This window comes from Peromyscus maniculatus, chromosome 3, assembly GCF_049852395.1.
Source record: "Peromyscus maniculatus bairdii isolate BWxNUB_F1_BW_parent chromosome 3, HU_Pman_BW_mat_3.1, whole genome shotgun sequence".
NCBI lineage: Eukaryota > Metazoa > Chordata > Mammalia > Rodentia > Cricetidae > Peromyscus > Peromyscus maniculatus.
Genome location: NC_134854.1, coordinates 150,861,429 through 150,933,517, shown reverse-complemented (window position 1 = coordinate 150,933,517; position 72,089 = coordinate 150,861,429). Strand labels below are relative to the sequence as shown.

Below are 72,089 nucleotides of genomic sequence, written 5' to 3'. Positions count from 1 at the left end.
TGCTTGGATAAAAGCACAGACCCATGATGGCTCCCAGAGCTGGCGGAAAACATACCACCGCCATGTTGGGAAGCTGAAGTGGGAGGAGCCAGCAGCCACAGCGCCGTTTCAGGCTTAGAAGGCTGCAGTTTAAAGCAATAGGCTCAAGGTAATATAAAAAATAAGCCACATAAAGATGGCTACCACACAGAGAATCTGGATTATGTTCTCTTTGATATTCGTAACTGAAGAGAAACATTTGATTGCAAAAGCTGTTGAGTTATGCCAAAATGTGTATTTTAAAGGTACCCTAACTTCAAAATTTGGCTATAAGGATATGTTGCTTTGGAAAAGAGGCTCTGCTTTTGTTTCTACAGAAAGCCAGAGGCTATGGATTTGTTCCAGATTAAGATACATCAGGTTTGACCAGCCAAGACCACCTGAAAGGTCTCTGATGACACCATGGCCCAGATGATCCAACATCCAGAATCGTTTCAAGGAACCTGGCTCAGACGATACTACTACTCCATGATCCTAAAATCTTCTTTGTGTCCCCATAAGATACAGCGCCCCCCTCCAGCAGGAAGTAGTAAGAGAAGCTACGCCCAAATTCCCAAATATACCAAGCTGACTTTGGAGATGTGTAAAAGTTAAAGCCTTCCTTTTTAAAAAAGAAAAGGGGAAGTGCTGTGGGATGGTCTGTATGTTAAATTGCTCTGATTGGTCAATAAATAAAACACTGATTGGCCAGTGGCCAGGCAGGAAGTAGGTGGGACAAGGAGAGAGGAGAATTGTGGGAAGCAGAAGGCTGAGGCGGAGAGACACTGCAGTCGCCGCCATGACCAGCAGCATGTGAGGATGCCGGTAAGCCACCAGCCACGTGGCAAGGTATAGATTTATGGAAATGGATTAATTTAAGCTATAAGAACAGTTAGCAAGAAGCCTGCCACGGCCATACAGTTTGTATGCAATATAAGTCTCTGTGTTTACTTGGTTGGGTCTGTGGGACTGGCGGGTGACAAAGATTTGTCCTGACTGTGGGCAAGGCAGAAAAACTCTACATCTGGCGCCCAACGTGACAAGAATCCATTAAAAACTGCTTGGCTTGGCGGCAGGTCCGCTTTCCCGCAAGGGCGGCAGGCGGCCCGCTGCGGCGGCGGCGGCGGCGGCGGCGGCGGCAGCGGCGGCGGCGGCAGCGGCGGCACACGGCGGCCGGCGGCGGCACACGGCGGCCGGTGGCGATCGGCTTCTTAGTCCGAGCTGCTGGCGTCCTAGTCCGGGTAGCAACTTCTAGCCCGGGCCTAGGTCTGTGAGCAGCTTGCCTAAAGCCGGTGCTACAAACAACTCAGACCCGCCCTGCCGAACAGGGCCCTGCCTGTAAAGCCAACGCACGTGGTCGGAGCTTAAGGAAGCCAGACCCAAGCCTTGACTCGGCACAAGAGGGAACACGTGGCTGCATTTAAGCTTTAGCCGGCTACGCTTTCTTGTGCGTTCTCTCTTTCCTCTCTCTCTCTCTCTCTCTCTCTCTCTCTCTCTCTCTCTCTCTCTCTGGATTTACACCTGGGACACTAGGTGGCTGCTTTGAAAATCCCCTCGGATTTCTACTGTTCTACGCAGATTTGGTAAGTCATAATATATCAGATATTTTAAAGGAAACTATCTAAAAGAGAATTTTTTTCCACATTAAAAAACAAATGGGTTTTATGTGTACATTGGAAGAAAATTGGTTTTTGTTCGAAATTTTAGGCAGTCTGGCAATGGAACAACTATATAATATTAGTATTGGTGGAATTATGCACCTCATCACTATAATAATCCACATTTTAATATTTAAAAAGATAGTCAATTTAAGTGCCAGGATAACAGCGTTAGAAGAACTTGTTAAACCTGTAAAAATTCAGACAGAAGAAATTAACAGTGAAGTTGTTTCAAGTCGGGATCATAAGGTTGCAGAAAGAAAGCCTGTTTTCACACAGTCACCCTTAATTTATCCTGTAACAGTACAGCAGATGCCTGATCAAATGGCTACACAAAATACTTGGGCTCCAATTGAAATGTTGGATTTAAAAAGGTTTAAGGAGGCAATAGTATCTTATGGCATGCATTCCCCATATGTAAAGCAAATGTTAAACACTTGGTCAACATATAATAGGATAGTACCACAGGACTGGCGGGACCTCGCACAAGGTGTTCTGGAACCCAGCCAGAGACTTCAATTTCTGACTTGGTTTAAGGAGGAGGCTAAAAACATAGAAAAACAATGGAGGGATAAAGGAGTACAAGTTTGCCAGGATCAGCTTATGGGCGAAGGCCAATACGCTTCAGCACAAGCACAATGTTTATATGATGTCCAAACCCTAATTTTATGTCGAACGGCAGCCTTGAATGCATGGGACAAAGTTGAGGAACCAGGAAAAAAATCTGAGTCATTTACAAAGGTGAAGCAAGGCCCAAAAGAGTCTTTTACAGATTTTTTACAAAGACTGGCTTCAGCAGTAAAGAGAACGGTCTCGGATTCAGAAGCTGGTAAGGCAATAATTGAATCTTTGGCCTTTGAGAATGCGAATGCAGCATGCAAAAGAATAATCAGGCCATTAAGGGCAAGATCTGCACCTATGGAAGATTGGATTAGAGAAACAATTAATGTTGAAGCTGATGAGCATGATGATACATGGGTAGGAGAAGTAATTTCAAAAGGTTTGAGGAGTGTTAGATGTTTTGGATGTGGAAAGCAAGGACATTTGAAAAGGGACTGTAGACAGGTCATTTCCAGAAACAATGTTTCTTCAAGGAACAATGGCAACAGAATGCCCCTTCCTTCTGGAGTATGCAGAAGGTGTGGTAAGGGAAAACACTGGACCAACGAATGTAGATCAACAAAGGACAGACAGGGTAATCCTTTGCCTCAGTCTTCGGGAAACTCCCAGAGGGGCCTCAGGCAGGCCCCCAGTGCAAATCCAGTTCAAACCTTTCCGGCAGCCATAGAGGAAATGCCTGCTCTGGAGAGCGATGAAATAACCAAATGCCTATTGGAATAAATCATGCTGGTCAGAATGATGAAACAGAGAGAATAGAAAATTCAGGAGAAAACATAAAGAAAATTTTTTGGCAAACTTCTATTAATGAACAAAGACCAAAATTAACGATAAAAATAAATGGTGTTTTGTTGTCTGGTCTGGTAGACACAGGTGCGGACGTTACCATAATTGCACCAGAATTTTGGCATCCAACTTGGCCTCTTCAGGAGGTAAACGTTCAACTGTTAGGAATTGGGACATTATCTCAGGTGAAACAGAGTGCAAGATGGCTCGAATGTATAGGTCCAGAAGGACAGAGAGGAAAATTAAAACCATATGTGGCTAACATAACTATGAACCTGTGGGGTCGAGACTTGTTGCAACAATGGAATACTCAGATTAACATCCCTCCAATCTCAGAAACAAATCATAAACTAGCACATGTTACTGAGAGAAATATTAGAAGATATTGTTCTAATGAGTGGTCACCAGCCATCCATATTATACAAGAACAGGGCACAATAACTGATGATCTTCCAAAGACACCAACAGCTCTACCTTTAAAATGGTTAACAGACAAGCCTGTATGGGTCCAGCAATGGCCTTTAACAACAGAGAAACTCCAGGCTTTAGAAGAGCTGGTAGAAGAACAGTTAAATGCTCAGCATATTGAAGAATCAACCAGCCCTTGGAATTCTCCTGTATTTGTTATTAAAAAGAAATCTGGTAAATGGAGAATGGTAACAGACCTTAGGGCGATTAACAAAGTAATTCAGCCAATGGGTTCTCTACAATCTGGGATGCCTTTGCCTACTCTGTTACCAAAAGGATGGCCTCTCATAGTTATTGATTTAAAAGACTGTTTCTTTTCAATACCCTTACAAGAAAAAGACAGAGAAAGATTTGCTTTTACAGTGCCTACTTATAATAATTCTCAACCGGTTAAAAGATTTCAATGGAGGGTCCTCCCACAGGGAATGTTGAATAGCCCAACTCTGTGCCAATATTTTATACAACAGCCATTGGAAGTGATACGTAAAAAATTTCCTAAATCTATAATTTATCATTATATGGACGATATTTTACTAGCTGACTCAAATGCAGATACTTTAGAAATAATGTTTGAAGAAGTAAAGAAAATTTTGCCTCGCTGGGGATTACAAATTGCTCCTGAAAAGATACAAAGAGGAGATTCTATTAATTATTTAGGATATAAAATAGAGCTACAAAAAATTAGACCCCAAAAGGTGCAAATTCGGAGAGATAGACTACAGACTCTTAATGACTTTCAAAGATTATTTGGAGATATTTCTCATCTACGAACTATTGTTGGGGTAAAAAATGATGAACTGACTAATTTGTTCAAAACCTTAGAAGGTGACAAGGACTTAAATAGTCCAAGAGAATTATCACCTGAAGCTGAGAAAGAATTAGCCTTGGTAGAAAAGAAAGTGCATGAAGGACACGTGAATCGTATTGATCCAAAGCTGGATTGCATTTTGGTTATCTTACCTTCTAGGCGTTCTCCTACTGGAATATTAATGCAGAGGGAAGATATTATATTGGAATGGATATTTTTACCAAATAAACCAAATAAAAAATTAAAAACTTATGTGGAAAAAATCTCTGACTTGATTTACAAAGGAAAATTGAGACTTCGTCAATTAGCAGGCATAGACCCAGCAGAAATTGTCGTACCATTAACTAAGGAGGACATTGAAAAATTATGGACAGAAAGTGAACCTTGGCAAAGAGCTTGCAGTAATTTTTTGGGAGAAATTAACAGCAAATATCCCAAAAGCAATAGAATTGATCTTATAAAGAGAGCTGAATGGATCTTGCCTCGAATTGTACGGCAAAAACCCATATCTGGAGTTCGTACATTTTATACAGATGCCAACAAAGAAGGAAAGGCAGGTTACAAATCAGAAAATTTAAGTAAAGTGGTTCAAAGTCCGTATAATTCAGTGCAAAAATCAGGATTGTATGCTATTCTGTTGGTATTAATGGATTTTTCAGAACCTCTCAACATAGTAACTGACTCTCAGTATGCTGAAAGAGTGGTGTTACATATTGAGACTGCAGAATTTATCCCTGATGCTTCGGAATTAACTTCACTATTTATTCAATTACAAGATACAATCAGGAAAAGGAATCATCCTTTATATATAACTCACATTCGATCCCATACTGGTCTGCCAGGCCCTCTAGCACAAGGCAATGAAGAGATTGATAAATTATTGATAGGAAATGTGCTGGAGGCCTCAGAATTTCATAAAAAACATCACGTTAATAGTAAAGGTTTAAAAAAGGATTTTTCCATAACCTGGCAACAAGCCAAAGAAATAATAAAGAAATGTCCTACTTGTTCCTTCTACAATCAGACGCCATTACCAGCAGGATGTAACCCAAAGGGTACTCAGAGAAATGAAATCTGGCAGATGGACGTGTTTCACTTTGCAGAATTTGGAAAATTGAAATATGTACACCACACTATCGATACTTATTCAGGATTTCAATGGGCAACTGCTTTGAGTTCTGAAAAAGCTGATTCTGTAATCACTCATTTGCTAGAAGTTATGGCCATCATGGGTATACCTGCACAAATCAAAACTGACAATGCTCCATCATATGTCTCTGTTAAAATGAAACAGTTTTTTGCTTATTACAATATAAAGCATATTACAGGCATACCACATAATCCTACAGGTCAAGCAGTTATAGAAAGATCAAACAGAACTCTAAAGGATATGCTAAATAAACAGAAATGGGTAACAAAAACCCCCAGAAATAGACTGCATAATGCTCTTCTAACTTTGAATTTTCTGAATGCCAATGAGAAAGGAACAACAGCTGCAGAGAGACATTGGATAATAGAAAAAACTACAGAATTAAATCAGCCTATATACTTTAAGGATGTGCTGACCTCAGAATGGAAACCAGGGTATGTATTACATTGGGGACGTGGTTTTGCTTTTGTTTCTACAGGAGAAGATAAGCTGTGGGTACCATCAAAATTGATAAAGGTTCGATTTGAACAAGAGAGACCTCTTAATTAGAGGAGGTGATAGTTCATCAACCAGCATGAACATCCAATTTAAACTAACTTGTATCAATAAAACATGCCTTTTCATTTCATCAGATAATAACTTGCCAAAAAGGAACATCCCCAAAATTAGTCTTGGGGAAAGGTTTTTGTTTTTGTCTTTTAGGAGAATGAAGGTTAAGGAATCTGAAGAACACTGGACAAATGAGACAACTGAAGAAAAGGGACAAATCATCTATCCCAAGAAACAGAGTGAAACGGTGTATGGGTATATATTATCTAAAAAAATTTTATGTCTTCCTAAATGTTTGTTTCTGCTTTTCTCTAAAGATTTAACACTATTGGTCTTCTAACAGTCCCAGTTCAATTAAAATTTAAAGCTGACTTTGGAGTTGGAGAATGGCTCTCTCCTTCTTTAAAATCAAGCATGTTGTTAAAAGGAAAATGCAAACTCCCTGTATCATGCCAGAATAAGAGCCATCTTCTGCTATGGTACAGGACAAAAGCAAAATTAATTAAGGGACTATTCTATTACTAATCTCAACTCTTTGATTCTATTCTGATTCTTTAAACTTTTCTCAAAGTATAAATTTTATATCAAAATTTACAAGATTAATATATATATATACATTTTAAACTTTGTTAAGATATGAATGGTCACATAGAGTAGTAACTAATTCTAGAAAAAAGGCTAGCTGCATATATATGTTTTTGTGTTCGAGTCTCTTATCAGTTTTCTGCAGAAAAAAATGGCCAGGCCTAACATTAACTGAAGTCTCCAGAAAGAAGATGGGGCCCCACAACAACAACAATTCCACGTGGACAATAATAATATCATTAAGCTGACAAACATCATCCATAGATCAGCTTTGAACTACAAGGTGCTCAGAGCAAATTTGAGATGACTAGCTGAGATGATCCAGTCTCAAAGACTACTTGAATAAGGACTTGAGATAAACCCTCAACTTTGGCATTATACACAGACTGGATAATGAAGGATATAGTTACCTCTCCTAGAATTTGACAATTAACCTAAAATTTTTCTTTCAGGATAAAGAAAACTTCGCCCATACCCAGCAGGAAGCAATTTTAAGAATACGACGCCCACATTCCCAAAGAGGTGGTGTGGGGCGGGTGGTTTTTTGGTCTTTTTAATGGGTTTTGGGTCTGGGATAATTTTCAGTATTTAGGGGGGTTGGTTACAAGTTATTGTCAAGGGTTAGGAAAAAGGCTAAGCAAAGGAGATTAGATTTAAGGTTCTTGTTTAAAAAAAAAAGAGAAAGAAAGAAAAGAAAAAGACAATTACTAGTTTTAAATACTTTACATTGGATTGAATTGTTTTATATTGTACACAAATTTGAAACTGATATTGTTAGAAAATGCTATATGTATATTTCTAATTGTATTTATTCCATCCATTTAACAATGTAATACAAATTTCTGATCCTTGAATGTTATTATTATCAACTATTAGGATATAAAGAAATGAAAGCTAGTAGTTAGACATTATCATAGAACTTGTAGTCATATTAGATATGTTTTAAAAATTGAGCAGAGATGTTTTAGATAGGTCATCTTCAAACCCTTCAGAGATCTACAGAATATGGCATTTAAAATGTTTTAATAACTTAGAAAATTTTTCTTTTTTGAGACATGTCGGCTCCTGGCAGTACCAATCTACTTTAGAGAAAATATGGGCATTGAAGAAACTGCATATGGAGTCAACTTTCATTCTGGCAAAAGTTAGCCACTGGACAACAAAGTATCCTCGAATCAACAGGACAAAATGGACAGACAGATCACGAAACAAGGGACTACTGATTCTTGCCAAAACAAGTGTGGTTATGGCTTTATCAAAAGGCATCTTCTGAGGCCAGGACAATATGGCCCCATCCCTGAAGTGGCCTTCGCATCCGGAAAAGGTACGGTGCCCTTTTCTTCGAAGGCAGCTTAACAGGCAGAGGGCCGATGGATTCTGTTGTACAATGGAACAGCAGCTGAAAGCTCATGCCTCTCAAAAGTAGACTGGCATTTAATAGAGGGATGTGGAGAAGAAGGGGATGCTGAGATGAAGCCATATATACACAGCCAAGAAGAATGGACAGCTGAATTAAAAAACTGTCAACAATTTCCAGAATTTAAAATCCTGAATCATGACAGGACACTAGTGGAATTCAGGTGTTTCTGGTACGTGGACTGCTCTCACCCAATGTGAGGTTGAACTGTTGACCTTGTGTACATCCTACTTCACAAATGAGTCTGTCAGATACACTAAGCCTATAGGCTGAAGATGATGCCCCAACACTGCGGAGAAACCTCAGGTGACTGCCCAGGCAGCTGGCTGTTTCTGTCAACTCACAAAATTTTTTGGAAGTTGCTTGCATGCACTTCCTGTTTTTATTTTTGTTAGCTACTATTATTCCCTTCTTGGGTCTCTGAGGGAGTTGAAGATTAGTTAGTTATGGTTGAAGATTAGTTAGTTATAGTTGAAAATTAATTAGGATAGAAAGTGCATTAGATACATCTTGGATTTACCAAAATAGGATAGATAATGGAATTATTTTCTCTGATTTGTCAAATACCTGTTTAGGTATTTATTACTTGTATATATTATATATAGTTATTGTACTTTTGTATATAGTTTTTCTTTTGTTAGTTATAACCTTTTGCTTTCTTTTTCTTTTTATTAAAATAGAAAAGGGGAAATGTGGTGATAATCTAATTATACTGAATTATTATTTTGATTGTATGTTAATAAATAAAGTTGTCTGGGAGTCAGAGCTATTAGAGCCATAGCAAGAGTGTGGCGGTGGCGGCACACGCCTTTAATCCCATAAGATCTCTGTGTGTTCAGGGATACAGCCAGCATTGGAGACATATGCCTTTAAGACCTAGGGGGCTGTACATTCAGACAGTGACGAGGCAGTCATGTGTTTGGGTTTACAACCAATGAGAAGGCAGAACAACATACTTTAAAAATACGAACCGACAGGAAGTAGGTCTCTTTTCGCGAAGCTGGGACAGCAGGAGGAAGGGTGAGATTTTAGCTCTGAGCTCTGACTTCTCGGCTTTCTCTTTTACATTGTTTCTGTGTTTCTTATTTAATAAGACGGTTGGTTACATCTACACAGTACTCAGTACTGAAGAGGTGGGGGAGGAAGGATTGGGAGTTCAAGTCATTCCAGCTACACAGGGAGTTTGAGGTAACAATGTTCTTCTCAAGCCTCTGTACCAGTAATAAATTAATGGACAAAAACAAGACCTATTGCCTTAGGCTGTAGACAGCAGTCTAAAAAACACTCCTGCAGCACACTCAAATTTTTCTTTTAAAGACCTGTATTTGAGGTATTTGGGCATTATTGCCACTTAGTTACTGAGCACTAGCCAACCAGAGCCAGTTAGAGTCTTGTGAGATAACCAACAGCCACCACTGTATTTATCTTTTTTTTTTAAAGATTTATTTATTTATTAAATATACAGAAGAGGGCGCCAAATCTCATTACAGATGGTTGTGAGCCACCATGTGGTTGCTGGGAATTGAACTCAGGACCCCTGGAAGAACAGTCAGTGCTCTTAACCTCTGAGCCATCTCTCCAGCCCCACTGTATTTATCTTTAAAACACATAAAATTAGGGCTTATGGACTTCAGGAAGAGGCAGACTCCTTGGACAATTCTCAAGTGTTTTTGATGCATGATCAAATATAACTTTAGCCAAAAGTTCAAACATAATTTTACCCTGAGTTTTAGTGTATAGGTTTGAAGTATCTGTAGCACATCTCTTCATGTTAGGTCAGTATTTCCTTTGAGAGAAAAGAGAGAAGAGAGGAGAGAGAGACAGAGAGAAACAGACAGGCAGAGAGAGAGACAGAGAGAGGAGAGAGGATATTGACTTTTAGCAGAACCACAATGACTTGTTCTTTTCAGATTAAATTCAGTTTAAAAATACAGAGTATGAGATGGGTTCCAAAGGCGGTGGTGGTGCACACCTTTAGACAGGCAGATCTCTGGGTTCAAGGCCAGCCTGGTCTACAGAGCAAGTTCCACGACAGTCAAGGCTACACATAGAAAGCCAGTCTCAAAAAACCCAAATAAAATAAAATAAAATAAAGAAGAATGTGACACGTTGCCAATATACATTAGTTTTCAAATATTATGTTGTAGTTACATAATCATCTTGTGTTGTGTTTTCATTCACATTCTATAACTGGAGTATGGCTCTCTAACCATATTCTTGTGCTGCAAGCCGCAAAATTATATTTTATAGAATGACTTACAGGATGCAGTCCAGCTAATCCAACAACTGCTGACTGTGAGTGGAAAGTCCAAGATTCCAGTCATTGCTCAGTTCACAAACCTGATGTCTCAGCTTCAGTATGTGCTGGAGTCCTGAAGAAGTTGACTTTGCTATAATATTTTAAAGGGTGTTTTTATTTTATGCATAATGTGAATAAAATAATATTCTTAATAATTGGCTCATTAACATGCCACCCTATTCATTCAGCACCACAATCAATAACAAAGGATTAATTTCAGACTCCTGACCTTTCTTCCAGAGGACCTGGGTTCAATTACCAGCATCCATATATCAGCTCACAACCATCTGTGTGATGGCTGTTCTTGGTTGTCAACTTGACTACATCTGGAATGAATTACAATCCAGAATTGGAGGACACACCTGTGAGAGATTTTTTTTGTGTGTGTGGGGGGGGAGCTTGGTTTGAAGTGGATGAATCCACTTTGAGATGGGAAGATACATGCCCTTAATTCAGATCTTGATGTAGGAAGACACACGTTTAATCTGGGCCACACATTTTGCTGGAAGTCTAGATAAGGACATAAAAAGGGAAGCTTTTGTTCTTTGCCTGCTAGCCTACCCTTTCCTTGCCAGCACATCCATTCCTTCACTGGCATTAGAGCCAACTTCTTCAGGACTCCAGTGCATACTGAAGCTGAGACATCAGGTTTGTGGACTGAGCAATGACTGGGATCTTGGATTTTCCATTCACAGTCAGCAGTTGTTGGATTAGCTGGACTGCATCCTGTAAGTCATTCTAATAAATCCCCTTTTATAATTAGAGGAAGAGTCATTCTATAAATTCTGTTACTCTAGAAAACTCTGACTAATGCAATCTGTAACTCCAATCCCAGGGGATCTGATGTCCTCTTCTGGCCTCCATGGGCACTGCTAGCATGTGGTGCACAGACGTGCATACAGGCAAAACATCAATATGCATAAAAATAAAATTAATATAAAGCTATTCTTACTGAAGAGGCTAAAGCAGTTATTTGAAAAATAAACTTTGTTCATAACTAGTAATTGAATAATTCACATCTGGTCAGTTTCTCCATAATATTAATATAAATAGCCATTTTTTTATAAATACATACTGAGCAATTGTCCTATGCTTAGAAACAGAAAGTAGAAAAAGAAAGGTTTTGCTTTCTGCTATTAAGTAGAGGAAACAAATAAGGAATTAGCAATGTCAGAAGCAATATGGATGAAAAATCCTAAATGTGTCAAAGAGAATGAAAGCAGAGATGGTGAGGGAAGGGCTTCTCCAGGTTGGCACTGTGCTCAACGGTACCGTCTTATGCCTTGGCTCAAAGGTACAGGCCTCCTAGGAAATGGGGGGTTGGATCATTTTGTGCACAGGTCTTAGTATGGGCAAAAATCTCTTGATAACAAAGTATTTGAAGAAGTGTTTGAGGAAGTCCACTGGGTCTGAAATAGGAAACACATTTTTAAATATTTGCTCTTGTTTCAGAAGTTGTTGGGTTCTGTGATTGTGAAACAGGGATTGAAAAGACAGAGATGGAGATTGTGCCTTAGTCTAAACCTGGGTGAACGGAGCCCTTGTGAGGCAGACCACCAGCTCTTCGTGACCTTCCCAAGGCCTCCTTCTGCTTGTTCTGAAGTGGGACTTCCATAAACTCCACAGGCCTCACACACGGTCCTGGCCAGCACTGCTTAATTTTGGTCATGCCATTTAAGTACTAAAGCAAATAGCCCAACATCCTGTGAGTCAGAGGCATGAAAATAGGAGTCCACTTCATCTTTTTAAATAAAAACTTATGTATTATTCTTATTATATTACTCTTACTGTTAATGTTTTGTTGTTGTTTGGGAGTTTTGTTTTGTTATTTGAGATAGAGCCCCTCTATGTAGCCCTGGCTGTCCTGGAACACACTATGTAGACCAGGCTGGCCTCAAACTTACAGAGTTCTCCATGCCTCAGCCTCCTGAGTGCTGGAATTAAAGGAGCACACCACCAGCCTGCCTGGCTTATTTTTATTTTATGTGTATATATTTGCCTGCATGTATATTTGTACACCTCATGCTTGACAGAGGAGGGTGTCAGAGCTCCTGAAACTAGAGTTACAGACAGTTGTGAGCTGTCATAGGGGTGCTGGGATTTGAACTCTGGTCCTCTGTAAGAGCAACCAGTGCTCCTAACCACTGAGCCATCTCTCCAGCCCCAGATTCAATTTAATCTTAAGGATAAGTGTCTCTGATTCCCCTTCTGAGAGGCATACAAACTAGTGAATCTCATAGAAAAGAGAGTGGAATGGAGGGGGCAGGGAGGGATGGGAACTTGCTATCGATAGGTATAAAAATTTGATAATATGAGATGATAAATTCTAGAAATCTGCTATGCAACACTGCTAAATTAATAATATTGAATTCTGCACTTAAAATTTGTAAAGATGGCAGTTTTCGTGTCAAGTGTCCACATTATAATAAAAAAGGAGTTCAAGAAAAAGTAGGTTCAAATATGAGAAAATTGATTAGATTTATTTATTAGATGTACAGAGGACTTATTCCTAATCTTACTGATGTAATGGAATAGAACTTTGGGGCAGCAAAAAGAGCCACGTGTATCTTGACTCCACAAATGTCTTGTTAGCTGAGGCATTAGTTTTTGTGGTTGCACAGTTTCTTCAAAACTAAAATTACATGCTTTTATTTACATCACTTTTAATCAGGGCTATCCTGCATAATAATCATTTTACCTGAAGAATTAAAACCTCCACTTTTTAGAACATTTCCCTTTGATACGGGACGATGACATCCGTAGAGTCTCCCTGTACTTCTAATACTTAAAGGTGTCACAGGTCAATGAACAAAGGGAAGCTGGACACAGCTCAGATCAGAAAAGGCTTAACAAAGACATTAGCATTATGTCTAATGTTTTCTAATCCCAAATAAGAACTTCCTTATTTATACTAAAAGAAAATGCTTGGCCTTTGAAAGATCTGAGTGACACTTAGATTTTTATTGGGGGGCGGGGTGTTGTTATAGGGTTTTTGTTCGTTTTTTTTTTTTCAGTCTCTGCACTCCACCCCCCACCCCACCCCCACCCCCACCCCCCCCCCCCCCCCGCACTTTTGAGTCCTGGAAGACGAGGGAAGCATGGAAGAATGTCTCTGTGCTTGGGTTGGAGTGAATCAACCAAACATTGCTGTAATCATTTGCACAGTGACAGATCAATTAGGCAGAGTCCAGGGCACAGCAAAATATTTATGTCCTCCTTCTTCCTGGAACAATGTGCACCACTGCCTGGCACCCAGCAAGCAATCGCTCCTTTTTCTAAGCAAACTGACCTTTCCTTTGGCTAGAAAGTTCAGTTAAGCTAGCCACAGAGTAGGCTGTGTAAGTCTGTATGGAACCATAGAGACAGGACAGTGTGCAGTGGCCGCATTCTACAACAGCCAAAAGATCACCACATCCAAGGTTGGCTTAGGCACAAATTCTCTACCTATTCGCCAATCTTGCAGCAGGCAAGAACTCATTCTAAATATTTTGTCTTTAATGATTCATTTGATCTTTATTTAAAACCCATGTTGTGGATACTGTTGCTTTTCTCATTTGACAGACAAAAACATCAGTTTTTCAAGAGGTTTCAACTTGCCCGATGACAATCAGTTTTACACCTAAAATGAGCAGCAAATAGTTCTTTACAAATTTTATGCTATAATATCCTATCATCTTTTCTAGTGAATAAGTACTAACTAATCTTAATTTGCAACGAGTAATCTCCACCTTTTGAGACAGTTGTAAAACTCCAGCTTCTTATTTGAATTTTTGAAGATGACCTTCTCCGTGCTGGTACAGAGGGCACTCAGTCAGTACGGTGAACTAATGAAGCCAGGGAAAGGGAACATTCAGGCAGTATCTGAGTCAGAGTCGCCTCCTGTGAAGTCATAATCTGGAAATGTAATTCCCCAAAACAGAAATGGAAAGTATATGGGAGAAACCACTGCTGTTTAAGATACAGGTAGATCATTGCATGCCTGGAAAACTCAAAATGCCTCCAAATGCTTCTATGCAACATGGCAGTAAGATATGGAGAGAATATGCAGGGCTTGGGACAAGTAGAACCAAAGCAAAATGCAATCCCCCTGTCCCTTGTCTCTGTGCCTCCAGAGTCCATGTCTTCTGTGCGAGAATTCATGGACCAGGCAAACTAACTCATGAAGGATAACTCAGACTAATTTGCATGAAGGATAAAAATCTGATCATAGCTTTAAGATCTATGGAAATGAGATGCCCACCGAAGCATAGCTTTCTGGGAGACAAAGACCTACGCATGGGCCAGGATGGGAGGCATAGGAAGACTCCCTGGGGTCTGTAGTGAATGATATCACCCAAGCAGTAGGCAGGAGTGTCAGGTGGTGAGGACAAAAAGTGCCCTCCGCTGAAGGACCTGTTAGTGACGTCAAGAGGGAAGACATCGGAATCCATCTGTACAGTGGGAACCTGGGGAGTCCTCCTGGAAGCAGGCAGGGTACTGATGCAGGGGAGAAGAGTCAAGCAGGAGCACAATCAAGGCGGAGGGGGACTTGCAGATGGAGAAATACAGGGGCATAGTTGGAGGGGAGGGGACTTGTAGATAGAGGGATGTCTTGGGGAAGTTTAAAGATTTATCGGATTGCAAATAATTAAATTGGTTGAGTCAATAAATAAGGGCATTGTTGATCATGAAAGCCACATTGCATTGTAATGGAAAATGCACTTGTAAACATGTCAAGTCAGAAGTCCAGAATAATTCTGAAGTATTAGATTAGAATCAGTGTGAACTAGAGATCAGATAGGTATATCCTTACCTTTTCTTGTTACCCTTTGTTTTTTGAGATAGGCTGGCCTATAATTCACCAGGCAGCCCAGGCTGATCTCAGACTCATGGCAATTCTCCTGCTTTAGCCTTTCAAGTGCTAAGATAAAAAGTATGAGCCACCACACTGCATTGGCTTTTCTTTCCCATCCCCCCTTCATTCTTTCTCTCTTTTCTCCTTCCTTGCTCTCATTAATCTGTCATCTAGTAGCTCGAAACAATGGTACTCCATTAGTCATAGCAGTAAAATCACCCCAAACTTGACTGCCAACATCTAAAGAAACCATAAGCTGAGCTGGAGCCTGGCTCAGTGGTTAAGAGCACTGACTGCTCTTCCAGAAGACCCACATGGCACTCATAAGGTTCTGTACCTGCAGTTACAAGGGCTCTGACATCCTTTCTAGCCTCTAAGACATCCAAACACCCAGCCAAAACATCCATACACCTAATTTTTTAAGTTAACATTTCACTTTTCACTCCCAGAGTTTAAAGAGTTTCTTAATCACACGTGCACTTCTTTATAATCCCTAGGCCAACCACAATGAAGAAAAACAGGCGGAGAATGAACAGTGGGGCATAAATGAAAAGTGTCCCTGACTCAGGGGCCCACATTCTTTGAGAACCACTTTTCAAGCAATAAAATTTACATTTACTTATTACTTCAATTAATATACACTTATTGCAGTCTTGCTACGTTTAAGGCATTGTGTTCTTCCCTGGCACAACATCCTGGTGATGAATTGTATTGATTCTCTCCCTAGAAGAAACAGCACAGTGAGCAATTACTAAATAAAGATGTTCCAATATAAATCTGTTGTAGAATATTAAGATGGGTTACATTTGTTTGCACTGTGGAACATTTGTTTAATGATGCAAAGATGTGTTGCATTCTTTTATGTTGCATTTGTTTAACTCTGTGAAGCTGTGTTACTTTGCCTGTCTAAAATACCTGATTGGTCTAATAAAGAGCTAAATGGTCAATAGCAAGGCAGCAAAAAGGATAGGCGGGGCTGACAGGCAGAGAGAATAAATGGAGAAATCTGGGAGGAGCAAGAGAACAAGGAGAGGAAGACACAAGGGCCAGCCACCCAGCCACACAACCAGCCACAGATTAAGAGTGAAAGAAAGGTATATAGAAATAGAAAAAAGATAAAAGCCCAGAGGCAAAAGATGGATGGGATAATTTAAGAAAAGCTGGTTAGAAACAAGCCAGGCTAAGGCTGGGCATTTATAAGTAATAATAAGACTCCATGTAGATTTATTTGGGAGCTGGATGGTGGGCCCCCAAAAGAGCTAAAGAGCAAAAGAGTAAAAAGAATAAAACAACCAACAACATAAATCTCCAGTGTTTTCTAAAGCAAAATATGTATCTTGTAATATAAGCATCGATAAGATACTGATAGGAATTTGAAATGCCCCAGCTATCCAAGTGGATCCAAGTTCAGAGTCCCTGTCATGCAGTGGGCCAAGTGTCCTTTTAACTTGCACAGTGTCCAAACGTAATGTGTGGAGAATTCATGAAGTCCTGAGTGAATGTGTATAGTTGACCTGGGCACAGCCATGTCAAGGACCTCAATGCCTCAGACCCATGGGAATGGCAAAGCCTTCCCCTGGTCCATGTGCCAATGTTAACAATGTATGCAGAAAGTGTGGACCACTGTTCCCTTCTTTAGGACTTCTACAGTCTGAGACTGCTCCCCTGCAGAGACCCCCTACTAAGATTAGTAAATCCTACTCTTACAATAAACCCACTTCCTTCACTCTAAAGTAGAAAATAAGTGTACTGAGTTTCCAGTTGTGATTACATCTCCATCAGAGCACACGGCCCACCTGATCTCAGCCTTTTAGTGCGTGCGTGCGTGCGTGCGTGCGTGCGTGCGTGCGTGCCTGCCTGCCTGTCTGTCTGTCTGTCTGTCTATCCTTTCTTCATTCCCTTATCACCCCGGTCATGTCAACCCCTAAAGCCATGCAAACAAAGCAAGGCAATAATGCCTGCAAGCATTTCTTGGATCGGAGGGAGAAAGAACTCCATAATCAATTTAACCTGTGCAGTTCTGAAGAATGAAAAGCATGGCATGATGTACAGTAACATAAAGAAAAGCCAAATCAAATAAAAGACTGGAACTGATTGTTTTTAACAAATCATTTCATATGGAAATCATTTTGAACTTTTCTACACTTTGGATTTTTTTTCCAAATAGTCAAATTCTTAAATTGCTTCTTCAATTTCTTTTAAAAATATATATTTAGCCGGGTGTGGTGGCGCACACCTTTAATCCCAGCACTCGGGAGGCAGAGCCAGGCGGATCTCTGTGAGTTCGAGGCCAGACTGGGCTACCAAGTGAGCTCCAGGAAAGGCACAAAGCTACACAGAGAAACCCTGTCTCGAAAAAACCAAAATATATATATATGTATGTATATATGTATATATTTAATTTTAACATGTATGAGTGTTTTACCTGCATGTATATCTGTACAACACATGTATGCCTAGTGCTCTGAAAGGTCAGGAGAGGACATCGAATCACCTGGAACTGTAGTGACAGACAATTGTAAGCCACCATGTGGGTGCTGGGACTTGAACCTAGGCCCTCTGGAAGAATAATTGGTGCTCTTAACTAGTGAGCCACCTTTCCATCCCCTGCTTCTTGAATCTTTTTTGTTTGTTTGTTTGTTTGTTTGTTTTGTTTTTTTGAGACAGGGTTACTCTGTGTAGCTTTACGCCTGTCCTGGAACTCACTTTGTAGACCAGGCTGGCCTCGAACTCACAGAGATCCGCCTGGCTCTGCCTCCTGAGTGCTGGGATTGAAGGCGTGCACCACCACCGCCCGGCCTTGCTTCTTGAATCTTAAAGAACAAAATACCTAAAGTGTATTGAAATGTGTGCTGTATAAACAAATTTACTTTGGCAATGATTTTTAGAACTTGAGTTAGAAATTGCTTCATCTAATAAGAGTCTAGGGCTGGAAGCTTAGCAGTTTTGCTAATCAGTGGTGAGCACAGAAAACAGAACTTAAATGACCTTGACTGTCTGTCCAGTCCTTTCTTCTGTGCACACACAGCCCCTGAGGCTCTTGGCAGACTCTGGTTTGAGAGCTGCAGAGGCCCGAGACAGCAAGCTTCTCACACACAGTCCAGACTGCAGGTCTGGGAACTACACTTTCAACAGAGTCTCCAGTCCATCCAACCAGTATAAATTAGATAATACTAAAAGTCACTGTAGGGGTAAGGGGGTCTGACTATTAGTCCTCAGTACTGATCTGTGGAATTAGTCAAATAACTGATTCACTGCTATTTGCTTTGAGATGTGGACAATTTGGTGAGAAAGAGTTTTACAGCCTCAGAGATCGATTGATCCGTGTTGTGGTGCTGGAGGTGGGACTCGGGCCTTCTGCATGCTAGACAGGCCCTCTGACTCTGAGCTACAACCTCAGCCTTTGGTGCTTTCTGTAACAGGGTCTTGCTATGTGGCTAGGCTGACCTGATACTGACAGGCACCCTGCCTCAGCCTTCCATGTGCTGGTGTTGTATGTATGAGTCACCAAGTCAGGCTAGAAATTTAAAAATCACCTATTACAACACATATAAATGGAATGGAACATCAAAGACTTCAAAAGGTAACTATATTCTTGCATCGAGAAAATCTGGTTAGTAAATAGTAAATAGAAACACTATACACTAGATTAAGAAACACTGTGTGTGTGTGTGTGTGTGTGTGTGTGTGTGTGTGAGAGAGAGAGAGAGAGAGAGAGAGAGAGAGAGAGAGAGAGAGAGAGAGAGAGAGAGAGAGGTGGGATGCTAGGGTTCAAACTCTGGGCCTTGGATGTGCAAAACAAACCCTCTGTCACTGAGTTCTATCTCAATCCTGGTTCAACAGTGTGTCACTATATAACATAGACTGGCCTCGAACCTGTACCTTCTGGCTTTGCCTTCCACTGGGGATTAAGGCCTCGCACATACTAGACAAGCACTCTACCACTTGGCTACATCCCCAGGCCTTAGCTGGATTACAGGTGTGTATAACCATGCCTGGCCTTCATCGATGTTTCAGTTACAGAAAATGTGGAAATCAAAATCAACGCTAGCAGAACATTTAAAGCACCAAGAAGAGAAAACGTAAAGTGTACTTATCATTAAATGAAAATAGATGAAATAAAGTGACCCAAAGGCCCAGAAACTATGCCTCTGCTCTCCTGAACAGGCTATACTTTGGCATCAACCTGAAAGAAAATATTCTTTCTTCACAAGAAGATGGGCAGAAGCCTTGGCTCCGTGAACCTCTTCAAGGATGCTCTCTGGGCTTCTGGTGGTCACATTTACAACATGGCTATGTTATGAGGACAAAGATCCCCTCTACCCAGTCAAAGGCCCCATTCTTGTCCATGTGTTGAATAGTCACTGTAGTCACTGTGCTTTTGAAGCCTCTTTTGAGCTATCTAATGAAACCACTTTTGACCAAGAGAAGTTGTTAGAGGCCTCAGAGCAAGGCCTGTCCTCCATGAGCAAACAACAGCTTTTCCAAGGTGTCAATCCAAGGAATAAGTGAATGTTTGTGCAGTGAAGAGATTGGAAGGAGGGGGTGAATGTGCGAACCGAAGACTTGGCACAGTGAAGATGTGGTTCCACTGGCCAAGCCAAGAACAGCATATCCATGCTTTGTCCAGGTTCTTAGATAGTATAAATATGGGAGGTTGACACCAGCCACTCCTTCACGTGTCTGAATGCTCTTGTCCACGTTCTGTAGTGCATTGGAACACACTGGGCACTTAAAGGACAGGCATTTCTATGAGCTCTGTTTAAATTATATTGGAAACTATTAGAGGCTGATACTCTAATTTTTTTTTAAAAAAAGTAAATTTTGAATACTGTGAAGACTATAAAAACCACAAGGTATTCATTTACTGAGAAAACGAACTAAATTTTCCTTTTAGGTTTTCTACAGAAATTTTCTACAGAAATCACTTCATAGGTCTCACCTTAAAAGCAAATTAGTATAATTAATTCAATGTTGTTCTTCTGACACAAAATAACCCTATAGTTTTGTGCACCTAAAATCCTCACTGCTAGAAATGCTTTAATTTTGACTTCCAAGTATTTTCAATATTTACTTATTTTATGTTAAAATGCATTTAACTATCAAATAGCTGATGCCTTGGCCATTATGATCAGGTCAACTTACAAATGACCGAATGGGGACCTTTAGAGGAGGGTAGGATGGAACTATGATGTTCTAGGTCAAACACTGCTATTTCCTATTGAATCAGAATTATCTGTGTATTTCTTTCAACATTTAAGGGCATTTATTTCTTGGAGAGATAACTGTGAAATTACCTCTAAGATAATTACACAATACAATAATATAACATAAAAACTGGGAAATCAACAAAAGAGGCCTAACTTCCAATTCCCCCAAGTTAAGAAAAAAAAAATTTTTTTGAAGAACAGCCAGGAAGCTGGCTGAGTGGGTAAAGCACTTCTCAGTAGGGCACGGGGAAAGAAGACAGCCCTTCCCTACAGGGAGTGTGTGCTTCTGCCTCCCTCTAAGTAAGAAAAAGATTTCAATTGGTGGTTGAACAAAGCCTGCCCCTCCCTCCATGTGTGGGGGCCACATCCAATCAACTGAGACCTCACAGAGCAAAAAAGGCCAGGTTCTGCCTGACTTTTGAGTTGAGAGGTCAGGTTGTGTCTGCCTTGTCCTTGGATGAAAGAAAGCATCACGGTCTTCAGATGTGAGGTGCTGGAATCGGGACTGGAGATAACCTCATCGGTTGCCATGCTCCTCGGGCCATTGAGCTTGGAATGGGACCCTGTACCAGTTCCCTGGGGCTCCAGCTCCCTGACTGCAGATCTTGGGTTTAACTCTCTCTTTCTTTCTTTCAAATATGTAACCCACCAAGCAAACAAATAACAACTGAGAGGGCATGACTGTTACTCTTACACCTAAAAACACTTTAATGGAGTCAAGTCGCTGTTAGTATAAAGTGAGAACAAAGTAACCCCACCATTTGGTATCTCGGTTTGCTCACTGCATCCTGCTCAATCCGCATGCTAGCCATTTTAGCTATGTGGGCTCCTTGCACTTGAGAGACTTGCTAATGAAAGTCTGCACAGGTTCACCTTCGTTGTCTTTTTCCCCTGCAGCCGTCCCTGTGGGTACCAACGTCCATCCACCCTGCTCCGCACCTGGCCTTTAAAATGCCTCATGTTAGGCTGAAGAGCCTCAGAGTGGGAGTAATATCTCTCTTGTTAATTAATGATTGCATACTCACTACCTTTGACAATGAATGACAGATTACTGTACAGGAATTCTCCGGCTAGGTTTTATCCTTGCCCGGTTAATTATCTGAAGGGCTTTCAAAGTAATATTTACATGGTAGGCATTGACAAGAAGCCAAAGATAAGAGGAATTAGTGACTTTGTGTTATCAGAACTTAACGTCAGCAACAAAAGGATTGTAGAGCCATTGAAACTGATTGTAAATGATATCATATCTTATACAACAACAGTCAGTCATAGTAGTTTGGCTGAACATACCTGATATTTACTGTTGCAGGAATATGTCAGAATCGGTGGAAATTAGAACCGGCCGGAGGCAAACTCAGACTGAGCAAGAGAGTGTGTCCCCCTTAAACATATTATCACTGTGCCACAGTGATATGATACAGAGTGGTGGAAAGATAGGTGTGTTCAACACAAGTCACAGTTAAAGGTAACCTTTCAAATATCACCACAGAAACTGCAGTGAGCTTAGCACCCAGGCTTGAAGAGTGATCGGGCTTGTTTGAGATTGCCCAGACCCACCCAGCTACGAATATTTCAATTTATTTTATTTTGGTTTTTTTTTTTCATGTAGCAAGAAATAGAAAAGATAAACAGGAAATAGGACACAGCTTCTCAGTAGCTCTCCTGTCCTTCAAAGTACTAAAACTCAGTTTTATAATCTGGGAATTGATATGGAAAGAGTCTTACTCAGGGAACTCACTTTCATCTTATAAACAGAGAGAAAGGGTCATACCTTTTCCTTCAAAATAACACACAGGCTCTGGGTTCAGCTTGTTTGTGGCCTATGAGCTTCATTATATTACTTTCCTTATTTCTACCCAAACTCAATTTCTGAAATTCATATCTCGATGTGTCTTTGAGCCAACAAATAAGTCTGTGTTGAGAGGGCGGTGTTAGCTGAAGGTGAGTGTTTTGCTGAGTCTGTGTTTCTGTCAATCAAATTTGCAGCTTCCTGCGGAAGGATGGGAATTTGGAAGATGAACTGCATGTTATAAATGATTCCTTATGATTTTAGGATTCACACACATCATGTCTCCAACTTTTGTATCCACTGCTCCAAGCTTTTGGCATTTTCTCTAGTGTAAAACTGAAGTTAGAGATTCAACGTGTCTTCACCGATGTATTGTTGGGCATCTTTAATAAGGTTCCATTTCATATTTGTCGGTCTGCCTGGGTGGAGTGATACTTTGGATTAGGGGATGCTTGGCAAATGGAAGGGTTAAAAACTTGAGCTTTGTTTATGAACTTGGAAAGCACTTGGTTCTGCACAAGCAGCCAGGTGGATGTACTGACTTGGCCCGCCTTGGAAGCACCTGTTTCTCCCCCAGTTACCTCTCTTCAATCACTTGTCCACAGTTGCACATCATGCCCGGAAATTTCTTGTCAACAATAATGAAGTGATGTGAGAGTTAAGCGTCTGGGAACAAAGGGGCACCTCGACTTGTAAAACAGCTTATTGTTCAAGAAGGAAAGGACTAGTTCCCTTTCAAAGGATTGCCACATGAGGAACTGAATAGTTTTGTTTAGTTTGAAGCATAATTAGCTGCCTATAGGTTACTGGTCTTGGGTAATACTGCAGTTGTGTTGACTTTACCATTTCATAAAGGGGAACTTGAAATTCAATGTTCTCAGGAATGCCAGGATAAACAGCTATTTTCACTCTTAAAATGGACTATGATTAATTATGCTGCTGGGAACACCAACAAAAGTTTTAAAGCAGGTAATTCCAGGACCACTTTGTGGTGCCTTGCTCACATTCACAGTGGCCAGGGAAACACACACATGCTCCCCTAGGCCTGCAGCTCTGACCAGCCAACTGATGATGCAGACTTCCCCATTCTCTATTCCTTTTCTAAATGGATGCATTATGCAATTATATCATTGCCCATGATGCTAATATCACCCACATGTTATAACGATTCCTGAATTTCTGTCTACATCTCTGTTCCCACTCACGCGTCTTGTTATGCAAGTGGCCTACTGGCGATAAATTCACCTCCTACTTTCTGTGGACCCTAAATCCTCCTTGTCTATTTTGGTCCTTGTCTTGCTGCACTAAGTGCAGCAACATTCACCTCGGTGCCTGCTTGACTTCCTCCCCTCTTCAATCCCTATCAGAACAGCTTCAATTCTAAGAAGTAGGATGAAAACCAAAGAGCAATTGCCCATGTTGAGGCCCTTGACCTTGCCAGCCAGGATTGTCTTTGAGCAGTTTCTGTGGTTTGAGGTTTTTTTCCCCCCACCATTCTAAGTCTACCTTCCTGTTTTCTGTAGAATATAGGAATTATTATACTCATGACCTTTTTTTTTTCTTAATAACATGGTCTTACTGTGTATCCTGGATTGGTCTTGATTTTCTTTCCTATCTGCAAAATTTCTAATCATTCCAACATTTCCAATCCCCAAACACCTCCTTATTAAACTCTTCAGTAATGTTCTCATTCATACCGTTAATGTGATTCCACAGAACACTGATTATAGTTCCAAAACAAATTATTGTTTGTATCAATTGGCATTGACATTCTAGGTTTGCATATTCCTCTGAAGAGCCAGCGAGTTATTCTTGGTACTGCTTATGGGTTTGTCACAACAACTTGATACAGCCCCAAAACCCTCACAACATGCATTCTCTCATACCCTGGAGTTATTTTTCTGCTACATCACTTATACTGGTTACAACAGTTACCTGTGTGCTTAGCTATTAAATCTTTGTCTTTCTGGTAAGATGATCGCTTCAGCCATTTATATTTCCCTATTCATATCTACCACCTACCATAACACTGGTAGATTAGTAGATTAGTGTGCATTCAATAAAAAGCACCCTGAGTAAGTACAGCCGTGGAACACATTGACCCATGTGGTACTGAATCTCTCAGGTGGTTATAGGGACAGAAATTTGTACTACTGTCCTCACTGACCATAGGTCACAGTCAACACTTCTAAAACAACAGGCAGGCTGAGAAGAAGGAGACGTACTGAGCAACGTTATATATGACGAGTGAGCTCAGAGACTGAGACCCAAAGGCCCTGAACTGCCCCTTTTAATGCTTAGATATGATGAGCGAAGAACACAGAAATGGGACTGGACTAAATGTATGTGACCTCATGCTTACAGAGGAGATAACACAGCAAAGCCTGTATGTGGTTCTCCTTTGTCTCTTTGTGTGATATAACTGGCTCCTAAGAACAAAGCAAGACTCCTAGAATGAGATCCTTAGGTCTACTATCTGTTGCGGTGAATCGCAGGATTTTTTTTTTATAGCCAATGATTAGTCAGCTTTGCATCACTACCAAAAACACCTGAGGCAGTGAATTTTATAAAGAAAAAGGGTTTATTTAGTTCTTAAGAGCCTCAAAGTTCATTGGTTTGACCGTTGGTGATGACAGGACTGGATATTCACCACACCAAGACTGAGGTGCTTGTGTGTGGAAGATCTTAGATTTCCAAACAGGAAATCCCTTCTAAGGGGTATCTCCAAAACATAAGGACCTCCCACTGGGCCTTACCCAGCAAAGGTCCACCATCTCCCAACAGCACCACCTTGTGGGCCAAGCATTAGTTATAATGGACCCTTGGGGGACTGCTCACATTCAAACCAAAGCAGCCAGTCCTGAAGGCTTCAGGGCTGCCTTTTCGGAAGAGGGGCTCTCATTTCTATGACTCCTTTCAAGAGACAAGAGCCCTTAGATTGTATGGCCCTCTTTGGTGAGAAAAGGGAGCAAGAAAATGGAAGACAGCATCTGCGGGCCTGTGCTGTCTGGAGTGCAGTCATTCGGGACAGATTGCTGAGGCTCAATGTGACAGGGTGTATCTGACTTTGTTCTTTTTCTTGTACATCCTTAGGCTCAACAGAACCCACTGAGAATACAAGCATGTGGCATAGTGCCCTTTCCTATGTTTATTTTAGGTATCATAGGTACTTTATTTTATGTTAACTGAAAGTAAGTTTGCATTCACCCCCTGATATCTTGATGTAGTATAAAGGCCATTAACTCAAGAATCTATTCCTGAATGAAACACCTCCCTACCTCCCTCTTCTTTCGTTCATTCCTTCCTTATCCTCTTTCTTATTTCTTTCCACCTTCTCTTCTTTTCTCCACTCTTTCCTTCTTTCTTTCTGTGTTTATTTCTTTCTTAGTATTTGATTCATCATGTCTTTAAATACAGAAAATTGAGCCCTGTTTATAAATGATTTTCTTTTACGTTATGAGATTATAAAAGAATAACTTGGCATATTCAGTTACCCATAAAGTGAGTCTGTATGAAGATGTGTGATCCTGAACACATTTTCCCTTTGAGAATCGTATTAGGACAGTGTTTTGCCGAGATATTTTCTTCCAAGTGTTCCTCCCTCGGTAGTGCGGCATTGCAGCTGCTGTCAGCCCCACGTGGAGGATTAAAACAGTATGAACTCCTGCGTGTCACACAGCTGCTTTCTTTGTTTTTCTCTTCTTCCTGTCCAACTTGCACAGCCGACTCCACGCAGGCCAGCATCCAGCGAACTTTAGCCGGAAGTTACCCCTGGCGAGGTAACAGGAGAGGCAATGTAAAGTGATCAGTCTCCAAAAGGTAATTGATCTTCTATTCTATGAGACTATAAAAGCAACGACAGAGTTAGCACAAGAGGAAGGAAGGAAAGCGGAGCACCTAGGTAGCTGACTTCTGGTGAGAGGAGGAGAGAACGCTTCGTTCAGAGTTACCCGTCAGGCGCTGGGACAAAATGGTGCCTACCATTTTGCTCAGTGCCCTTCTGCTTCATCTCGCTGATGCTGTGGCTTCAGAACCGTAAGGGAATTCTAAACTCTCTGTATCCAAGTACTGGCAATACCGTCTCATTAAATAGATTCCATGTTAAAATCTGGTTGGTTCATTATTCTATTTCAACTTCAGTGAGTGTGGGTTTGCCCTCCAAGTGTTGAGCAAAAGCCAAGTGCTGAGAATGGATGCCCTTAAGACACCATTGTGAGCATCCGTTTTATCATAATCCTGCCTGTGAAAACTGTACAGTTCGGGAAATCCTTCCGTAGCTCAAGTTGCTGTTTGTGGACGGTCGACTTGACCAAGTGCTGACTGTTCTCTTTGTGCAGGCGATACATCCTGTGGGTTTCTTCTGTGGTACAGCGATTTTCCCCAGAAAAAGCCTGCCTTCATCTTTTGAACCTCAACGAGTCTGTGTCCTTGAGCGTCATCCTAGAATATGATGGATCCACTACTACTATATTTGACCAGTCCGTGGAAGCGGGGAACTTCTATGCTTGCACAAATTTCAAAGTGAGGCACCAAATTTAATGCAGCAGGAGTGCAAGTGGGAATGGGAACTTACTCTCTTAAAGTTGCTTTTCAATAACAAATCTTAATTTGGAGTGATTTGCAAAATCAAGGGGGGAAATGTGAAAATTTCAAGAGAAGCAAAAATAAAGGAAAAATTTTAATGTACAGCATATATTGCTGCTGTTGTTGACAGTTTTCTATTATAGGAAATGATAAGGTGATTGCTATTTTAGAGAATGAATGTGTTTCATGGAGTCTAAAAGGAAAATGAAGGTTAAGGGTGAAGGGCTTTGGTTCGGGACAACATGAAAAGAAATAGACAGCAAGAAGACAGGAACCTGGATTTATTTTAAAAGACCCTTATACCGAGTCAATAATTTCAACAGGTGATCAGTGAGGTTTTTGTTAGGAAGTAAGGAGTTTATAAGGCTTGGACTGTCTGACCATCTAAATTAAGACACACAATCTTCCCATCTCTGCTCTTCTACATAAACAGGTGTCTCAGACATCCTCGGAGCAGTTGGCCTTTGTGACATTACTTGCTCAGGGAAACACCCTTAAAATCTCGGAAAGGAGAGCTGTAGCAATCGCTGCTGAGGAGAACGCAACTTTTGTGCAGACAGACACACCCATCTACAAACCTGGAGACACCGGTAATTCCCTTTAAAAATACGTTCTCCAAATTAACATATAAAATTTAGTAAAGCTCGTCTTTGATGCCATTGACTGCTGTCCTCCCATCATCTCTAGTTATAAGATGGTGTCCTTAGACCAGGAGCTGATGTTCATAAATTGTATACAGATCCTACTGACAGGACTTCATGGCACAGTGGTTCCCAGCACAGAAGGCAACGTGTAATTGTTTCATCTAAACCACTGGTCCATAACATGCCTATTTGACAAGCTCATTTGTTTTCTTTTTCAAGCCAATTATTTCATCCTTGGAGTAGAGATAATGAAAGTTTCTCGGGACTTTCAGGGAAGAAATGAGAGTCGTTGTATGAACAGTGCCGATCACAACAAAGCTGTCACCAGCAACATTTATGGGTTCTATTGTTCTATTTTTATATTCATTGATATAACACGTGAAAGTCAGAGCCTTTCTGCTTTCTTTACAATTGTTCCAAGCTATAGTTCAAAGCAGCTTGCTTCAAATTTTGGCTCTGTTAATCAATGATTGACTTTTGACAAGTAAATTCTAATCTTTGAGATTTAATTTCTTCATTTGTAAAATTTAGGGTTTAGAGATGAAACCACCTGTGCATTCTGTCCTGATTTTTAAAAATAGCTGAAAATAGACTTTATTTTTGCTTAAACAACAAACATTTATTATTTATGGCAGTTGTAGAACCTGCTGATGCCACTGTGTCAGAAGTGGTTTCCTCCAAGGAGTCTCTACTGTGCTGTGACTGACATGGCCATGTCTGGGGCAGGGGAGTTCCTACAAGGAGTCTCTACTGTGCTCTGACTGACATGGCCATGTCTGGGGCAGGGGAGTTCCTCCAAGGAATCTCTACTGTGCTCTAAATGGCCAGCTTATGTAGACTTCTTTCACTTTTCTTTTATAATTAAAGTCAGCACACAAGACAGTGAATTTCATTATGACATTTTCACATATAATATGGCAAAGATAATCCTTAAAGAGAGATGTTCACTTCCTGATATCCTCTTTACTGCTTTTATTAAAATATTAGAATGAGTGGTACATTCACAAGAGCCAACATCTTTCATTTGTAGTTCTGTTAAAGTAACTTAATTTTGCTAGCATCACTTTCAAGGAAAAATATACTTATCCCCTCTCATAAACGTTTCATAGTTGTGCTTCTGTGGATAATTCTGTCACTAAGTCTGTTCCAAGATATCCCAGTCTTATGTCTTATGGTCAATAGGGTAAAAGTTTCTAACGGTAGTTGGTGTCAGCATTGGAGACAACAGGAATCATTAACAAAGGGACAATAAATACAATAAGAGATTTTCCCCCATGGACTCCTGACATCAAAGGGTCAAATGAGAGCTAGGGGGAAGGGGATGCAGTATTCTGTGATGAAAAAGCAATTAATTAATCATGGCTGTAAGGTGGGAATCACAAGAAGAACACTTTATGGCCTTGCCTTCTGTCCTTTTAGTTCACTTTCGCATTGTGACACTGAACACCTGGCTCAAACCTGTTGATGACGTGGTGAGTCCATGATTTCTGATGGTACAGTGAAATTCAAATCTACTAATCAAATCCATTGCTATGCAAAGCACCATTCGGGAATGTAAGTCAGCATACTTCAGATGCCTACACATCCGTGCTTATTCCTGTGCTATTCACGATAGCCAAGGTACAGAACCAGCCTAGATGTCCATCAGCATACGGGTGGATAAAGCTGATGTGGTGTATGTACATGATGGAATTTTATTCAGCCATAAAGAATGGAATTAGTCATTTGCAGAAAAATGAATGGAACTAGAGTTCATTGTGTTAGGTCAAATTAGCCAGACTCAAAAGATAAATACCATGTTTTCTTTCATATGCAGAGTTACATCCAAACACACACACACACACACACACACACACACACACACACACACACACGAGACATGAAACAGGATATCATGAAGGTAGAGAAATGGTTCTAAAGAGAGAAGGGACAGAGAGAGAGTAGGGGAGAGAGAAGGAGAAAATACCATGATTTCTCTCATAAGGGAATCTAGACTTAGCTATTTATTCACACACACACACACACACACACACACAAACAAACAAACAAGCGAAGGGGGAGGTGGGCAGACAGGAGAGGGTAAAATGAAGTGGACCCAAGCATGATACATGTGTGAAAACTTGGGGGCAATACTATTTGGCAAAAGAATATCTCACTAAAGTGTTAATCTGTGTTTTTTTTCTTTCAGTACCCTTTAATCACCCTTCAGGTAAGACATCTACTTTCCATATCCAGTTTAAACCATCCAGATCAGGAATGGCGTGCTTCCAGTTTTTAGTTTTATATAACTAAAAAGTAAGATGACTGAAACAAATGGTTAGAAGTAAGTTTAAAATATAATTTTAAAAATTCTGAAGATACCTAGGAATACTTATTTTTTGTCCACAAATCCTGAAGAGTAATGTGCCAGGAATTTGAAAACAGAAACTTGTTTATTTTTCCCCACTGTATGTTATGGTTCTAAATCATATCACCATTGATGAATAAACATATTTTATTGATTTTTATTAGATGTCTTGCACTTATTATTTAATTGGTTGTGCTTATAGCTTGCTTGTAAATAGCAATCAATCCCTGTATTTTTTTTCTCTGCATACAATATGTACTGCCATTATTAGTGAACTGGAGGTTAATATGGAATGTAGGCTTATAATTCACAGTAATGTGGACAAACACGGATACTCACAAACGCCCAAGTGACCTGTCTGATATTTGGATACCTTAAGCTTTTCATATTGGTAACATCCTTAAAATGACATGAATCCCAGGTCAGCCAGTCTCCTGTTCTCTGCATTACTCAATAGTTTGCTTTCGCACCTGATCCGGCTACCGCCGTGTTCTGTCGAAAGAAACACAAAGCTCGATTAACGTTGACTTAGATGAGTAGAAGTTCACCATTCACAGTCACACCGTGTCCGTGTGGGCACTCAGAGCAGCACTCGTGTTACCCAGTGTGGTGGAGTGTGGTGTTTTAGCCTCAATGCACATGAAGTCTGGTAGTTTAGAAGTAATTGATTCTTCTCTGTGACATCCACTCACATCTAAGCCAGTGTGGGGTCTCGTGGGCAGCCCTGAAGGAAAAGAGGTCCAGGATATTGAATATTCCAAACTCTAAAGCGGAGGGAAACAATTCATCAAAACGTTTGAAATAGTCTGTGACAGTTCTGATTCCTTACGTAATCTGTTAAACACAATCTCTTTAAAGAAAACTTTTGAACATGATCTCTTTAATCAGAGTTGGAAAATGTAAAATATTTTTGGAAGTAAACTTGTGTGTGGCAAGGTGCTCACAGTAAATGAAGAAGATTGCATTCTAATAACTGTCCCTGCTTTTTAAAATCATAGAAATTCTACATGGTTGTTATTAGATAATCCATGACCAACTGTCCAGACCAGGTAGAAATTTCTGACAAAAATAATTTTCAATTTTATTTTTAATTAATTTAAAAAATATTTTAATCAAATTAATTAAAATTGCTTGTTAATAAAATTAATAATTAATAATATATTGATTTAACTACATGGGTATTTTGCTGGCATGTATGTATTTGCACTACATGCATGCAATACCTGTAGACGCCAAAAGGTGGCATCCGATTCCCTAGAACTGGAGTTACAGATGGTTATGAGCCACCACGAAGGTGCTGGTAATAGAACCTAGTCTAGAAGAAAACTAGTGCTCTTAACCACTGAGCCATCTCTCCAGCCCCTGTGAGAGTCATCTGCAATGTTTGTTAGGACTGGTGTCCCTTATACACTCATTGATTATGAGTCCACTCTGCTTTGGGAAGCACTATTCTGGACTAAGTGTGTTGAATTTTTAATTTCTTGATTATACTACTCTGCTTTGGAAACATAAAAATCATAGGTGTCAGTTATAAATTATTTTTCATATGAATTTTAGTTTTATGAGAAACATCAATTGAATTTGAATATGTTGGAGTAGTTATATGGATTTGAGGTCATTAATTAAGCATTATAGTAGTTCATTCCTTACTTCCAATAACTATGAAGAACGTTCACAATAAGAAAAGCATAATTTTCACATGCAACCTCTGATTGTCCTTTATTCACTGTTTTCAAGGATCCCGAAAACAACGTGATTTTTCAGTGGAAAAATGTGACCACTCTCAGAAACATCACTCAGCTCTCTTTCCATCTGAGTCCAGAGCCAGTGTTTGGGGATTACACAATTGTCATAAGAAAGCAATCAGGAATGACAGTGGCGCATCAATTCACCGTTAATCAAGATGGTAACCGAGTACTGCTTCTGATTCTCCTACAGACGAGTTCAAAGCAACAGAACAAAACTTTTGGGACCCGGGCAAAAGTACCTGAAGCCACATTGGGTCTCGGCTGCTTGCTTTTCTGTCACATCCGGAGTCCGTTCTTTGCCCAGTCTTGACTCTAATCCTTGCCCAACTCCCCTCACCTAAGAAATATCTCATTTTTTGAGATTCAGATACTCTCCTAGAAAAGATGGAAGAGCTAAAATATAAAAAAGAGTGCATTTTTGAGGCTAGCCAAAATAAACAAAACTAAACAAGCCACCACCAAAAACAAACAAAACCCACAGAATAATTGATCTTTAATGAGGTACCATCACAGACCCCGGTGCACCTCAGGGCTCTTGAAGGAAAGCAGCATGCATAAAAACAGTTTGCTCTAGATGCAGGAGCTTTGCTGTCTAGGGATTGTCAGCTGAAGTGTGTTTCTTTGTTTTCAGTATTGCCCAAATTTGAAGTTGAGGTCAGAGCACCAGGGACAATAACTATTGCGGACGATCAATTTCAAGTGACTGCATGTGCAAAGTAAGTGTTCACTCAGATTTATCCCCACAGGGTAAACTAATGTAAGTTTAATCATGAAATGCTAGTTATACACTTCTAGTAAACTTATTGTAGAAAATTTTAAATGTTTGATAAATATAAAGAAAAGCATAAAAACAAACTACAGTATAGTCTACCAATCATATTATAGCTGACTTTCCTCTAATACTTTGTGAAAATTTCCCCCGGTTATATTTATTCTTTTCTTTCAAATTTATCTAATATTTAAAAAACACATGTCTCTACGCTTTGCTAGTCTTTCTATCTATTCCAGTTCCTTACCTTGTAAGCATATCTTCATATGCGAATGGCAATTTTACTTAATTATTGTTCTACTGTATAACATGTAATCTGTTACATTGTACTTTCTAGTAATTAAAACATTGGTAGTAAGTATCTTCTGAAAAACTGTGTAATAACCTGATTTAGAACTGAAAATTGTTTACTTAAGAAGGATTTCACTAAAGGTAATTACCAAGTCAAAATGTATACTATTCTTTTAGTCTTTTAAATGTCATGTTGCTTACCTAACTCCAGCTACTGGTATGAAAGAACGTACTGGCTTCACTGAATCTTTACTGTCATTGAGTGTTCTCATTTTTAAAAAGGAAGGGAGGGAGGAAGGAAAGAAAATTAGCTATTAAAATATCATAGAAATAAAGAAGTTTATAATTTAGTTTGAATTTGAGTTCCCTAACATAAAAACATCTTATCTGCTCTTGGGAACATTTATCTTCTATTTGGGAAATTATTTCTGACACTCTTTATCCTTTCTGTGATATCTTTTTTTAAAATTTAACAATAATGTAAAACAGCTAATATTCATTAGATGTCAGCTACAAAAATTATTCCCACAATGTCATGAGATGGGGGTTGTCATCAACTCATTTTTATAGTGAAAGATAAGCCATGAGTATTGGGATAACATCAGCTTTGTGAATCTTCTGATGACCAGATAGTTACACCTGGGCAGTTTAGCTTCACAGTTATTCTGTCGATTGATAACTGTGCCATCCTATGAACAATCACCCGGTGAGAGCTGTTGAATGCTTCAACAGGAGACATAGAAATACTAACCTTTGGATATTTTTGAATGTTGAAGCTGCAGTCTGGAAAGGGCTACCTGGTGAACACATGAGGGGGTTCTTCATAATCTCCCCCAAGGAATCTTGGAATCAGGTCTGTCTCTCTCAGAGAAGGATCATGACATTTCTGAGTTTCAGTGCAGTGTTCCAGAAAGCTCATTTTCCAATACTTCTGACAGATTACATATATTTTAAATTTTTACTCATTAAGTTTTTCTTCACTAATATTTTAAATCATCTAAAACTGAATGTAACTGTGAACTTGGTTTTGTTTGTTTGTTTGTTTGTTTTGAAAATCAGTCGTGTCCTCTTCATAAATCAAATGCCCAAATTTGCCTAAATTCTGTGGAGAAAATAGCCTCATAGCTGATTAGATGGAAGCACTCAGTTTCAAGGCTTCATGTTTGATTTCTGATGAAGTCCATACATGTCACTATGATTCTGCCCATTTGTGATCATGGATACACATTTTCTCACTAGGTACACCTATGGCCAGTCTGTGCAGGGGAAAGCCCAGATCCGAGTGTGCAGAGAATTTTCCTCCTCTGGGTATTGTGAGAGTGATAATAAGGAAATATGCGAGCAGTTCACTGCACAGGTACAGTCCATGGGCTTGCTCCACAGGCATGTTCTCACTCCGCTTCTCAGAGTGATTTTATTCCTCTTACAAAAAGATTCACAGCACTTTCCTTGTGTGGCTCCAGAGGTTAGAGCTAAGTGAGGTGAAGAACATGGAGATAACACAATGTTTAAAATAATGCCTTGGCTTCTAGGTGCTTTTTCCTGTAGGTTTTTAGACCTACAAAGGAGCTCGTTGGTTTCCTCATGTTCTGTACTATCTGGATGGTCTCCACAATCTTTCCTTGGAGGATCCTTTCTCAGGCAGTTCATTTGGAAACAGCTGCAATCCAGAGTGTTCTGTGTGCATAGACCTCTGTTCTCCTCCATTCTAAATCCTGTTTATGAAAATCTCACCTTTTCTCCCAGGTTTTATCATCATTAATATATTTTTGTCTATAAGTCATTGATCTTAATTTTCATCTTTTTAATTCCTTTTTAAAATATATTTTTATCCATGTGCACACATATGTCTACATGATGGATGTAATAATACTGCCTAGACCAAGTGATAGTTTTGAGGGTCAAATGAGTTAGTGTACCCTTCTCATGTCTAAACTAAAAAAGTTAGTTTTTAAAAAAATAATTAATTTTACATTTTTTAAATTATTGTTGTTAGTAGTGAAAAAGTACATTTCCCCTATTTCAAATAATAGACTTAACAAGTATTGATGTACTTCATTTAAAGGGTGTTGGTCCATCTGCTGTTAGTGTTTCTTCTGGGGGTGGGGGCTTCTTAATTCTTAGGATATGGTTAGCTTTATTCTCCTCCTTTAATTGTTTCGTGCCTACGTTACTTTGAGAAGAATGTCCTTGAGTCTGTAAAGTATGGATATCTCCCTCCTCTTGATGTACATCTTCTCCCACTCCATCTTCCTGCTTTAACTCTTTTTTTTTTTTATTGGTTTAGTAACTTACTGAGGGAGACCTGGGTGTGCAGGGATGGGATGTACCCGTGCTGAAATTCCATGAGACTCTTGGATCCCTAACTTTTTTCATTATTCCTCTGTTTGTTTTTTCAGCTGAAAGATGGCTGTATTTCTCAAACTGTCAATACAAAAGTCTTCCAACTATACCGCTCTGGATTTTTCATGGCATTTAATGTTAATGTAATGGTTACAGAACTTGGAACAGGTAATGATAGTATTTTATGGACAACTTGGGAATACATGGTGGCCCACGAGAAAAAAAAATGGAGTTAGTAACATCATTTATTAATTATGAATTAATTACTGCTCAAAATGGTAAAAAGAAGCATCTTTAAAGGTGGCTTTGTGGGGAATGGAACCACTGAATCCATAGCCTCACATCTACTTAGGCAACAAGCATTCTACCACTAAGATACATGCCCTGCCCTGATGGAGTTTGTGCAAATGATTAATTCCTTCCTGACACTATGTTTCATCATTTCTTACAGGTGTGCAAATCAGTAAAACACACCCTATTTTTATTACGTCAGTGCTTGGCAGCGTGAGATTTGAGAACATGGACTTTTTCTACAGGAGAGGGATCACTTATTTTGGAACCGTAGGTTTGACTAGACTTTTAAGAGGACCTTGTTTGGTTTTCTTTGTCCACAGATTATCCCTTGAAATTTTCTAGACACTCTTTTCTAGGCTCACAATCAACTTTTAACATTACTATGTCTGGTATGTTTGGAAAGTTCTAGGCTAAAAGAAAGCCGTGTATAAAATGGCAGCCTCTCCCCTTTCATATGTAAATACATCTATACCGTTAGTTGATGGGTATTTCTAGTCACTGTAACTTCTGTTGAGTAATCACTATCATGAATTGAAATTTTCCTGTAGAAATGAGAAGTTTTGTGTCATAAGAGCATTAACTTTTCTGCTTTTGTACAGCTTAGATTTTCTGGTCCTGATGATACACCGATGGGGAGCAAACTTTTGCAGCTGGAGCTCAATGGCAAATTTCTAGGAAATTACACCACAGATGGGAACGGGGAAGCTCGATTTTCCATTAATACTTCAGAGATAGTCGATGCACAGATCAGCCTGAAAGTAAGACATCCAAGGGCTGGCAGAGACTGTGAGGGATCCCGCAGAGGCCCAGTGCTGGGGACTCAGGGCGTGAGAAGGCTCTTTCTTAGAGGGTAGGGTATTTTCTGTAACTTGCCTGTCCCTTACTGAAGGGACTCGCTCAGAGCAGAGTTCAGACAGTGAGATACTAGTGTTCTCTTACAGTGACTCTATCATGACCAACATTTCTGCTGTGGAAGTAGAAGCAACATGTAAGAAGATCTGGTCTCTTCCCGGACATAATTCTGTGCATAGATGGGAGGTGCTATGAGACCTCCTTCCTGTTAAACAGTTAAACAGTTTGTCATGGCTCATGTACAGGTGGAGGACACAGAACTTATATCCAGTTCTCTGACTAATTAAAAGTAAAAAGCCAGAACATAGTAGAGATGCCTGTAATTAAAGGTAAAAAGCCAGAATGTGGTAGTGATGCCTGTAGTTCTAGCACCCAAGATGCTGAGACAGGAGAATCTCGAGTTGCAGGCCACACTGGGCTACATAGTCAATCATGCCCCAACCCTCCAGCAGACGTACTTAAAAAATAAAAAACCTAACAGTTCACTGTTGGTCCAATTAGACAGTCATATAACCACGATCATTTTTTATATACAAGAAAGAGAGAATGGCATCATTATCTTACTTTGCATGAGTCAGTTCTCTCCTTCCACCACAACGGCCCCACAAATCAAGCTTGGATGGTCAGGCTTGGTAGCAAGTGCCCTTGCATGCTGAGCCATCATCCAGCCTCCCAGATAACAGCTGTGAGCCAGGTTCCTCCCTACTGACGAGAAGCCTTGCTTGCTCAAGTATACCCCTGTCTTTGGAATGGTCCGTCATTCTAAAGTCTTTCCTTTGTTCCTGTCATGTCAGGCCATGTATGTCCGACCTGGAACCTGCCATCGTCCCAGCTGGTTGGACCCTGAGTATTTGGATGGCTACTTCTCGGTCTCCCGCTTTTACTCCCAAACCAACAGCTTCCTGAAGATCGTTGCTGAGTCCAAGCAGCTCCCATGTGATCGAGAGAAGATGGTTTCCGTACTTTACTCCCTAAACCCTGAGGCCTACAAGGATGACTCAGGTGTAAACTTCTTCTATTTGGTAAGTCTCGGCTGGTGGATCTGTCTATTCAGCACAATCTGGTTGAGGAGGTGAAATCTCAGGCCTTGTTAATCTGAGTGAGCTCTATCTACCCACTTTGCTGTTGAATACTCCTGGCTCCAAGAACACAGGAACAGGCCTGCAAAATGGTCCCAGGCAATCTGGGACTCATATTGCAGCACTTGCTTCTTCGACCAGCTTGTTATACTTCACATCAATTATTTATGAGCATGTGTGAGGGTGAGTAACATGGAAAGTTCAAAATGATGAACAGTAAAGGAGGCTGTTCTCATTTCCTCTCGTCAAGGCTTCCCGGAGAGAGAAACCAGACTTGGAAATGAAGACATTCCTACTTCCATCCCCCACTCTCTCCTAGCTGTCAAACACGTGTGTCCACCTTGGACACGTTGTTCAGACTCTCTAAGACCTGGCGTTCTCAGCTGTATATTCCTAACTGGAAACAATAGTGGAATCAATTACTCACCAACTAGAGTAGCAGGCTTGAGGCACTGGTAAAGAGTTTCATGTGTATCAAGTCACCTGGTCAGCCTTATGGGCATTCCTTCACAGCCTGCAACAGAGACAAATGGATAGACAATGGGCAGATTAAATCACCAGCTTGCATGTGCATTAGATGGCTTCACAAAGTTTCTGGAATTTTCTCTGTTCCAACCCAAGATATGTGAAGTTCCCTTTTAATATTTGTTAGTGTAAGCTGCCTTGTTACAGGACAGAACAGTCACTAGATCAGTCCACGATGACATGACATGATGTTAGCTGAAATATTCACCCAGGGTCAGTCCACGATGACATGGTATGATATTAGCAGCAATATTCACACAGGGTCAGTCCACGATGACATACATGATGTTAGCTGCAATATTCACATGGGGTCACTCCACGATGACATGGTATGATATTAGCAGCAATACTCACAGAGGGTTTTCTTTGTCTGGTACAGGTGATGGCGAGAGGAAGCATCTTTCTCAGTGGACAGAAAGAAGTCAGAAGCCAAGGTAGATACGATGTACTTGCTTTGAAATATGCATCTTATCTTCATGCTTTTTTCTAGAAGTTAGGAAGGGCACTTATTTCCACTTGCAGTTGGAGGGTAGTAGATAGCATGGCTTGAGATAACATACGGAATAGTTTGAACAGGAGATTGCTACCTTTCTATCATATCATCTTGTTCTAGTTTGCTTGCTGTTGCTGTATAAAACACTGACCAAAAGAAACCTGGAAAGGAAAGGGTTATTCATCTTATATGTCCATCATGGAGGGAACTGGGGGCAGGAACTCAAGGCAGGAACCTAGGGCAGGAATTGGAGCAGAGACCATGGAAGAACACTGCTTACCGACTTGCCCAGCCTGCTTTCTTATACCTCCCAACTCTATCTACATCCTACTTCACAAATGAGTCTGTCAGATACGCTAAGCCTATAGGCTGAAGATGATGTCCCAACACTGCGGAGAAACCTCAGGTGACTGTCCAAGCAGCTGGCTGTTTCTGTCACAAATTTTTGGAAGTTGCTTGCATGTACTTCCTGTTTTTATTTTTGTTAGCTAATATTATTTCCTTCTTGGGTCTCTGAGGGAGTTGAAGATTAGTTAGTTATGGTTGAAGATTAATTAGGATAGAAAGTGAATTAGATACAATAGGCTAGATAATGGAATTATTTTCTCTGACTTGTCAAATACAAATGAACTAGACATTGTTTAGGTATTTATTACTTGTATATATTGAATATAGTTACTGTACTTTTGTATATAGTTTTTCTTATGTTAGTTATCAGAACTGGCACAAACCGGAGTGGACTGGGCCCTCCCACATCAATCATTAGTCAAGAAAATGTTCCTATAGATATGCCCACAGGCCAGTCAGATGAAGGCAATTCCTTAATTGGCTTCCTCTTCCCAGGTGACTCTAGTTTGTGTCAAGTTGACAAGAATTAGCTGGTACCATTTCTATCAGTTAATCCTGTATATTATAGAGTGATGTCTAAGACATTCCTATTGTAATATCGTCTTCGTCTGCGTATAAGTCCCCACGTCTTATTTGCATTTAAAGAAGGCCCAGTTTACTTTTTCTGTCCACAAACCATTCTCTTTCATCTAAGAAAACTCAGAGATGTAAGTTAGAGCCAACACCATGTCGTCTGTGAATTGCCTGTTCCCACAGCCTGGAGTGGAAACTTCTCTTTCCCAATCAGCATCAGTGCTGATCTGGCACCAGAGGCTGTCCTCTTTGTCTACACCCTCCACCCCAGTGGCGAAATCGTTGCCGATAGTGTCAGACTCCAGATTGACAAGTGCTTTAAAAACAAGGTGATGCTTCTTATATCAGCAGAGTGAGCATTTTGCTTCCTGCCACCTCCTTTGTAACATTGGTCTTTACATTCATTCGCTTATTGAGTGTGTGTGTGTGTGTGTGTGTGTGTGTGTGTGTGTGTGTGTGCATGCACACATGCATGCGTGCCCATGAAGTGAGCGTGTGGAGATCAGGAGACAGTTTGCAGGACTCCGTTCTCTCCTTCTACTGTGTGGCTTCCAGAGATCGACCTCAAGCTACTAATAGTGCTTGGTAGCAAGCACTCTTACCTACTGAGCCATTTTGACAGCCCTGTCTCTGTCTGACCACCTCATAATCTTTACACAGTAATCTCATGGTTAAATTGCTAAAGGATGGGCGTCGTGAATAGTTATCTTGAAGATGCCTGATCATGAGAAGCTGAGGCATGGTGAAAGGAGTTATTCCTACAGGGAACTGAGAATGGACAGGAGAATGTCATGATTTGTTTGGAAACGACAAGATTTATTCGCATTTTCTTCATGTGTAATGATCTCTATCCTCATTGCTTTCCTTCCTCTACCCCAGGTTAGCATTAAATTCTCAAAGGAGCAGGACCTGCCCGGCTCCACCACCCGTCTACGTCTTCAAGCAGCCCCTGACTCCTTCTGTGCCCTGCGAGCAGTGGACAAAAGTGTCCTTCTGCTGAAACCTGAACAAGAATTGTCACCCGACATGGTAAGCACCCTTGTTCCTCAGTGTCCCTGAGCTGGGTGGATGCACGCCTTGCCCTTCGAGGATACCTTTACTTGTGATGGGACTTCTTGAAAGCATCAGTCTTTGCCTCTGTGCTCCTTCCTCAGTTACCAGCATAGGCCATTAACTACGCGAGTTTCCTGTCTAGCATTCACAGTAATGCAGAACACTATAGATGATTATAACAGGTTAAGAGCTCTAAAACAATGAGGTATTTTAAAATCGCAGTGAGAGAGTTTTTCAGTGGTCTCTGTGCACTTTGACAATGTCAGATTATAAGTATATTATAATATACTTATATTAGATTATAAGTATATTATAATCTGACAATGTCAGATTATATTCTCAGCTATCACTAACTTCCTGGCCCAGGATGACCCGGGCCTATCTTTATCTTCTTTGTACCAGCCTTAAAAACTGTTTTTTGTTTTTTTTCTGGGAGCCCTGGTTCCTTGAATATGAAATATTTGTCTAGTTCATCTTTTTTAGGTAAAATACATCCAGTTGACATGTCATCTCTGTTCAAGTGACATGAGACACAGCCCTGGACTGAATTTATATTTATTATGTTTGTTTCTCAGTTTTACATTCCATTCCACTGGATTTTCCTTTCCTATGTCAGTCCCACAGCTCTAATGATAAAGATTAATTTTTCAGTAGGAATCAACTCCTTTGGCCAGGGAACTCCAAGCTTCTCAACTCCAGGCCACCCCTTGCTCTTCTAGTTGATTTTTAATATCAACTTACTTCTAACTTCTCTGGCTCAAGGAGGGAATGTTGATGGGTATTTTCCTGGGATTTACAAATTAACTTCAGCATTGCCCCCTGATGGGGGAATAGTGTAACTCAGAATTTGGCTTTTTATTTTTCCAAGTATGGTTTTTTCTGTCACTTATGAACTAAAGTTTAAATAGTTTTCATATGTAAATTCTTTGTTTATTCATAAGGGTGTCATAACAACTCTGTTGCTGTTGTAAAAAGGTTTTCTCCTACTACATATTCTATTGTTACTTATGTGCCCAGCAGCTGTTCTGAATAATAATTTACATTTTGCTAAATTGCTAAATTCCTTTATTAATTGAATTATATTTTCATTGGTTCTCTGTTTCTGTGCATTACATTGCCATCAAGTAGAAAGTTTTCTTTTTCTCACACTCCCTCCCTTTTCCTTTCCTCACTCCTTCCCTCCCTCCCTCCCTCCCTCCTTCCCTCCCTCCCTCCCTCCTTCCCATGCCTCCTTGCATGATTCCAGCACAGTATTCCATCGTGGGGACAGCAGCATCCTTTCCTCATTCTTACCTAAGTAGAAACCACAGTGGAACTTGAGCTCCTAGTGACTTACGTAGGACAGTCTCTTCACAACTTTCCATGCTTGTTTTATAAAAGTTGGTTTTGTGGAAAACGAAGGAAGTCTTTATGACTTAAGAAATACGTTCTCTGTATCAACTGTTATGTTCCTTTATGTTTAATTATATTTTTATACTTTTTTCCTTATTAGTTACTGGCTGGCCCATTATTTGCTGAGTTATCAGCTACATGTAAAGTGGATTTTGTAGGGGGTTGGTTTGGTTTGGTTTGGGTTTTGATACTCTGCCACATTATTCTTACTTATATTTTGTTGTTGCTGTTTTTACCAGGATTTTAAAAATCAATCGCTTACATTAGTGTAGTAAAGCAGGTTAGATGTCTAAGCTTTTTTCTCCGCTGTCACTGTCTGTTGTTCGCTGTGGTGGTGGACTGGAGCCAGAATGGGTGCACGCAGAGCAAGGTCTTCATCGCTAAACTGTGTCCCCAGCCCTGCTCCCCACCTTCAACCCCCTGTAGACCCCAATGTGTAGTGATTTCTCCATTTTCGTTTTTCAGAAATTTCTTTTTCTTCTGTTTACAGTTACCCTTTTATGCCAAAAATTCACATACTGGGACTTTTGTAATTACATGTAAAAGACAATTTATCTTGGATTACTCTGTTATTTTAGGTTATACTGCTTCATGTTCAGTAATATTTCTATTTTATAAAACCCTCCAGTGTTATTGCTCTGCTCAGATATGGGTTTTGAAATGTTTATGTGTGTTAAGAAGATGTAATTCCCGCCGGGCAGTGGTGGCGTACACCTTTAATCCCAGCACTAGGGAGGCAGAGGCAGGCAGATTTCTGTGAGTTCGAGGCCAGCCTGGTCTCCAAAGCAAGTTCCAGGAAAGGAGCAAAGCTACACAGAGAAACCCTGTCTCGAAAACAAACAAACAAAAAAAGATGTCATTCCTATTATCAGCTTATTTTATACCTATGATATATGAATATATGTATGTGTGTGTGTGTGAGTGAGAGAGAGAGAGAGAGGGAGGAAGGGAGGGAGGGAGGGAGGGAGGGAGGGAGGGAGGGAGAGGGAGTGGGAGGGAGAGGGAGGGAGAGGGAGGGAGAGGGAGAGGGAGAGGGAGGGAGAGGGAGGGAGAGGGAGAGGGAGAGGGAGAGGGAGAGGGAGAGGGAGAGGGAGAGGGAGAGGGAGAGGGAGAGAGAGAGAGAGAGAGAGAGAGAGAGAGAGAGAGAGAGAGAGAGAGAGAGAGAGAGACTCACTATGTAGCCCTGGCTATCCTAAAACTGGCTATGTAGACCAGGCTGGCCTCAAACTCACAGAGATCCACCTGCCTCTGCCTCTGAGTGCTGGGATTAGAGGTGTGCACCATCACACACAGCTTTGAAATTTTATTGTAACAACTTTCTCAAGAATAGTATGGCTTCACTTTTTTCTTGTTTAACCTTGAAACCCAGCCAGTCATTCCAAGTAACAGCCCCTGACTCCCACCAGTGACCAGCTCAACCATCAATAGTCTTGACAGCTTCCTTCTTTCCTTTTCTCACATCTTAAAGGTGTATCTTTCCTTCCTTGGAGAATATATCATGCTTAGAACTTTGTTTCTCTCTTGTTCCCTGAGCTATCCCAATTTCCAAGTCATCTTTCGGTTACCTAAATCATATTCTCTGCTAGCTTCCTCAGAAAGGCACATGAATTCTGTGACACTTTCATCCTCAGAATCATTCTTCTAAAGCCTTGACATAGAAGATGGGCATGGTGGTGGACACCTGTGACCTTAGCACTTGAGAGGTAAAGGCAGGAGGATCAGGAGATGAGGGCCAACCTCAGCTACTTGAGGCCTATCTCAAAAAACAAGACAAACAGAAACTTTTAAAAATCAAGAATGCCTTACTATGTGAAAGACAGGTTAAGGGATGATGTGCTTTTCTTTAGGGTTCCTGAGAACCCTGCCCCGCCATACCTCACTGAGAACATTGTTTTAAGGAACTGTGCAGTCAGACTAACTTATTTCCTGTGGTAGGTTATTTGATCTTTTTGCCTGGGGGCCTTGGAGGGCTCCCCCCCTTTATAAATTTTAGTAAAATATCACTGAGGATTTATTGTGTGAGGAAAATCCAAAGCTTAGCCTGAGTTATGACTTTAAAATTAAACATTTTTTCATTCTTCCCTGTCCTGAAATGTTTCACTCATGTGTTGGCTCTTTTTGATGTGCTCTCATGCTCTTGTGCTGGCCTGTGACCTGCTTTGATTCTCTCTTTTTGCCTTTGTTCCCTATCTCTCTTCTATCAGCTTGGTGTGCTGGGTGTGGTGGTGTGCATCTGTATCCTCTTTACTTGGGAGACAGACACAGGAGTTCACGGCCACTCAGAAAACAGAAGCAAATAAACAATGGATGGTTTCTGTCAGTCTTTTTTTTTTCCCTTGGGGTCTTTAGTCTTTAGAGTTCATGTCTGATATTTTTGTCATTTCTAAGTTAATTCTCAATTATTTCTTCCTTGTTTTTGCCCATTTTTACCCTTTTTTTGTTGAATTTCAGATTCGTGATTTTTTAAAATACCTTGCTTGTCAATTTGGGAATATTTCCTTTATTCTGAAATATCTGAGGAATGCTTGTCTCTATTTGATAATCATTTGGGCTGAGAAGTTTCATTAGCTACAGTGTGTCCCCTGTTTTATCCTGTTACATCCTTCCTTCCCTTCAGCACCAGCTCTGAGGGCCAGTGCTCTCCTCTGCTCACACCACTGTTCTCCATCAGTTATACCCACCTGATAGCCGCCCCCTGTCAGTCATGCATTTCAGTGAATGGAAGCGGCCCCTTCACTCCAGGTCCTTCCCATTTCCTGGGAGCTATTGTGTCCAGGGAAGATGGTTCATGTTGTGACACAAGCTGTTCGAGTGGTTGTTGTTGTTGTTGTTGTTGTTGTTTTCAGAGCTGAGGACCGAGCCCAGGGCCTTGTGCTTGCTAGGCAAGTGCTCTACCACTGAGCTAAATCCCCAATCCCGAGTATTTTTTAACCAGAGTTAATTTGATATGTGTTTCTTCTCATTTCTTTGTGTCATTCTCCCTTTGTGCATGTAGTGTCTTACACTTTCCTCCAGTTTTACATACCCTCGATTTTTTTCAGTCTTTCAGAACATGGCATGCATAATTCTACCAACAACTAGAAGATTACAGGGATAGTCACCATCCCTCACAATGGCGAAAGTATAAGTCATTGATCTCACTCCTTGTTCACTTTTTTATTGGTGCATATTTGTTGCACATAGCACCAGGCTTCATAAGAATATTTTCATACTGGTATATAAAGTGCTTTGATTGCTTGTTCATTCCTTTCATTCCTTGATGCTGTATTTTAGCTGGATGGTTTTAATATGTTAATACTTGGATTCAAGCAGTTGACATCACCCTCCAGGTCTGAGAGCTCTACTATTACAACTTCAGGTAGTTATCTGTGTGCTAGGCTTTGGAAAAACCAAGAGTTCTCAAAGACCTCATGCTTATTTGCTATCCCAAATCCTGCACCATCAGCCAGAAAAGCTTGCAAATAGCATGGACTGCATAAAACAAAATTAGTCTCCTCATTTGAATTTTTGGAAAGTTGACTCAGAAATAAACCATTATGACACAAATTTTTCCAATCTTATAATTATGCAAGGGATGCTTAAAATCACCAAGGACCATATCTTCCTCTCCTAGGTATACAACCTGCTCCCAAATATCTATCAATATGGTTACTTCTACCACGGTCTCAACCTGGATGATGATAAAGTAGACCCCTGCATCCCTCAGAAGGAATTGTTCCACAATGGACTGTATTATACACCTGCAAGCAATGTTTGGGATGGAGACATTGCTAATCTTCTCAGGGTAAGATCACACAGATAAGTCTGCAGAACATCCCTATGGTAGCTTTAGTGGTCAGGCCCCCATACCATGTCTCTCTCACTGTGCAGATTCTTTCTATACTGTGCTGACAGAGTACTCATAAAAAAAAAAAAGGCATGCTAATCCCGTTGGCTTTTTTCTGTTTGCTGGAAAGAAATTACGTGGCAAAAATCATGGAACCCAAGATGAGAAGCAATGAGATGGTGTTCAATGTATTGCAATACCTCTCATGCATCAATAGTTAAAACAAGAAGATAACTCACAGTCTGTATTCCACATAAGCAGAGGCTGTCAGCTACATGTGCTCAGGGGTCATCCAAGATCTTTATGATCAGAATCCTAGGGTTTAAGAAGAGGACACTGAGTCAGACAAGCTTTAGTTCAAGTCCCAACTCTGCTGTTTACTGTGTGTGCACTGTGTGTAGACATGCATGTGCATGTGTGCATGCATGTTTGCTGTTAATTAAGACAGTAGTGGTGCTGATTTCTTGTATTCCCTTAAGCATAAGTGGAGAAAAATGAAAATAGTAGCACATTAATAATAATAAAAATAATAGTGATTATTGGTTTTCTTCCAAATTATGAATTTTTTGTAAGTCAAATTAAGGAGACTTATTTCTATGGCACTGGATCATGGCTAACACAGAAAATATTATATTTATTGTCTGTTTACTGTGACTGTAGGCCTTTCATGGTTTTCTCAGGAAAGTAATGTAAAACTTTTCATTTCTTTCTCTGAAAGGACATAGGTCTGAAAATCTTTACTAATTTCCATTACCGGAAACCGGAACTGTGTTCATCCCAGGAAAACCTGCACTTGCTGAGGACATTTGATGACCCAAGAGAACCGGTGATGATGTACGGCGGGGGCGCTCTGGCTGCTTCTGCCTGTGGGTAATCTAGAATTTCCTGTTAGAGTAACATTCAGTAGAATTCTTTGGATTGGGTCTATATAAGATAAAACCATGTCAAACACAGATCTTGTAGATGATTTATGATGGTTTGGAGTAGGAACTAGAATAACCACTGTTCAACAAGACAGGCTGGAAATAGCTTTGACCATAAAGAATAATTAGCTTCTGACATAGAAGAAGAAAAGAAGAAGGAGGAGAAGGAGAAGGAGAAGGAGAAGGAGAAGAAAGAAGAAGAAGAAGAAGAGGAGGAGGAGGAGGAGGAGGAGGAGGAAGAAGAAGAAGAAGAAGAAAAGAAGAAGAAGACAAGGGTTTCTCCCCCTTTTTTTTCGAGACAGGGTTTCTCTTTGTAGCCCTGGCTATCCTAGAACTCGCTCTGTAGATGAGACTGGGCTCGAACTCGCAGATATCTGCCTGCCTCTGCCTCCTGAGTGCTGGGATTAAAGGCGTGCGCCATTGCCGCCCAGCTCATTACCTTTTTAAATTTTTGTTTGTTTGTTTCTTAAGATAGGGTCTTTCTCTGTAGCCCAGGCTGGCCTCAAAATAGACATGAAGTCAACTATACAGGATAACGCAAGCAGCAACTAGACATGGTGTAAGACAGCTCAACAACACTTACTTGTTTGTGTTGAAAAAGGATCTCACATAGCCCAGGCTGGCCTCAAACTTGTTATGTAGTCAAGGATGACCTTGAACCTCTGATTATCTTGATTCAAATGCTGGGGTTTGCAAGCATACACCACCACGTCCAGCTCTATAGTGGCTATTTTGATGTAAAACACTGACTAAGTGCATCACACGCAGCCTACAGGCCACTCTTGTAAAGGAAAATGTTCTGGAGAATTAGAACTATTAATACCACTGAAATTTTCCACAAAAATAATGCCAGTGGGCAGAGTTGGCAGGTACGGGCATGTCAGTCAAGAGTCAGGGCAAAGATTTAATTCATCCAGATTTGGCTATAGGTGATTTGTTGTTTGGTGTTGCTTTTAAACAAATACAGAAATTTGACCATCAAAATAGCTGATATTTGATTTTATCAGTATTAAGCCCTAGGAGCAAATTTCTCTATCACCTCTTGCTATCACATACTAGGCCTGATCTACTTAAGAGCTCAACTCCAGGGCCTGGGAGATGGCTCAGCAGGTAAAGTACCTGCTGTGCAGTCCTGAGGACCTGAGTTCAATCCCTCACACCCACCTAAATGCCAGCCATTCCAGTGCACATCTGTCATCTGTCACCCTAGTGCTCCAGTGCACATCTGTCAGTCACCCTAGCGCTCCAGTGCACATCTGTCTGTCAACCTAGTGCTCAGGAGCAGAGATGGGTAGTCTTTGGGGATTATTGGCCAGCCAGTTGAGCTGACCCTCTAAGTGCAGATTCAGTGAGACCCTGCCTCAGAAGTCAAGAGAGAAAAGCAAGTGAGGAAATCAACCTGTCCACTGGCACCTTCACAGGTGGTCATACTGCACACACACACACACACACACACACACACACACAGCTTAACTAGGCATGAGGCACTGAAGTCCAGCACATAGTTTTGCTCTTTCTACAGAGGTCATTTCTTTGCATCTCTCGTTTTAGCTCGTGATGCCGTAGACAGCATCAACCACGCAGAACTGGCCATCAAAGAGACAGTCAGGACATACTTCCCCAAGACCTGGATATGGGACCTCGTCAGTGTAGAGTGAGTTTTATTGTTCTGTTACTTCTTAGTGTTTTTATTAAACAGATTTCTCCCCTGTATGCCTCTATCTCTGTTTTTCTTCTCTTGATTTGATAACTTTTAGTCCTGGGCAATAAAGTAGTGAGGTATTTATTTTTTTTAAAAAGCCCTTCAGATGTGCGTCCTGATTACATGTTTGATGGTTTGATTGCTTATTTGTTCTGTAAACTTTACTTTTCCACAAAACCTTCACTCCTATAAATTCCATGCAGGTAGATATATGCTACCTCAAATTTTTAAAAAAGGTATTTATAGAAACATGACATGTCTAAGGTTCTGTTCTACAGACACTTCAACTAGGGCTCTGTAACAGTGCCTTACCTAAACGCCTGAAGTCTTTTCCAAACCTTTGTCACCGTGTTTGTGTGTGTCCTGCATAAACTCGGGTTGCCACTTAGAGGACATGTGTCATCCACAGCCTATCTTTCCAGTTCCTCAGGTTCAGCAAATGCCTCATTCCTTGTCCCCGATACTGTAACCCAATGGGAGGCCAGCGCCTTCTGTGTGAACGGTGATGCTGGGTTTGGCATCTCACCCAAAGCATATCTACAGATCTCCCAGCCCTTCTTCGTTGAAATCTCCTCACCCTTTTCTGTCGTTCAAAATGAACAGAGTGACGTGGTAGTCACTGTCTTCAGCTACCTGACCACGTGTGTAGAGGTAAGTCACCTCCTTTAATCTGGAGACAAACATCCAGCAGACTAAATTATTCACTATTGTTTTCATTAAATATCACCACAGTCTATTAACAACTGAAAATTCATACTATAAGGAAGTCATTTCTTTCTATAATCTTTAGAAATAATTATTTAAATTTCTAATTTTATTTTCTGAGTATGATTGTTGTGCCTACATGTATGCACATGCACCATGTGCATTTCTGGTGCCCACAGAGGTCAGAAAAGGACATCAGATCCCCTCGAATTGACCTTATTGGCTGTTGTGAGCTGCCACGTGATGATGCTGAGAACTGAACCCATGTCCTTTGCAAAAGCAACAAGTGCTCTCTCTCACCTTCTGAGTGAACTCTGCAGCCCCAGAAATAATGGTTTTAAATCACACACAACAATGACTTGAAATTTTAGTGAGAATGACACTTTGTGATGACCCACATTCTACTATTTTGTGAACTTTGAATGAGTCCTTGGGCATCTTTTCATTTTGCTAAGTTAAAATAAAGAAAACCTTAAGATGAAAAATGTCAGGTTCTATGAAGATGTTGAAGAAACCCTTGTGTGATAAACTGTAGAATTTCAGGCAAAGGAGAGAGAAAGCTTAAAGTTCTACCCTTGTGGCCATTATTCTGTTTTCAGATTTCTGTTCGGCTAGAAGCATCTGAGGATTATGAAGCAAATAGCAACACCCTGAGTACCAATGGCAGTGATGTTCTCCAGGCTGGAGAACAGAAAACATATGTCTGGACCATTATACCAAAAACACTGGGTAAGCAGCAGTCCTTCATGACCCACATTGTATCAACCTATGTTTTTCTTAGACTTTCTGAAGAAACATGATTTTCTTCAGCATCGTATTTTTAATTTTCTTTATTCATTTCTCTATATTCAAAATTCTTATAATTTCTCTGTTTAAAAGTATTTTTTATTTTCTGTGTGTATACATGTGCCTGCATGTATGTATGTGCGCCATGTACATGTGGGTGCCTAGCGAATCAGGAACAGGGTGTTCCATTAGAACTTGATGGCTGTGGGTTGCCTTATGTGAGTACTGGGAACAAACCCAGGTCCTCTGCAAGAGCAGCAAGTGCCCTTAAACCCCGAGCTCTCTCTCCAGCCCCATAGCTCCGCATTGCTGCTACTCTGTGGAACAAAACTCCATTCATTCACATAAAAAGTATAATACGATTAAAATATGGCACAAATGCTAATTTGTGTGATTTATCAAATCCACCTATCATATTCCCAAATAAAGACCATATCTCTTTAAGGCTACCCTGATTCTGGCATTTGCTGCTTTTCCTAACAATCACATAAAATGCCACTTTTACAAAAATTTCTCCTCAGCCACCATCATCAATTATGAGAGCCACTGGGTTTTGTTTTGTTTTTTAACTAAATGTACTAAATAGATCACCAACTACTAAAATCCAACCATTGGATCAAATATTGAGAACTTTGCTCTTGTGCCTGGCAGTTTAGGAAAGTAACTTTAGAAGTCTCTTACTGGTGACACTGGAGAAGAAGGAAGTTAAAAGTCCAGTGAACCAGAAATACAAGATGTAGACGATCCTTAGTTTGAGAAGACTTTTAAAAATTATGTCATTAAATTTCTTTTATTCATTTTCTTGTATTCATTGTATTATTACATCAGTGGAGAATATAAGATGTTTTTAAATTCAGCTGTGATGTTGATTCACCTCAGATCATTTTTCTATTAGACTTAAACTTTAACTCTTATGCTATGTAAGATCTTCAAATATTTTGCTCTGGAAAGTGAGACAGAACAGTGCACTCACTACGACGTCTTTGTGGTGCTCAACAGCTGTGCAAAGCAAAAAAAAATGAGCAGAACTCACAAAAAAGAAACAGAAACAATATGTTGATTATGTTTATAGCACACAGGCGATATTAAGCCTTGTGAGTAGCTTTCCCAATCCTCCAATTTCTATAAACAGGGAAACTGGAGATCAGTTTTGATTACATACTGATACCACAGAAATTAAAATCAATGATTTCTTGCCAGCATTCAGTTTATATCTGGTGGTCCTTGTGCTGTATCATATTTTACTGTTTTTCTTTGATCTTAGAAAGCATTAGAAACCCCAGTTATTACCAGGTGTGGTGGTATTTTTCTTTGATCCTGGGAAATATTAGAGGCCCTAGTTATTGCCAGGAGTGGTGGTACAGGCCTTTAGTCCCAGACCTAGGAAGGAAGAGGTGGGCAGATCTCTGTGAATTCTAGGCTTGGTCAATGTAGTGAGCTCCAGGTCAGCCAGGACTACATGGTGAGAACCTATCTCAAAAAAGAAAGAGGAAGGGAAGGGAGGGGAAGGGAGGGAGGGAGAGGGAGAGGGAGCAGGAGAGAGAAAGGAGGGGAGGAAGGGAGGGAGGGAGAGGAGAGAGGAGAGAGAGAGAGAGAGAGAGAGAGAGAGAGAGAGAGAAAGTAAAGTAAAAAAGAAAGAGAAAGAAAGAAAGAAAGAAAGAAAGAAAGAAAGAAAGAAAGAAAGAAAGAAAGAAAGAAAGAAAGAAAGAAAGAAAGAAAGAAAGAAAGAAAGAAAGAAAGAAAGACAGGATGCCCAGGTATCTGATGTTATATTGTCCAATGTCATCTTTATAAACAATATCGAGGTGCTGGCACGGGTTCATAGAACGTGACCTTTCTTACAACTTTGTAAGTTGGCCTCTGGCTGTTGCTGCGTCAGGGTCAGCTGTGAGGTCGGCATTCGGCGCTCTACTGTTGGCCGGCAGCTTGGCCGTTGGCACTCCTCCGTCTGGGGCGGCCATGGCAGGGCTTGGAGGGCTAATGCGGAAAGCTCATGAATATTTAAAAACCAAGGAGTTCCGGGATTACTTAATGAGCACCCACTTCTGGGGTCCGGTGGCCAACTGGGGCCTTCCACTGGCCGCCTTCAAGGATATGAAGGCGCCTCCCGACATCATCAGCGGCCGCATGACGACGGCGCTCATCTTCTACTCCATGGCTTTCATGCGCTTTGCCTACCGGGTCCAGCCTCGAAATTACCTGCTGTTGGCATGCCATCTCACCAACGTGGTGGCGCAGACCATTCAGGCCTGCCGTTGCGTGAAGCATTCCTACTTTGGTGGGGCCAAGGCCAGCAAACCTTTGGCCAAATAAGCTTGATGACTGGGGCACGGGAGGAGTAGCCTAAGCCAGACTTTTAAGCACTGGACTCTATTCCTCCTAAAGAAAATACCAAGGAAAACGTTGGTTTGGACTCTAAAACAGTGCAACCCCAATTGAAACCTGAAGTTTGATTAATTAATAAAAAAACAAAAAAAAACTTTTCTAAGTTCTAAGGGAGTAAATGAGTGACTTACTATAGGGAATCTTGAAATAAGTAGAACAAGACATATTTATTGCCTTATCTCCAGGCAGGAGAAAAAGTAGGTAGTTTGATCTAAACTTCAGTGTGATGGTAGAGTTTGATGTAATCCATTCAAGACAAGATTGACAGACCTGAAGCATCTCCCATTGGAGAAAGTGTCAGTATTCTTTATCTCATGCTTGGCAATGTTTTCCAGGCAAAGTGAATATTACCGTAGTGGCTACATCCAAACAAAGCAGTGGCTGCCCAAATGATGCCAGTAAGCAGCAAGACGTCAACTGGAAAGACACCGTGGTCAAAGGTTTACTGGTAGAGGTATGTACATATGAAATACCAAGTTCCTCCTGATGGGAAATGATGTCTAAGAGATAAAGTAGGACATTCTTCTTGCAAATGCTTAACTGACCAGTTTGTTTTGACATAAACCTTCTGCTTTGAACAAATTACAGTATTATACATCCATCAGTACCTCAGGCCTTCCCATAGGCCTCAATGAGAAAATATTCACCTAACTGTGCAAGGCCCTGGGTTCTATTCTCAACAACTCTTAACCCAACCAACCAACCAGAGCCTCACCAAAGAGGATGAGCTCCCTTGAAACACGCTTTATGCTTTCTGGACACCCTTCTTGATGTGAAACAGCCTACAGATCTCCTGCCCATCCCTCTTTTCAACTGATCCCAAAGTTCAAGAGTCAAATCCATTTGCTCTATGCTCATGAGCAGTTCCTGTTATCGTCAATAAAAAATAAATAACAATAGAGCGATTGAAAGTGTCAGTGACACAGGGTTATCTTTGCACAAGCTATGGGAGCCGAGGGCTTGAAGGGGTGTTGGTACTGTACAGAGACTTCCACACAATAAGGACAGGGACAATGAATGGTTCCAAGACAAACCCTGAGCCAGCCCTGCCTCTGGTAACTGAGGTCTGGTCTCTTTTCCTTCATAGAAAAATGATCCAACTTATTATTCTGTTCTTGGTTTTGTTTATGCTCTAACAGCCTGAAGGTATTGAAAAAGAAACAAGCCAGAGTTTCCTTATCTGCACAAAAGGTAAGAGAGCTCTCCACGGGGTCAGTTGGTCCTAGAGAAATCTTTAAGTATGGCAGATTTACTTCCTTGGCCTATGACAAGCCACGAGCCCACTTGCCATGTGGATGCATTTTGAGTTCCTCTTGGTGGTTTTACTTTATTTCATGTTTTATCTTCATTGATATATAATTTTTAGCAAACAAATGTATATTAATGAATTACATTTATTTATTTGTCCAATAAGATTAGTCTACCTTTGCCTATTTCCTCCATCTTGTATATTTTGGTTTCTTTGTTCATAAGACTGCCTCACAATCTTGATCAATGGAAAACTCGGGATTTTTCAAATTAACACTAGCATATTGGTTGCTTTTATATTCTTGGTACGAAATAGTCTCTGAGGTGCCCCCATGGTACTGGATCAGGCCCTCTGGATAAGTGAGACAGTTGATTAGCTTGAACTGTTTGGGAGGCCCCCAGGCAGTGGAGCCAGGACCTGTCCTTAGTGCAGGAGCTGGCTTTTTGGAACCTAGGGCCTATGCTGAGACACTTTGCTCAGCCTTGGTGCAGGAAGGAGGGGCTTGGACCTGCCTCAACTGAATGTACCAGGCTGTGCTGACTCCCCAGGGGAGACCCTGCCTTGGAGGAGGTGGGAATGTGGGGGTGGGTTGGGGGGAAGGCTGGGAGGTGGGAGGAGGGAGGACAGGGGACTCTGTGGTTGATATATAAAATGAATAGAAAATCTCTTAATAAAAGAATATAAAAAAAATTAGTCTCAGTTACCTGATTTGTAGTCATCATGAGTATTGTTTTAGCCAGTTACTGGTAATCTGATTTTAATGTTTACTCAGTCAATTCAATTACATAGAAGTCAATTCCTTCTATGAACTATGAGTCATATCTTCCATTTTTTTCATACACAATTTAAGTACTGGACTGATAGAAAATGAAGATCACTGTCAAAGACAAAGTATACATCATTCTCTGAATGGATTGTTATTCTAAATTAGCTCAAATTCTCAGTTTATTTTAAAAACTTTTATTGCATTTATTTGTGTGTGTGTATGTACACACACATGTGTGTATAAGAGTGTGCATTGCATGTCATGGGGGTTGTGAAAGTCGGAGGACAGCCTGCAGGAGTTCCTTCTCTCCTCCTACCCTGTGGGTCCCAGGCATTGAACTCAGATCAGCAGGTTTGGTGACACATGTCACTACCCTCTGAACCATCTCACTGTCCCCATTTCACAATTTCATTTTGTCCAATAGGCAAAACTAACCAATGCCCTTTTCTCCTTAATACAGCTGTTCCAAAACTCTGCGTCTGTGACTTGTAGAGGGAAGTCTTTCTTTGCATTATCTATATGGGTATTTTCTTTCAGGTACCAAAGCCTCAAAGCAAATACTTTTGGAATTGCCAAGCGATGTAGTGGAAGGGTCAGCCAGATCCTTTGTCACCGTTGTGGGTGAGTTTATCAAATTCTGTGTCATGGTGATTTGAAAATCTTGATTGAGGTTGTCTACAAAAAGTCCTAAAATAACCGAATGGAGCTATTTTCTTAAGCTATCGGGGCAGGAAGTGTGTTCAGACCACCTTTTCTGCCTGTTTCCATGTGGGATCTGGCGGCGTGGGAGTTTCCAGACCTGAATCTCTATGAGGCACTCACACTGGTGGGTAACGGTAGATGCTCAGGAAATGGGAGACCCTGTTGTGACCTGTAGATATGAATGCTAAATTAGCCTCTTGGAGATTATGATATGTTGTGATACTGGGAATTTTCTTGGTTTTAAAAAAAAAAAAAAAAAAAAGGTATGTTTCCTAAAGTAAAGTCATTCGTCTATCATCAACTTTCAAGCCTGAGGTAGAGGGGTGGGTTATAGTTTGTATTTCATTGGGTCAGTATCTAAAACCACAGAGTAGAAGCAAGCCAGTAAGCAGCACACTTCCCAAGCATCCACCTTGCTGTGGGATGAAACTTTCAGGAACATTTCATACTCGAAGGCCCTCTAACGCCACACTTAAGAACCACCTGCCTTGGATTCCCTCTAGGAAACTTGGACTTGTTTATGGTTTTATTTATTTATTAATTAATTAATTTATTTATTTATTTTTTATTTTTTATTTTACAACACCATTGAGTTCAACATAATAGCCACAGATTCCCCTGTTCTCCCACTCGGTTTTATTTATTTTATTTTAAATTATGTGTATAGGGGGGCAGTATGTGCACATAAGTGCAGTGCCCAAAGAGGCTAGAGGCATTGACTCCCCTGGAAGTGAAGTTAGAGACAGAGGTGAGCCACCTGATCTGGGTGCTGGAAACGGAATTCAGGCCTGCTTCCAGAGCAGCATGGGCTCTTAACCCCTGAGCCACCTCTCCAGCCTCCTGCTTATACTTTTCAGAGCCAACTTTAAATGTGTTCTGCCCCACCATACATTAACGACCACAGGTGAATATGCTGAGGCGGCTCAGCACGAGCGTGAGCGTATGACTCCCCTTTTCTGTCTTTAGGAGACGTTCTCGGAGTCGCAATGCAGAATTTAGACAGCCTTCTCCATACGCCCTATGGGTGTGGCGAGCAGAACATTGCTCAACTGGCGTCTGACACTTACATACTCGACTACCTGAGCGCTACCCAACAGCTGACAGAAGAAGTCAGATCCAAGGCTCTACTGCTCTTAGCTAATGGTGAGCGGGGATAAGGAGTTTCTGCCAACAGAGATGAAATCAATTGCAACTGATATCACACATGGTCAGCCTTACTCGGTGGTCCCCTGGTGAGACAAAAGTGAACCTTTTAGGTACTCTGGGTCCTAGCTATATGCTCCTTTTTAACTTTAAAATCTGTGTCCGCTGGGCAGTGGTGGCGCACGCGCCTTTAATCCCAGCCCTCGGGAGGCAGAGGCAGGTGGATCGCTGTGAGTTCGAGATCAGCCTGGTCTACAGAGTGAGTTCTAGGACAGCCAGGACTGTAACACAGAAACCCTGTTGTGAAAATAAATAATAATATCTGTGTCCGTCATTTAACCTTATGATATAGAACTGTTGCTTCAAATTGTGAACTCATCTTTATTTTAAATTTTCTTTATTCATACAAGCATACAACAAAATATGGTCATATCCATCCCTGCATCTCCCATTCAACTCCCACCCCACCCTCCCCAACATGCTGCCTCTCACCTTCGTGTCTTTTTTTTTTTTAATAACCCACCAAGTCCAGTTAGCACAGCCCATATGTGCATGGGCGTAGGGCCCTCCCCTGGAACAGGAGACACCTACAAGTGGCCACACCCTCAATAAAGAATGAGTCTCCCACCTGCAGCAGCTACTCACTGCCAGTAGCTCCTTAGTACAGAACCGAGTCTGGAGATCACGTACCCCATCTATGCCAGGATTGGCTTGATCTGACATAGCTCTTGTACAGGTAACAACAGCTGATGTGAGCTCACAGTTGTAATAGCTGCATCATGCTCTGAAGACAGCACTCCACAGTGCTCCTCCCCACCCTCTGGCTCTTACATTTATTTATTTATTTATTTATTTATTTATTTATTTATTTATTTATTTATTTATTTATTTATTGGTTTTTTTGAGACAGGGTTTCTCTGTGTAGCTTTGTGACTTTCCTGGAACTCATTTTGGAGACCAGGCTGGCCTCGAACTCACAAAGATCCACCTGCCTCTGCCTCCCGAGTGCTGCGATTAAAGGCATGCGCCACCACCACCCAGCTGGCTCTTGCATTCTTTCTGCCTCCTCCTCCAAGATGCTCCCTGGACCTTGGTGGTAATGGAGTTAGCATCAGTGAACTCATTTGTGAATTTATCATAGTTACCATAATATCTTATTTGTTTTGGTTGTGAATAGCGGCTGATTCATTTGTCAGCTCCTAGACCTGCTTGCTCAGCTGTGTTCCAATGCAGGGAGGTGATTGGATCTTAATGTTGAAAGACAGTATACAAGCAACATAAAAATGTGATATTGAGGACAGGTCCAGGAGGTAATGCAATTTGGATTTTCTTCTTAGGAAGGTAAAACTGAGTGAAGTAAAATAACCTTAAGGGAAAAGTACTGATTGGTAAGTGCAGTGCTGAGCCAGCTTTTAAATAAGGCATTCTCTGTCTACACAGAGGTAGACAACCTGAAGTTACAGGAACCAAAATTGAAGTGATCACATTAGCACATCCCAGGGCTTACGTTCACCCAGTCTACGTCATTCTTTTCCTTCTCTCTCAGGCTAAAAATCAGCTTCCTCCTGTGTTGTGTTTTAGGTTACCAGAAGCACTTGTCTTTCAAAAACTACGATGGTTCATACAGCATGTTCTGCCAGAGCAATCAGAAAGGAAGCATATGGTGAGAGATACAAACTTCCTTTTCAGTAGCATAGGGGGTTTTTCTAAGCTTGACTTGCAAGAAGGTGAGAGCAGCTAGTGCTCAGCGGGGGATTCCCAGCCAAGGGAGTTTCAAAGTGGATTTACAGAGACTAAAGCAAAACCCCAAAATGTGTTATTTGCAACAGCATCCCCATAGTCTCATGCAACTTGCTCGGCTGTGTGATCGTTTAGTGATGGCACTCTGTGATGTCACAGCTCATCAGCTCCATGGCAAGTGTCACATCTTATCTGTACCTCTCAGTCTCATTTAGATGCCAGGAAGGGAAGCTAGAAGGCCCCATAGCATCGGGTTATAGATCATGCCAGTCCTGTTTCTGGGTATGTGTCAAATGGACTATACAGCCAGAACTTCGGGTGGCAAAAATCCACCTGCTCTAACTTCTACAAATTTGCTGTCCATCGTATTTTACTGACCCCAACGAAAGGGCTACTGCCAATCAAGACTAGTAACTGTTGACACTGGACAAGTTGTATGAACGCATTACCCAAAGGGAACGTCACCGATGAACCCGTTGGGCAGCCGACATCATCTTTCCCCCTAACTTCTGCTTTGATGATCCCCCATTACAGGCTTAGTGCCCTTACTTTCAAGACATTTGAGAGAATGAAGGAATATATTTTCATTGAAGAGTCGGTCCCCAAACAGACCTTAATCTGGCTTTCAAGCAAACAGAGAACAAATGGATGCTTCAGAAGGGACGACAAGCCTGTCGACAACACTGGAGAGGTGAGGGACTGACAATGAACCCTTCTTTCCGTTTCTCTGTGGCATCTGTCTCCATTGCCCTCCCTCATCTGGGGCGCTTCATCTTGGTGAATGTCGTGCCTTTTGAGTCTGCTGTAGTCACAGGTCCCCTGCATCCTCTCCATGAGTATCAGTCCTGCCTCATGAATGTTTAACCAGAGCCTAGACATAACCCTACGTGAGTCTTTTGTTTGCCTTCTTCAGCCTTTAGTCTTTCTACAGAGCCAGGCTTCTGCAATCATTAAACCAGGAAGAGGAGGAAAAAAACAGGAATCAGCCGAGACAGCTTCTGGGAATTTGGAGTCAGACGGGAGGGGTCTTGAGTGTGTGAGGAGTTCCTTTCTGTGCCTTGGTCCTAAGGTTTAAATCCCGGTCTCAGGGTAGGAATGCAGCTAGCTCGGTTGGTAGAGGGTGTCAACACAAAGACACAGCTCTCACCTCAAAGAGAATGAGAGAGGGTTTATTCTGAAGCCCAGCGTGAGTGACCATGGTCCAGGAACACAGATTGAGGTCACTCCAACTTCCATCTTCCAACTCTAACAATTTGATTTAGTTTTTAAGTAACAGAACGAAGGAAGCCATAACTCAGAGAACTTTTCAAATACATCAGTGGGAACAGTGACTAGGCAGTCACAGCAAAACAGGGAAAACTCGGTGACCCCAGGACTCAGATACTGTCTGATGACACTCTTAGCTGTTTGTTGGTGGAAGCTATGGAGTTGTTAAGTTAATATAGTCCAAACAGTTTTTATCTGTTAGTCACAGGATGTTAGGTCAGACACAGAGGTGCGCAAGGAATGGCTATTTAGGAGGTTAAAGAAAGCTGAACGGGGTTCTGGAACTGCTACATTCCAACCTCTCCACGACCACTGATGTTTTAATCAGTTAATTAGCCTTTTAGAAAGTTCAGTGGCAAATGTAACTTCCTTCTGGGGACTTTGTTCACAAACGCTTGCAGTGTGCATGAAGCCCTGGATTCAACCCCTAGTCCCACACAGATCCTACCAGGCATATACCAGATTTGGTGGCACGTCCCTGTAATCACAGCATTTGAGAATTAGGAGAGACAGGAGGGGCAGAAGTTCAAGGTTATCCTCAACTAACAAGTAGACTACCTGAGAGTCTGTCTCAAAAAAATAAAAGTGAGGCATGGTGGCCCACACCTTAAATACCAACACTGAAGAGGCAGAGGCAGGCAGATCTCTTTGAGATTGAAGCCAGCCTTATCTGCTAGAGAGCTCCTGGCCAGCCAAGGCTACATAGCAAGACCCTGTCTAAAAAATAACACAGCCAAAACAAAAACCAACCAAACAGCAACAACAAAAACATCAAAGTCATGGTTTGTTTAATGCTGGTTTTCTCCAGGGATTTTTATGCATGATCAGTGAACAATTCATGCAGTTTTAATTCTTTTCTAATTTGCACTATACTCATATATGAGTTCTAATAACCTGTACTGGCTAGTTTTATGCCAACTTGACACAAGCTAGAGTCGTTTGGGAAGAAGGAACCTCAACTGAGAAAATGTCCCCACCAGAGTGGCCTGTGGGCAAGTCTGTGGTGCATTTTCTTAACTAGTGATTGATGTGGGAAAGCCCAGACCTTTGTGACTGATGCCACCTCAGGGCAGGCCGGGCAAGTTTGGGAGAAAAAGCTAGTGAGCAGCATTCCTCCATGGCCTCTGCTTCAGCCTGGAGTTTCTGCCCTAACTTGTGGGACTACAGTCTCTGTGAGGTAAAATAAGCCCTTTCCTCCCCAAGCTGCTCTTGGTCATTGTCATGTCTTAGTTAGTTCCTGTTGCTGTGAGGAGACACCTTGACCACGGCAACTCTTATTAAAGGAAAATATTTCATTGGGGTGGCAGCTTACAGTTCCAGAGGTTCTGTCCATTATCATCATGGCAGGCAGTGCAGAAGCAGACATGGTGCTGGAGAAAGAGCTGAGAGTTCTGTATCTTGATCCACAGACAACCGGAAGTGAACTGTCTACACTGAGCGTAGCTTGAACATAGGAGACCTCAAAGCCCACCCCCACAGTGGCATGCTTCCTCCAACAAGGCCATACCTACTCCAACAAAGCCACCTAATACTACCATCCCCTATGGGCTTATGGAGGCCAATTGCATGCAAATTACAGCAGTCATGGTGTTAATCACAGCAGTAGAGCCCCAGGAAGATGCTATTGTAACTGCCACTTTGGCAGGAGTTTCCACGAAGTCTTTCATCTCCTTTCTGTCCAACCGCATCAGCAAAATGTTTCTTTGCTTTCCTCAAATTAATACCAAAAGAGCCATGTGAGCTGCTCAGAATTCAGGCCAAACACCAGGCCACATAATACCATATACTTATGCACAGTTCACATACGTTTAACATTCTTGTTTTATTTAATTACTCCACTGAGTGTTAATGGAATCTCACTCAGATAGCATGACTACGATTTATCTAACTTAAAAACTATGTGTTAAAGTGTTTTTGTGAATAACAATGTTCAGTCAAGCATTTTTTCCTAGTTAGTCTCAATTCGGAAACAGCTGTTCTTTTGTGTTCTGCTATCCTAATATGGCTCACTGTTTCTTTGTTTTCAGGGCAGCGATGAAGAGGATATTATGCTCACTGCATATGTCGTCGGGGCGTTCTTTGAAGTTGGATTCGATTCCAGTGTATGAATTCCCATCATCTCTGGCTTTACTTAGCTGAATGCACATTATTAGATAGACCCTGGATTCAGAATGACTTGAAATTTGTAGACAGGATAAGATACCAAGACAACAATATGTAATCCATTACCATCCTTTAAACTGATGATATTCAAAATTCTTCTGGTGTACTGATAGGATTGAGGTTTCTCCCAGCTTGGATACAGTCATGGAAAAAAAATACTTTTTTGTAAGATCTCAGGTATTTATATGTTCCCTGAGCTGCAGCCATGGACTTCGGATTATGAACCTCTGCTGTGGCAGCCATGAGGGCACACACCAGTGTTCAGTGGTAACTACTCCAGTGTTGCATAAAATCAAGGCAAAGCCAGGTGGTGGTGGCGCATGCCTTTAATCCCAGCACTCGGGAGGCAGAGGCAGGCGGATCTCTGTGAGTTTGAAGCCAGCCTGGACTACCAAGTGAGTCCCAGGAAAGGCACAAAGCTACACAGAGAAACCCTGTCTTGAAAAACCAAAAAAAAAAAAAAAAAAAAAAATCAAGGCAAAAGGATCATGATGTTTGAGGCCAGTCTAGCCTATACAGCAAGACCAGAATCAAAAACAAAGGCAACTATCAGTGAAAAAGAATGTCTGCTCTCAGAAAATCCATAGTCTAGAAGTCTGTTTTCAAGTCACAGAAGCATTTTCAATATGGTTTCAGGCCACAGACTATCCATTTACAAAATCTGTTCCTGAAAGAGATACTATGTTTTCAGGGTTGTTAGTGTATCTGGAAATACAAACCTCTATTTAAAGGATGAAAGTAAAACATTTTAGGTCTAAAAGAACTGTGTGTGATCTGGGGAGATCACTCAGTAAAGTACTTGCCTCACATGCATGAGGAAGACCTGAGCTCTGTTCCTAGAATCTGTGTACAAATGCAGGTTAATATGGTGACACATGCCTGTATTCCTATTTCTGATGAGACAGAGAATGGAGGAGATCCTTGGGACTCTCTAGCCATTGTCTCAAATGAGGTAATTGGTGGTTTTCAGGTCGGCACCCAAATCCATCCTCTGACCACCATGGCACATACACAACATAGATACGCACACACATACAGTTGTATGTTTTGAGACATGAAAGAAGTTTATATTATAGGTAAAACATTGCCGATCTAATATCAAAACTCACTTTACTCCTTAAATTTTGTTTCCCCTCTACTAACAATAGTCCAAATTTATTTTTCTGATGCTTAATAAAGATAGATCATGTGAATACATGATAGTTTTGTAAGTAAAAATGGAGTATGTGAATAGATGTGATAGGTTTGTATGTAAAATGTGCTTCGGGGATATATTATGTACATTGTAAACTGCATTATAAGCAGGGGTTAGCTTAAGTATTCAGCAAACTCATGAAATGTTCAGGTGTCACTTACGGGCATCTCTTCCCCTCCACCAGTTTCCCGCGCTCCGCAATGGTCTCTATTGCCTGGAGGAGGCATTCTCGAATGGTGTCACCAACGGCGACACACAAGCTGTTCTGGCTTACGTGCTTGCACTGGCTGGAAAAGAGCAGCAGGTGAAATCCTTACTCCAGAGCCTGGATCAATCTGCTACAAAAACCAGTAAGTCTTAGTCCATGTGGCTTCGCAGGGGAGAAACTACTGAAAAGGAAGGGAGGCTGTGGCTGAGGCTCACATCAGAGCCCTCCCTCCCCCAAGGGGCCTCTGCTCCTCCTCCAGGGCGCGTCAGCAGCAGCGTGTCTTCAAAGACTGTCAGATAGTTAATTTCTCTCTTTCTCTTTTTCACCATTTTTGTTCTCAAACGGATGAAGTAAAGGAAATTAAGCATGCTGCAGACAATAATTACTTCTGAAACCACTTATGACCCTAAGGAGATACCGTACTTATTCCCAGAGTCTGTATGGAAAAATACCACAGCCTGGCTAACTTAAACCTCAGAATGCTTTTCCTCTCTTAGAGGGTAAAAGCCTAAGATCCAAATAGCAGGAAGTGTGGGGACTTTGCCCTTTGCCCTGGTGTGGTGTTTCCTCTGTATGTGGACAGCCTTAGCACCCTTTTGTATGTCCATATTTCCTCTTCTCATAATCACCATCAAACTGGACCGTGTAGCACCTTAGAAAGCTCCTTTTAACTTTATCTCTTTAAAGATCCTATCCCAAAATCCAATCACATTCTGAGGTTAAGACTTCAGTATATGAATTTAAAATTTAGGATACAACAAGAATCCAAAGACTAGAACCTGTCCCCTCTGAATGGGTAAGTTATAGCAGCTTGTTTTAAGGACTGTGAAAATTCTTTTTATAGAGACCCATTTCTCCGTTTTCTCAGATAATATGATACACTGGGAGAAAGAAGAGAAACACGAAACAGAAGGCTCCCCATCGTTCGTTCCTTCGGCACTTTCTGGTGAGACAGAGAAGACCTGCTATGTGCTGTTGGCTGTCGTTTCTCAGGTCACTCAGGACCTTGATTATGCTAGTAAGATTGTTCAGTGGCTCGCCCAGCGGATGAACTCCCACGGAGGCTTCTCTGCCATACAGGTGATTAGCCTGATATGAGGTGAATGTGTTTAATGCGGAAGATGCCACTCTAGATGGCAACAATAACGGTCATGCAAACATAGATTCTGGGATGAAGAACGTTTGATATTCTCTGTAAAGATTTATTTTGCTTTATGTGTATGAATGTTTTCTATGCATGTGTGTGCACCACATACATGCCTGCTATATTACCTTGATCTGGAGTTGGTTGTGAGCCACGATGTGGGTCCTGGGAATCAAACCTAGGTCCTCTGCAAGAGCAACAGTGCTCTTAACCTCTGAGCCATCTCTCCAGCCCCCACACTTGATATTCTGAATCCTGTTTTATTTAGTCATGCGCTCGTCATTGTGTTTCAGACACTCTTTTGGGGAGATTCTATTTCAGATGATGCGTGAGACCCTCCCTTTAAGGAATTCAGGCTATCTGTCTCTCCACTGCACAGTGGAATGTTAGTCTAGAAGAGTTTTCTGTGTAAGAACAGAGTCTTGGTACAGTTGATATCTGATGGCACAAAGGTCAAACCACATGCCAGTTAGGAATAAAGATCTCTCCTGGCTTCTGTGGTCCCCACATCAGAAAAAGAAAAGAGAGGGAACGGGAAACAAGAAAATGAATGGCCATGAAGCAGTGGATGATTCCTTCCCTAACAGGGAAAATTGGAAGTCAGGGGAGTTGCAGCTTCATTGCACGAGTTTCCTTCTCTCTCCTTTAAGGCTGAGTCCCCATGAGATGGCAGGCTGAGGAATTTCCAGAGACCTCTTCTGACTTTGGCCCCTCTTTAAGTCATCCTATTGCACCACACCTTCACTTTCTGAGTACACGTGACGTGATTTTCCCCAGTGGGGATGGTTATTTATCTTTAGAAAACTAAAATCAAATTAAGTTTTGCTAAAGAAAATGAATTGGCAGCGTCTCACACATGTAAACATTCTCTGTTGTTCGGGGCATCGTTTCTTGTCCTATCTCCAGCTTCAGGAATGTTTGTAGGAACTGGCTGGGACAACCATGACTGACCTTGCACCACTGTTCCACGCAGGACACCACGGTGTGCCTTCTCGCCCTGACCCGATACATGAAGCTAACTGGCTCTAACTCACAAAACACCGTCACCTTGAACACTGAGGAATCTGAGGAAGTTTTCACTGTCGACAATGATAACCGCCTTGTGGTACAGCGCTCAAAACTGTCCAGAGGGCACGGACAGTACACAGTGGCTGTAGAAGGAGAAGGCTGTGCCTTTATCCAGGTAATGGAGGCCCTCCTCAGAGAGAGAACTGAGCTTGCCTGCAAGAATTCAGATCCCTCTTCAGTTACACGTGAAGTGTTTTGTCATTTTGACTCTTCCTATAGTTATCTCTACTTCCCTCACATTTTTATAATCAATAGCAGAAAATACAAGCTATGTTATGTAGAAGTTATTCCCATTTTTTATTCATTTTAAAGTTAACACACAGAGGGACTAGAGGACGATTCAGTGATTGAGGAGAGTACTGGCTACTCTTGTAGAGGACACTGAGTTTGATTCTCAGCACCTACATTGCGGTTACAACTCCAGTTCCAGGAGATCTGATGCCCTCTGCTGGCCTCCTTGGGCACTGCACACAAGTGGTGCATAGATGCCGGCAAAACACCCATACACATGAAATAAAATAAGTCTTTAAAAAATAATAAAGTTGGCATGCAGAGTAATAGGCTTCATGATAGCATTCTCATGCATGTTTTGTTCTTACTTGTCTTCTCTTTTATGTCATATGCACTCCATTATCCCCTCCCAAACAAGAGCTCTTCTCTCCATTTCATGATCCTCTTTCTCGTCTCCTCTCTCCTCCGTCTTTCTCTCTCTCCATACACATATACACTCACATAAGCACAGATATGCAAATTAAACATTTTTATGAATTAAATTCGTTCTTGGACAGTTTTGCATAAGCACAGCTAACTAACAAGTTTCTTGAGGAATACTGCTGGTAGAAGTATTCCACCCTCATCAAATTACATCATCATGCTGTGTCTCATGAAACCTACATTTAGTTTATCCTGGTCCCCTGATGATAGCGATGTAAGGCACATTAGTAGTGGAGTTAGATATTCAACAGGTCCTTCGGTTCTTACTACAGATTCTTTGTAAAATGTTATCCTTTCCAGGCCACCCTCAGGTACAATGTGCCACTTCCTAAGAAGGCATCAGGATTTTCCCTTTCCTTGAAAATGGGGGAAAGCAACTCTTCAGATGTATTCCAGACTAAGTTTGACCTCACAGTGACCCTCGAGTAAGTATAACATCTTGATATCCACTTCTAGGTTAGAGAATTACATCAAAGAATTGTTTCAAGTAGGACTGAATAAAAACAAGTTTGAATGATGGTGACTATGGTGAGTCATGTGTTGACGGGTGATATTCTACACCACAGTTACTTCACTCCTGGCTCAGTAGCAAATCTTCAGCAAGGTCCATCTATGCATGTGTGGTTCACACTCCTCAGCTACAACCTGGGAGCTGTTGCCTTGCTGACAGATCAACAGTGTGGAAGATCTCCTCTGGTGTTGGGCAAATCTAAAGCTGACAAGAACCTACATAACATAAACACGGAAATTTTGTCTGTAAATTCTGACTTGGAGAGATTGGGGAAACTTTGCGTCCACAGACTTCATCATCTGTACCAGCTAATGTCAGGTCATACACTTGTCATCTCGTCCACTGTGATGCAGCTGTGATGATTCTTTGACATTGGAGAATGAAGTTTTCCAGCTCCTTCCCTTGCAGCCTTTGCCAGCTCTCCAGACACCATGCTTATTGGTGTATCTGTCCGCCTGCCACCCACACTGAGAGAGCTCATGTTTCTAAATCCATGTAGAAATGTGTTTGCTTTTTCATGCCAGGTATACGGGAACTCATGAAAGCTCCGATATGGTCCTTGTGGATGTGAAGATGCTCTCTGGGTTCACTCCTGTCCCCTCATCCATCCAGGAGGTAAATACGAGTGGCCCTGTTCACTAGTACAGAGAAAATGTGAATACGTAAGAAAAAAAATCAAACTAAATAATGGAATCCTTCATCCAAGCATACGTCTTCAGATTTCACATGTGTCTTTGGTCTGTACTGGAAGAGAAGAAACTATATTCTTTTTTTTTTCCAAGACAGGGTTTCTCTGTGTAGCTTTGCACCTTTCCTAGAACTCACTTTGTAGACCAGGCTGGCCTCGAACTCACAGAGATCCACCTGGCTCTGACTCCCGAGTGCTGGGATTAAAGGCATGCAAACTATATTCTTATTCTGCAGTAATGCACAGTCATTATGCCAAGGTTCATCATGTATTTCCTTGCCCAGTTCCCTCATATACTCACAGAAACACTGAGGTGCCAAGGGACATTTCCCTAAATAGAAGGCACAGTGTTCATTTCTAGAGGGGGACTCTCGGGTATTCTAATGCCTGATCCTCATCCCTTCCTGTCAATCTCTTCAAAGCTTGAACACAACAGCCAAGTAACGAAGACAGACATAAAGAAAGGCCACGTTCTTCTCTACTTGAAAGATGTAAGTTCAGCAGCAATAGTTTTTTTTCTTTCATGCTTTGTCTCTGAGTTTTATTTCATGGCTTTGTCTTCTGAAGGGTGTTTGAAAACTTCTGTTTATCATAGATGTGTGTGAAAGAACGTATTGTTTAATGAGACATTGAGTATAGTCAGTGTTCTGTCTCACTAATCATATCCTTTCTATTAACCAGTTATTTCATGTAAGCATGGTTGCCTGACTAGATAGTTCTCATATTTAGAGGCATCTTCATTCCTTACAGAATGTAATGGAGTCATTTACAGAGACAAATAATTAATTCTTCTACAGCTTGAACTCCAATGAAGGATAACATGATTTTTTTATTGTTTAAACTGTGTATATTTAAAATGTATACTGTGACATTTTGATATACATATGCATTTCAGATTATTGTAAACAAGCAAACAACCCTCTCTTCATATAATTACATTTTTAGTATAATACTTTAAAATTTATTCTTACTGAGTTTCATACACATATACAACATATTTTAATCATAGTCACTCTTTATTCCCCACACCACCTCCCAGGAACCTTACACACACACACACACACACACACACACACACACACTCCCTCCAAACTTCATGTCCTTTTTTTAATAACCCATGGGTCTCATTAGTGCTACTCATATGCACATGGGTATGGAACATGCACACTGTAGCATGGTCAACCTACCAGAGACCACACCCCTAAAAAAACTGACTCTCCCTGCCCCATCAGACTTCCTTTGTCAATAGTGAAAGGTGTTCTTCTTCTAACATGCCAAATAATTTCCTATTGTACACGTACCACAGTTTCTATATCCACCAATCTGTTGATAGACAGACATGGGTTATTTCAGGTTATTTCTATACCTTGGCAATTGTGGCCAATGTTGAAGTGAGTATGGCAGTGCCTTTTCAAGATAAAAGTCTAATTTATCTTGGATGCACCCTCACAAATAGGCTTTCTGAGTTGTATAGTAATTCTATTTTTGTTTTGGGGGTTGAGGAACTCCAAACCATGATGTGAATTTTAGAGCCTTGCTTTTTAGGCACACATCATTCCTACTCACACAAACCGACAATTCTCTAACGTGTTCACCTAGGCAGTGTGACTTAATGTTTGCGTGATTTAATGTCAGCTGACTCGTTGTTTTGCTATTCTATAAGACAGTGACGGGATTTCGGGTTTTAATTAGGTAGGTCATGAGCTTGTGGAGTAAGTTTCTCGATGACTTTGTTTTTTCAGACCTACTAGGACTTGCTTATCATTCGTGTCTTTTTAGGTTCCCAGGGCACCAACCAGCTTCACCTTCTCTGTCGAGCAAACCAACATTGTGTCCAACATCCAGCCTGCCCCAGTCACGGTCCACAGTTACGAGAAAGGTAAGCAACCACGTCACAGCTGTCGGACATGTCCGTAGCTCACACTCTGAGCCGCTACATCCCCCAAATCATCACTGTCTGTCTTCAAAAAGTGAGTAAGTGATGGTTTTCTGTTGTGTAACATTTTTTTAATTCCATGGTGTGGATTCTGACTGTGCCAGTTCCCAAGGTATCCCTAACACTTGGCATCTCTTTGATGAATTGTGAAGACTCACCCTTCACTTGGAATATAAACGATGCTAACCTTCCAAGCCTTTCTCTGTTGTCTTTACTGGATCAAAGGTTGACTATTGCATGTGGCTTCTCTGGTTTTGACTTAAGAATGGAAGTGAAAACCTTGATGGAAAAAATATAATGAATTATGTTTCAAAACACTTAGTGTGTTGTGGAGACCATGGCACATCCCCTGGAAGGTCAGCTCGGAAAAATCTGTCAAGGAGTAGATAGCACACTCTGTCCTTGCTAACTTAATGGATTCCATCACAGAACTTGCCTTAGGAGAATATTTAAGGATTGACAAATGCATGAGGGATTACTTCTCTTGAAAAAGTATTGGAAAGATACAATTTAATGTCTTTGTATGGCCTGCCACAGTCTAGTTACACACAGTTGGAGACTTGATAAAGACAGATGCTCTTCTTATTTTTCAGATGAATATGCCTTTGATTCTTACAACATCGATAACATTTCGGATTCCCAATAAGACAAAGCAGAGCATAGAGAAAAGTAAGGATATTGTGTTGAAGCCTTCACAGCAATGCATGTGCTTCTTACAAATCTCTCATTTGTATGAATAATTTGACAGGTCATAAATATATATGTACACATACTTATATATCAGCATGCATGTTATATTTATAGATTCATATATATGTATGTACATATAGAGACATATACACTTGTGTATTTATTGTTAAAATTGTCTTAAATTCCAGGTAGGAAACTATTTCTTTGAATAAACTATTCTCCTGGTCACCATCCTGAAAGAGAGCCATGACCAAGCAGCTCATATCCTGAAGAGTCTTCAATCACAGTTGACTTCCTGACAGCTTCAGTTCCTTTCTTCTCATTAAATGACATCATTTCAAGTCTGGGGCCATTGTTTTCTGTTCTTCCTACTTTTCATTATGGAAATCTCAGGGCTTTGTGAGTGCCACTGAATAATCTGCTTCCTTTTTTTTTTTTTTCAACTTTAAACTCAAGTTTGGGCACCTAACCTATACAGAAAGACTCCTCAAAACCCAAAGAGGGAGAGTACTAGGTAGAAGTGGAGGTGGGGAGATTCGGTTAAAGTTAAAAAAGGATTCTGTCAGCTCGACGCAGAAACACACACAATAAAACATTCTCCAGGAATGATCAGAAATCGGGGAAGGTGGGAAGCAGAGAAGAGTCCTGAATTAAGTGATGTATTGAGTACAGGATTGAGAGGCTAACTGCAGGGCATTTTGTCATTTTAAAAACTGTTGTATGGCTTCAAGCGTAACACTTGTACCAGGAAAGCAATACTGTACGTCTACTCTTGGTCTGACTTAGTGTTCCTGCTGTGGTAATGGATTTCAGGTGAGGACAAAAAGGTGGGAAGAAGCTGGAGAAAATGCTAGAAACGAAAAGTTTCTGTATCAACTTTAACATGGGCTTCTGGATTCACTAAGATTCTTTACAGACAAGAATAAGCTACCAAGTTCTGTGGCTGTGCAGTTAAAGAATTTGGAAGCAATATCTCCTAGAGCAGTGGTTCTCAACCTTCCCAATGCTGCGACACTTTAATACAGTTCCTCATGCTGTGGTGACCTCCCAACCATAAAATCATTTTTGTTGCTACTTTATAACATAATAGTTTGCTACTGTCATCAATTGTAATGTAAATATCTGTGTTTTCTTACCTTTTTTAAAGATTCCCTTTTTGTTTGTTGTTTTTCGAGACAGGGTTTCTCTGTGTAACAGCCCTGGCTGTCCTGGAACTCACTCTGTAGACCAGACTGGCCTCAAACTCAGAAATCCACCTGCCTCTGCCTCCCAAGTGCTGTGACTAAATGTGTGCACCACCATGCCCGGCTAATATCTGTGTTTTCTGATAGGCTTGGGCCACCCTCCAGGACACCATGACCCACAGGTTGAGAACAACTGTCCTAGACTACCAGGATACAACAAAATTTGAAGATATAAAGCATTAGGTGGTTAGTTGTGCTTCCTCTTGTAGTTCCTCCACTCAGGGTATCATGGTCACAGTACCTACACACATTTAACCATATGCCCGTTGGCTGGCATCACAGTGAGCACTTGCCACCAACTGTGTAAGAGATTAAGCTTATTCCACTTAGTTAAGATTCGGTTCTTCTACGTTATCAAACATAGCAAGTCTAGCATGTAAACAGGCCATCAGCACTCATAAAAATATCAAAACAAATAAACACAGTCTGCCTGAATACTCAGTTTCCACTCAGTGAAAATATACCTCTTATAGCATAACATTTCCAAGAAAATTGAGGCACTTAGCTTTTTGTTGTTTTGATAGGTTGATTTGTTGACCATGTCATGCTGACCTAGTTAGAGAGTCCTAGTCTTGAGTGTTGACAGTGGATGAACACTCCCTTGATGTAACATAAATTGCTAAAAGGTCTTATTAACAAAAAAAAAAAAATCCAGAGCCAGATATTGGGGTTAAAACCCAAGAGATCAGAGGAATAGGAAAAGCCATACCAACCTCACCTTACCAGCCCTCAGTCTCCAAAGAGACCTGCTTCCTGTCTACCCATGCCTATATGCCTTTCTGTTCTGCCATCTCATTTCCTCTCTCTGCTCAGCTACATCACTTCCTCTTTCTGCCCAGCTCTGTCACCTTGAAGTGTGACAGTCAATGAAAGCATAGGAACAGCCACCCCTGTAGTCTTACCTTCTGATGGGAAAGATAAACAGTATGTTTATAATGTAATCAAACAATGCACACAGACATAATGGACAAACATAATAGAGATATGAGAAAGTGATAAATGTTGTGGGAGATGTAAAGAGTCAGGGGATCCAGAACAGGGAGCTGGGAACAGAAAGACTGGAATTTAGGGATAAACATTTGAGACACGACTTTAGGGATAATCTCATGCAGCGATGGCATTCAAGCAAGGGCCTGGAGTAGAAAAGGGACCTCAAGACCTAGATATCTCAGGAAAGATTATTCCTGGTTATAAGATTCCAGGAAAAGAAACAGACTCACAAGGTAGGGATGTGCTCTGTGGTCAAGGAAGAGCAACTAAGTGTGAACAGACCAACAGAAGAAATCAAGGATGGGCACCAGACGCCAGACCACTCAGGGGACTGAGGGTCATCACTAAGACCTTAGCTTTCTCTCTGTAAAAAGCTGTAACTCGTTGCAGGTTTTTTGAGAGAAGAGGTACCTGACTGGTTGTTCTAATATGATCGCCTCACTACAGTTATTGAGGACAACCTGTAGAATCACAACAATTTGGAGGGAATGTTACTTACACATTGTGTGTGTAGTGTGTGTGAATGTATTCAATAGATACATATATACATCTATATGTATATATATGAACACATCTAAAGAGTGTGAAAAACATGTACAGTGGAAACTTTAAGACAGTGTATTACATGGTATTTTCCTTCTCCAAATTGAAACAGTCCTTCCGGTATAGAAAGGAAGGCTCATGAGTCTCAGGAGGGAAACAAAAGTTCACATATCCAAGAAAGCAAAAACTTAAAAGATTTTTGAGGCCCCTACCCAGCAGTGCAAAATGAATAAAAATTTTCTGGGGGGTGGAAACTCCACCAGCTGTGGAAAGAAAAG

The 72,089-nt window shown here is 41.0% G+C and overlaps 2 protein-coding genes and 1 long non-coding RNA gene across 3 annotated transcripts; 2 read left to right on the top strand and 1 right to left on the bottom strand.

Moving 5' to 3' along the window:
• Positions 1 to 26,078: 26,078 nt before the first annotated feature.
• Positions 26,079 to 69,375, top strand: LOC102921878 (alpha-2-macroglobulin-like protein 1). The gene is made up of 36 exons (XM_006987853.4): positions 26,079 to 26,224; positions 26,527 to 26,710; positions 27,207 to 27,363; positions 28,837 to 28,889; positions 29,606 to 29,626; positions 31,502 to 31,670; positions 32,144 to 32,228; positions 33,812 to 33,929; positions 34,972 to 35,083; positions 35,367 to 35,476; positions 35,809 to 35,967; positions 36,856 to 37,083; positions 38,045 to 38,099; positions 39,263 to 39,408; positions 39,959 to 40,108; positions 45,138 to 45,308; positions 46,069 to 46,216; positions 47,825 to 47,927; positions 48,398 to 48,626; positions 49,280 to 49,409; positions 52,187 to 52,305; positions 52,991 to 53,042; positions 54,404 to 54,487; positions 55,535 to 55,711; positions 57,293 to 57,374; positions 57,986 to 58,142; positions 60,745 to 60,819; positions 62,260 to 62,425; positions 63,152 to 63,363; positions 64,401 to 64,610; positions 65,510 to 65,634; positions 66,245 to 66,335; positions 66,831 to 66,899; positions 68,188 to 68,287; positions 68,938 to 69,013; positions 69,223 to 69,375. The coding sequence occupies exons 1-35, from the start codon at positions 26,160 to 26,162 to the stop codon at positions 68,988 to 68,990; spliced, it is 4,365 nt and encodes a 1,454-aa protein (XP_006987915.1). The 5' UTR covers positions 26,079 to 26,159; the 3' UTR covers positions 68,991 to 69,013; positions 69,223 to 69,375.
• On the bottom strand, positions 38,020 to 46,237 carry LOC121828137 (uncharacterized). Its single transcript, XR_006070629.2, has 3 exons — positions 46,105 to 46,237; positions 45,590 to 45,665; positions 38,020 to 38,151 (listed from the first exon to the last, which is right to left on the bottom strand). It is a non-coding gene; the product is annotated as an uncharacterized LOC121828137 (long non-coding RNA).
• Positions 51,356 to 51,952, top strand: LOC102921565 (mitochondrial pyruvate carrier-like protein). Its single transcript, XM_006987852.4, has one exon. The coding sequence runs from the start codon at positions 51,426 to 51,428 to the stop codon at positions 51,777 to 51,779; it is 354 nt and encodes a 117-aa protein (XP_006987914.3). The 5' UTR covers positions 51,356 to 51,425; the 3' UTR covers positions 51,780 to 51,952.
• Positions 69,376 to 72,089: the final 2,714 nt, after the last annotated feature.

What these genes read in the sequence shown, in the direction of transcription:
- LOC102921878 (XM_006987853.4), top strand. Translation starts at nt 26,160, where the DNA reads ATGGTGCCTACCATTTTGCTCAGTGCCCTTCTGCTTCATCTCGCTGAT. An exon ending in CTGTCGACAACACTGGAGAG is followed by an intron (nt 58,143 to 60,744) that starts GTGAGGGACTGA and finishes CTTTGTTTTCAG; the next exon opens with GGCAGCGATGAAGAGGATAT. An exon ending in GAGGCTTCTCTGCCATACAG is followed by an intron (nt 63,364 to 64,400) that starts GTGATTAGCCTG and finishes TGTTCCACGCAG; the next exon opens with GACACCACGGTGTGCCTTCT.
- LOC102921565 (XM_006987852.4), top strand. Translation starts at nt 51,426, where the DNA reads ATGGCAGGGCTTGGAGGGCTAATGCGGAAAGCTCATGAATATTTAAAA.